Raw genomic sequence first — 72,089 nt, forward strand, 5'->3', positions numbered from 1 at the left:
TTTAGTTAACTTACTTATTGGCATTTATATTATGTGAAATGTATTTATAAGGATAGACTGAGAAGAAAAATACTAAATTTATGAAGCTATATCAGTAATAAATTGCTGTAGAATTACCTTCACATTTTTAGTATAGTATTACCTTAGTATAGAATTACCTTCACATTTTTAGCACACTTATTTCTTGGAGATGTAATTGGAGCCTACAAAAAATCTCCTCCCTGATTTTTTCAAGATATTTTCTTGAAAATGATTCCATTCAATGTCTTAGAATAAAATAAATCTTCAAAATACCTTTTTTTAAAAGATAGAACCCAATAAATTCTCTTTCTAGGGGATGAAGAAGACCTGGAGACTTTTAAAACCAGGTTTGTATAAAAGCAAAGACCATTTTTAGTGCTATCTTATTCATTATTCATACTTAAACAATAATAGTGTGAAAATGATAGTAGCAATTTGTATAAAAGCAAAGACCATTTTCCATGAGCTATTGTCTCCGTGGAGAGTCCTTCTTCTTCCATATTATTCCTAACCTTCAATTCCATAGAAGTACAATTCCATACAGAAGTCACCTCTTTCAGTCAAACTCTCCCTGATTGCATCATATGATAAATGTTTGTATCTCCCTCAAATTCATATGTTGGAATTCTCATGCCCAAGGTGATGGTGTGAATAGGTGAGGCTTTTGGGGGTAATTAGGTCATGAAGATGCAGCCCTTGTGAATGGGATTAGTGCCTTTATAGAAAGTGACCCAGAGAGATCCCTTGCCCCTTAACCTTGTGAGGACACAGGAATAAATCAGTGATCTGCAACCAGAAAGAGGGTCTTCATGAGAACCCTACCATACTGACACCTTGATCTTGGCTTTCCAGCCTCCAAAATAAGTTTCTCTTGTTCTGTTGTATATTACCCAGTTTTTGACATTTTGTTATAGTGGCTCGAATTGACTAAGACAGTAATCTAGCCAAAATGTGGGACTAAAATGTTCATACTTCCCTGCTCATGCCAGTTGTCATGGTAGGCAGACTTGAGTCACTATTCTTTTGGATTATAAGTTGAAAGAGGCTATCTATACATAAAACAAAAACTGTAGGTAATTTGTTTTCTCTTTGTCCCATCCACCAGCCTGAAAGCTCTGTGAGGGCAAAATCTAAGGTCAATATCTCCAGTACGTTCCATCACAAGTGTTCCATAATAATAAACCTTAGTGTGTATTTTCTGAATTCAAATTTTTAAAAAACCCACAAATTTATAAAAATCTCTGATTTCAGAGGAAAGACAAAATTTCTTTAGAGTCACCTTTATCCACCTATGATCGAACAGCAGAATTATCTGGGAAGATTTGTTTGAGACCACATATCCTATCTTCTCCACACTGAATATGCTCTCATTTAAGAAAGTTTCCAGAAAATAGTGCTGTGTGTTTCTGATTTATCATCATAGAAATAAAATAATTTTTTATATTTTGATTACTTTTAATATGCTTACAATCACAAGGCAATGAAGAAATAAATATGTATATGCAGGCCTTGTGAGCATGTTAAGTGAGTGCAATTGTGCAGTAGTTTGAACATTTTTTGGCATTACCATTCCTTGGGACTGGAATGAAAGCTGAACATTTCCAGTCCTATGACCACTGCTAAGCTTTCCAAATTTGCTGGCATATTGAGTGTAGCACTTTCACAGCATCATCTTTTAGGATTTGAAATAGCTCAGTTGGAATTCCATCACCTCCACTAGTTTGTTCATTGTGATGTTTCCTAAGGCCCCCTTGACTTCACACTCCAGAACGTCTGGCTCTAGGTAGTGATCACACCATCATGGTTATCCAGGCCATTAAGATATTCTTTGTATAGTTCTTCTGTGTATTCTTGCCACCTCTTAATATCCTCTGCTCCTACTTCTGTTAGGTCTATAACCTTTCTGTCCTTTACTGTGCCCATCAGTGCATGAAGTGTTCCCTTGGTGTATCTGGTTTTCTTGAGGAGATCTCTAGTCTTTCCCATTCTATTGTTTTCTTCTATTGCTTTATATTGATCACTGAGGAAGGCATTCTTATCTCCCCTTGCTGTTCTTTGGAACTCAGCATTCAGATGAGTGTTTCCTTTTCTCCTTTGCCTTTTGCTTCTCTTCTTTTCTTAGCTATTTGTAAGAGCTCCTCAGACAACTATTTTGCCTTTTAAGTAAGGTCATATTCAAAATCCTCCAAGGTAGGTTTCAACAGTACATAAACTGAGAACTTCCATATGTTCAAGCTGAATTTAGAAAAGGCAGAGGAACCTGAATTCAAATTGTCAACATCCCCTGGATCATAGAAAAAGCAAGAGAATTCCAAAAAAACATCTACTTTTGCTTCACTGACTATGCTAAAGCCTTTGACAGTGTGGATCACAACAAACTGGAAAATCCTTAGAGAGATGGGGATAGCAGACCACCTTACCTGCCTCCTGAGAAATCTGTATGCAAGTCAAGAAGCAACAGTTAGAAAAGGACATGGAAAAATGAACTGGTTCCAAATTGGGAAAGGAGTACGTCAAGGCTGTATATTGTCACCCTGTTTATTTAACTTATACACAGATTACATCATACAAAATGCCAGGCTGGAGGAAGCACAAGCTGGAGCCAAGATTGCTGGGAGAAATATTAATAACCTCAGATATGCAGATGACACCACCCTTATGGCAGAAAGCAAAGAGGAACTGAACAGCCTCTTGATGAAGCTGAAAGAAGAGAATGAAAAAGCTGACTGAAAACTCAACATTCAAAAAGTGAAGATCACAGCATCCAGTCCCATAAGTTCATGGCAAAGAGATGAGGAAACAATGGATTTAGAGACAGACCTTATCCTTGGGCTCCAAAATCACTGCGGACAGTGACTGCAGCCATGAAAGTAAAAGATGCTTGCTCCTTGGAAGAAAAGCTATGACAAACCTAGATTGCATATTAAAAAGAAGAGACATTACTTTGCCAGCAAAAGTCTGTATAGTCAAAGCTATGGTTTTTCCAGTAGTCATGTATAAATGTGAGAGTTGGATGTAAAGAAGGCTGAGCACCAAAGAATTGATGCTTTCAAACTGTGGTGTTGAAGAAGACTCTTGAGAGTCCCTTGGACTGCAAGGAGATCAAACCAGTCAATCCTAAAGGAAACCAGCCCTGAATATTCATTGGAAGGACTGATACTGAAGCTGAAGCTTCAATACTTTGGCCACTCGATGTGAAGAGCTGACTCATTGGAAAAGACCCCAATGCTAGGAAAGACTGAAGGCAGGAGGAAAAGGGGACAACAAAGGAAGAGATGTTTGGATGGCATCACCAACTCAATGGACATGAGTTTGAGCAAGCTCTGGGAGATGGTAAAGGACAGGGAAGCCTGGCGTGCTGCAGTCCATGGGGTCACAAAGAGTTAGACACAACTCAGTGACTGAACAACAACAACAACAAAAACATGCATGACCTGCACTTACTTGTATACATACTATACATGTATATACATATGTACATATTTATAGGTAAATATGTATGTATATATTTACCTATGAGTTTATTTACAGATTGATGAATATATAGGCAGATGACATGGAAATAGTAGTGAGACATTTTATCTGGCTTTAAACCCAAGAGTTGTAAATGTGAAATTCAAAAAAAGAATAATATCAAATTTTTTGAATATACACAAAGATGATTTAATTATTATAGAAAAAAAAAGAACAAGCATTTTTCAAAGTATCACATAACCTGCTGTGCCCATTAAGGTATTAATCTGGTTTTCTTATAAATGGAGATGCTTCTATATGTTGTCCTTCAATATTTCTAAATGCACATAAGGCAGGAGATTTACTAAACTTTTCAAGAAAAAAATTAGATATAAATTATGTGTGGGACATCCCTGGTGGTCAAGAATCTTCCTGTCAATGCAGGGGTCATGGGTTTGATCCCTGGCCCGGGAGGATCCCACATGCTGTGGAGCAACTAAGCCTGTGTGCCACAGCTAGAGAGACTGTGCACTGCAATGAAGATCCTAGTGTCACAACTAAGACTCAGTACAACTGAATAAATAAGTAAATACGTTGAAAAACATGTTTCCATCTCATCAAAACACTTTAAGAATCAAAAAGCAAAGTTGAAGCTCGTTTTTCAGTTTTAATTCTGTATCCCAAAGCTTGCCTTGAATAGAACAAAAACAAATGAGAGAAGGAGGGCCTTCACAATTACTTCTAGATAAGAAAATTACATACCACAACTCTCAAACAGATAAAACTGAGTGAAAGAATAAGTTGTATATATGCAGTATCACAAAAAAGAGAATAGTCAACTGTAGCAGCACATGAAGCATAAAATAAATGTAGGTACCTGGTTAAAATCTGTGCCCTTCCCCCATTCAGCCCTTATAGAGACTGTTCTCTACTGCTGCCTAGCAAACTACCCAAAATTTGGCAGCTTAAAACTAGTAGACTTTTAGATTCCACATATAAGTGGTATTATATGGTATTTGTCTTTGTCTGACTTCCTTCACTTAGTATAATAATCTCTCTGTCCTATGAACTTATTTACAAAATAGAAACAGACTCACAGACATAGAAAACAAACTTATGGTTACCAAAGCAGAAAGTGGGGGGAGGGATAAGCTAGGAATTTGGGCGTAACATACAAACACTACTGCCTATAACATAGATAAACAAGGACATACTGTATAGCACAGGGAACTCTACTCAATATTTTGTAATAATCTATAATGGAAAAGAATTTGGAAAAGAATATATATATATATTTAACTGAATCACTTAACTATATACCTGAAATTAGCATGACATTTTTGGTTAACTGTACTTCAATAAAAAAGAAAAAGAAAAACAGACTCACTGTTTCAGCAGATCAGAAATTCAGGAATAGCTTAGCTAGATACCTAAGACTCATGATTTCTCAAGGCCTGCAGTAACAACTAAGTTGTGTTAGGAGGTGCTGAAGAAGGGCCCCTTTCAAGCTCATTCATGCCACCATTGAGGCCTTACTTCCTTAAACCTGTGGGTTTTTCCACAGGGCTGCCTCAAGGACTTGAAGCTGCCTTTCCCCAGCTCTGAGCTATCCAGGAGAGAAGGAGAGAGCCCAAACACCCACAAGATGAAAGCCACAATCTTTTACACACAATTCTGGAAGTGGTAGCCTCTCACTTCTGCTGTATTCTGTTTACTGGAATCAAATCACTAACTCAAGCCTATACTAATTTCCTGGGTATCACACAAAAAGGATTATATGAAGATCATTAAATGTCATCTCAGAAACTTTCTACATCAACCTGAAAAGGAACACTGAAAGCAATTTTGTTATTATACTAATTCACAACTCTGATGATGCCAGCAATTAAACTAGGCAGAGCCGTAAAAAGGAGTAGGAAATTGCAACCCATTCCAGTATTCTTGCCTGGGAAATCTCATGGACAGAGGAGCCTGGAGGGCTATAGAGGATGGGGTCACAAAGAGTCGGACACAGCTAACCAGGAGCACACGCGGAGGGATGTAAAAAGGGTAATCAAAATCCCCATCAAAGACACAGACGATGACATCCACAAATCAGGATGGAAAAATGCCCACATTTCTGACCATTGCTTCCTGGTGGCTCAGATGGTAAAGAATCTGCCTGAAATTCGGGAGACCCAGGTTGGATCCCTGGGTCAGGAAGATCCCCTACAGAAGAAAATGGCAACCCACTCCAGTATTCTTGCCTGGAGAATTCCATGGACCAAGGAGTCTGGTGGACACAGTCCATGGGGTCACAAAGAGTCGGACATGACTGAGCTACTAACACACATACAAACACACACACACACGTACACACAAACACACATAGAAGCTGAATACTGCCCTCTGACTGTTTTCTCAAAATTCCACTGAGAAAGATCTCTTCCCACTCAATAGCTGCCATGCCCCATGGAATGGTGGAAAAGGTGTAATGGGCTCCAAGCTGTGTTTGAAAGGATTAGAGCCCAGGAGTCAGGACTGCAGTCTGGTTCCAGGTCTGATGGTAAGTTTTCTAGGTATCAGCACCTCTGTGTATAAATATAATGCTTTAAAGAGCTCCTTATGTCTTGCCAGTATTCAATAAATAAAAATTGGGAGAAAAACTGAGTAACACTACTTTCATGAGGCATTCATTGTTATTCTGCATATAAAATATAAATAAAAGTCTCATTTGAACTGCTTACACTTTTAATCCAGCTAAAGTCTCAATGCCTAGACTTAAAACACCAAGTGAAAGTCAACAACTGAGCAACTGAACACAATGACAACAACATTGCTGTAATTAGTCTTTCTTACTCTTTTTAAAATTGTAATTAACTCTTGACTGCAGGGTGTGTATATATGCATAGGTGTTTAATAAATATTTAATTGGGGGATAATTTTGAATTTACTGAAAGCCTGCAAAGATAGTACAGAGAGTTTCCATATACCCATGACGTAATCTTTCCTAAAGTCATCATCTCATGTAGGAAGAGTGCTTTTGACAAAAATGAAGAATAACACAGGCACATGATGATTAACTCAACTTCAGACTTTATTCAGATTCTACCAGTTTCTCCACCAATGTCTTTTCTTTGTTCCAGGATCCCATCCAGAGCACCACAATGCATTAAATCATCTGGTCTCCTGGTCTCCTCCAATCTGTGCGAGATCCTCAGTCTTCCCTTGTTTTTCATGACCATAGCAATGCTGAGGAGTAGTGGTTATTTTGTAGACTATCCTTCAGTTTAGCTGTGTGATTTTTTCTCATGATTAGGCTGACAACATGACTTGAGACTTGGTGACTGAACAACAACAATAACAAAGGTTTGAGAGAAAAACATAAGATAAGCTGACTGCTCATCACATCGTTTTAAGGGGTACATGATATCAGCATGAATTATTACTGATGTTGTCAACCTTTATAATTTGCTTAAAATGGTATCTGCCAGCTTTCCCCACTGTAGTCTTGTTTTTTCCTTTACTATACCCTCTCAATAAAAATGAAAGTCACTACGCCTAGCCTACACTCAAGTGGATCAAAGGGCACATTTTATTATAAACATTATACCCATGGCAAAATTCATTTTGGAAATTTGAATATGAATACACCTTATCTCTAAACTTAAACCTCTATGATTTTTCATACAAATTCATTTCCCGGTAAATGCTTCCTTACTCCATACTTCTCTCTCTTTAGGTCTACCTCGAGAACATTTTGAGCAGGAAAGAGAAGTATGAAACATTTAATCATCATTCTTTTTATTTTTTTAAGGAGTTATAAAAATATAGTTATTTATTTATGGCTGCACTGGGTCTTCATTGCTGGATGTGGGCTTTCTCTAGGTGCAGGGACTATTCCTCACTGCGGTGTGCAGGCTTCTCGTTGCGGCGGCTTCTCTTGTGGCAGAGCATGGGCTCTGGGCCCCCCAAGAGTTCAGTAGTTGCGGCACATAGGCTTAGTTACCCCGCAGCATGTGGAATCCTCCCAAACCAGGAAAGGAACATGTCTCCTGCATCTGCAGGTGGGTTCCTAAACATAAGACCACTCTGGAAGTCTCATCTGCAGGTGGATTCCTAAACACGGGACCACTCTGAAAGTCTCCCATTGTGGTGGTGTTTTTTTTTTTAATCACAAGGCTAGGGAGATTTTAGTTCCCTTAACAGGAATTGAACTCAAGCCCTCAGCAGTGAGAGCCCTGAGTCCTAACCACTGGCCCACCTGAAAATTCCTAATCATCACTGAAGGACAAAGCAGAATAGAAACTATTGTCAAAATTGCATTAAACATTAGTCATTTATCCTCAAGTCAATATGCAATGGTTCTGATGATGTATGAGGAAACAAACAAAACCAGAAAAAAACTGATTTTTTAAGAACTGGAAAAAATCCTGTATCTATAACTTCATGGCAGGACACTTTAAATTATTCTGATATTTTTTTTAATGACAGTTAATTAGGCTAAAGATTTCAGACAAACTTTACAAAGTGATCTGTCCTTGCTAGGATTCTAACTCAAAGATCTTTCGGATTTCAGTCTTCCCAGTTAGCCTGTAGGAACCCCGTCCACAGCTCTGAAGGTGATCTTCACCCATCTCAAAGGGCTAAAACACAGCTGTTTGCACAACAGGGTCCTCTTCCTTGAAAACTTAAAATAACAACATTTCTCTTTATCCCCTTCATTATCTAAGAAGCTTGGGTGTGATTCTCCAAGTGATGATTTGTGTGCCGAATTTTGAGACCGGCAGAAAAAAAAAATCTCTCGATGAAGAAGTCCTACAGCTGTGAAATATTCTCTAACTGACACAGTTTCAGTCTGGAGGCATTTCGAGTATGAGTAAGAGTCTTCGCTTTTATTGGCTATGTGTGGGTTGTTTGGTTTCTTGGCAAACATGTTTTGCCTGTTGAATATTTCCCATGAATACTTTGTTTTTGTTTCATGTTTGGGGGCCTCTGGTTCTAGTAGGTAACCAATAAATTAAGCAAAACAATTTAGATATCCCTTTTTTTCATGCTCTGGTTATACAAACTTCAGAGGAAAGTGTTTGGGGCCTAAATTTTCTACTTAATTGACTAAAGTTTAGATTTTTGTTTTGCTATTATAAGCCTTAAATGAGTTAGTAATTTCCTTTGAGGGTAGGGATTATCTCGTGTTTATTTTTTTCTACAGGACTCCATACAGTGTTCAGCATAACACATGACTTCAAAGTAGAAAGGGGGAAAAAAAAAAAAAAAAACCCAAAAACAAAACAGGAAAAAAACCACAAACCATTTTAGATTTTACTCATTCCTAAAAATTTTATAAAATGTTTGTTTAGAAGTGAATACTATAATACTAAATCAGGATATAGCTTAAATATACAGTGACCAAAAGTTACACCAGTATTTTAGTAACATTTTTATACAAATCCTATATCAGTCATTCTCATTTACTTGTATAGTAGTCTTCTGCATATTTACTTTTCAACTTTTAAGAAAAATCTAAAACTCTTTGTTTTTTTCTATTCTTTCAGTGGTCCATTGTGTTACACCAAGAAATCAGCCTATTGAGATGAAACATAACAACTCACACATATTCATGTATAATCTCACCTTATACATTATCTCACTGCATCTCTTTTTCTATTCTACTATCCAGGCTCAGATCCTCATCACCATGGCAGTAACCACCTACCATAGCCAGTTCCTTCTTCATTTCATTTTTCAAATTATTAATACATTTATCCTTATGAATTACTTCCTGATCTTATTTCTCTCTTACTAAAATAAATCCAATAGTTTTCTATTTCCCATAAAGTAAAGTAAAAAAAAAAAAAAGACTCCTAACAAATATGTCAAGAAAAATACAACATACAGCAAACCAAGAGTTTATGAAAGAGAACATATGAGATGAAAATAGAAACATCAGATAAGTAGATAGCTAATAGAATAGATATGAAGATATTTCTCTATAATTTGAGGGACTTTATTCACTCTTTGGTAATGAGAAGTACTGAAAAATTTTAGCAAGGAAGTGATATACTACCTGCATTTTAGGGACAGCCTTCAGACTAGAGTGTACATAAAAGGAAGACTAAAAAGGAACTGATAGAAAATTTGGACACAAGCCTATCTCAGTTGACTACAAGTAAGAGATAAGTGGGTAGAAAGAAAGATATAATCAGGAGAAGAGTTGAAGGTACCTGATGACTGATTAGAGAATAGGAAGAGGAAGCTGAAAGAACAGAGAAAGACTTGAGGTTTCCAGTTTGGATGGTTTTATCAATAACAGATATAGGAGATATTAGTAGAAGAATAGATCTGCTTGTAAATGGAAGAGCTGGGTGGTTAGTGATGGGAGTGAGGTATGAAGAGCCTGCTGAATTTAGTTTTGTATATGTTGAGGTGGTGTGTCTTGTGGAACATCCATAAAAGGCATTTAATATGAAAAATTTAGGCAGGATTCTGTGTATAATGTTTCTTTTATTTCCTGTAGTGTTCAGTACAGTGCTTTTAGCTTTCAATAGAAATTTACTTGAATGAGCAATTATGGTTGAGGAAATGAATGAGTGAACAACTGCATTCAGGCTCCCAATCAGCAGAGGGGTGTTCATAATTTTCCTCTACACGATCCTTTAGGTGGTCTCATGAGCACCTCGAGGAGAGAAGGTGCCAGTCGAGTTCTCTGAAGGAAGATGCCCTGTACCAGCAATGTGATCAAGCACTGGTGGCCATGTCCCATTTACTTGGTTCATAGAAACAACTAGCAAATAAAGTGTCCACTGATCAATCTACAAATGTTCATCTATGAATAAAAATATGCTAACAGAAGCAAGAAAGGGTTTCTGTGAATGAAAGTATCAGTTGCTCAGTTGTGTCTGACTCTGCGACCCCATGGACTGTGGCCTGCCAGGCTCCTTTGTCCATGGAATTCTTCAGTCAAGAATACCGGAGTGGGTTGCCATTCCCTTCTCCAGGAGATCTTCCCAACCCAGGGATTGAACCCAGGTTTCCCACATTGCAGGCATATTCTTTACCATCTTAGCAGCTCACTTCAGTTCAGTCGCTCAGTTGTGTCCGACTCTTTGCAATCCCATGAACCGCAGCATGCCAGGCCTCCCTATCCATCACCACCAGTGGCCCTTAATGCTCCACATGCTTGGAATCTATTTTTACTTTGCATCTTCTCTTCCCCCACTATCCTCCTCTTTAAAAATTTCTTTTGTTTCCTAGGGCATTTTATCTTCTTTTTGCCATTGCTTTCCTGTTTATTAACTTTACTTATTCTTGTTTTGATTCTTCTCATAAATATCATTAACATGTTTCAGAAATTGAGAAAAACTGCAGAGAGATTGTAGAAAATTTGAAAGTCATAATAGAAAAACTCAAAAACAATTTAATTCCACCTCAATGGAAAAAGGGACTTTTAACTTACTGTTAAAAAGGATTCAAGCAAAATATGTTATAACATAGGGATTCCCAGGTGGCGCAGTGATACAAAGAATCTACCTGCCAATGCAGGAAACACAAGAGACACTGGTTTGACCCCTGAGTCAGGAAGATCCCCTGGAGGAGGAAATGGCAACCTATTCCAGTATTCTTGCCTGGGAAATTCCATGGACAGAGGAGTCTGGCAGGCTACAGTCCATGGGGTCACAAAGACCCAGACATGACTGAGGATACACGCACAAACTCATGTTGTAATATAACTATTATCAAAAAATCCAGAAACTGTAAAAATTAAAACCAGATAAGTAAAATTTTGTTAGCAAGGGTTTATTGTGTACATAAGAACAGTTCACAAACTGGTAATCTTCAAACCAAAAGTAGAGAAGCTCAGGGATATGATACTGCAGAATGGATTATAAAATGAAAATGAGGACATAGTTTAAGCCTTACAATGATTGGTTATTACAATGAGAATTTCCAGATGGCAGATGATTGGTTAAAACTGCAGATTTTATACCATTTTAGAAAGATGAGTTAAGTTTATTTTAGGATTATGAGATGAATACATATCTAAGAAGTACACTAAGTTAAATTTTGTTCATGAAGTAAACTAGATTTAGTTTTGTTTATGTGGCTTAAATGGTTTTATCTTCTTTGAGGATTATCAGGCCTGCTCTGCATTTTATTTTAACAACTCCTCCCTTTCCGTCACTCTCTCCACAAGCTGAGAGTATGACCAACTAGTATAGTGTTACTTTCAGGTACCACTATGGACATAGTCATTCAGACAGATGGTCATGCAGCTACTGTTACCAACAGTTGCATCATCATAACAGATATTGATACATGTGGTTGGATCAGTGAGTCCTTTGACGTCTAATCTTCATGATACCATTTAAGATGTGAGTGGCAGCTGCAATGTGTTTAAAAGCCTTGAGAGGATACAATGCACTAGGGAAGTTGTTAATACAATGACTATGAGCAGGATAATAGCCAAGGATTTAAAATAACCCAGAGCAGTCATTCCCAGGAGCAAAGATTTAAATAAATCAAATGAGTTATAATCAGATTCATGTTTCACATTTCCAACTTACATATGCAGAGTAATACGCAATTGGGTTTCCATTTTTTCTGAGTTGTTTACAAAGCACAACATGTTGTATGAGCAATCTCACATTCTCATGATTACTTAGGAAAGGATAACATGAGGATGTTTTATTTTAATTCAGGAGAGAGTGTTGCAGGTGAGCTTCCACCTAAATTAGACCACTGTATGATTTGAGCAATCAAGTAATCTAGTAAAAAGAAGTTCTATGGAAACCAAAGAAAAACAATGGTTAATAGTTGGAGCAAAATATAAACTCAGTATCTAAAAAGAAGAGGTGCCAATTAAGAAAATTTCTAGATTTGAATTCAAAACATCTTTAGACAGTGAAATGTGGGTGGCAGTTTCAATCTGATGAACCGTCTGAGTTTGCAGTTTGACTGTCTTTGATGGTATCCATGGGTGTTCTGCTGAACTCTTTTGAGTGTCCCAAACAATAACAAGCATGAAGGTTGCCCACACATGATCTGTTATGATGATTTCTCTGAAGTTTACATGGAAATAACAATATCTCAAAGACAATGAACAAGATTAGAATCTGATAACAGGTATACTATAGATTTCCATTAAAACCATTTTTGTCTGTATTTATATATTTTTGTCTACATTTTGTAAAAGTACTTTTATCAAAGATAGTTACAGTGAGCCTAATTTGTTTATAAGTCTAGTCTCATTAAATATGACCTGATTATTTACACGAAAGTAGCAAGAATAGTGATTACATGTATATTTTCAAATATAATGTTTTAGCCAAAGCTTTGGTAATATCCAATGTGTTTATTAGCTCCATAAGGTTAACATTCAGTATTTAAAATTCTCAAGTAATAAGAAACTCAGATGAGAACTTTAAAAGTCTCTTTAGGCAGAGAAGCCAAGTTAAAGATTTGCTCAATTGTGTTCTATTATAGGGAGAACAGATTATTTATGAACTTTCATAAATATCTGTATTGTCATGAAAAATAAGAATATTTAATAAATGTTTCTGAATTCTAGAGGAAATCGATAAGGACTAAAAGGTAAATATTTCAATTTTTGCTTATAAAGGTATATTTTACCAAACTGTTGCAAGCTATAGATAGCTTAAAATTAAGGAGAAAAGTAGTTTATTTAAATCTGGGGGGGGAGGGTAGACAGCATTAAAGCACCAGCACTATTTCAAGCAAAGTCATAAACATTATAACCATCTTCAACTGTTCATTCATTTTTACGTAAACAATTCTTATTTTCCTTGACCTTGGACTAGCAGTTATTTGAATCAGTCAGTTTTTCCATTAAAAATTCTTACTGAATTCAGCATTTTGATCTAAAGTTACCAGAAATCTGTATTGTAGAGTCATCATCAATTACTTTTCCATGAACCTGCTTGAAAGTGAAATAATTTTGCCTGTAGTTGATTGTAAATGCTTTCAGAGGAGAATCAAGGGAAAAACAGTATTGTCAGTGAGTGATAAAAGACTTAAAAAAAAGTATGTAAAAAGAAATTGTATGTAAACCATACAAGAGATAACATCAAACACTAACATTTTCATTATAGGAATCCCAGAAGGAGAAGAGAAAGAGAAGGGGCAGAAAACATTTGAAGAAATCAAGATTGAAAACTTCCCTAACCTGACAACAAAAGTAGATATTACATAATGATTAAAAGAGCAGTCCAAGAAGATGTAACAGTTATAACTACATATGCACCCAACATAAAAGCACCTAAATTTATAAGGCAAATATTAACAGACATAAAGGGAGAAATTGACAGTAAAACAATAACAATAGGGGACGTTAACTCCACATTTAAATCATCTAGACAGAAAATCTATAGGGACACACTGGCTTTAAATGATACATTCAACCAAATGGACTTACTAAATCAAATAGAATATTCCATCCAAAAGCAGAAGAATACACATTCTTTTTAAATACATGGGAAACATTCTCCAGGTCAAACTACATGCTGGCCACAAAAAAGTCTCATAAATTTAATAAAATTGAAATAATATCATGCTTCTTTTCCAACCAAAACATTATGAGATAAGAAATCAGCTATATAGAAAGATGAAAAAAAATAGAAACAGGTGGAGGCTAAATACTCTGCTACTAAACAACAGATGGATCACTGAACAAATCAAACGGGAAATAAAAATATACCTGGAGACAAATGAAAGCAAAAAGAAATCATAATGATCAGAAAAGAAACAAATGAAATAGAGACAAAAAAAACAATAGAAAATATCAATGAAACTGAGATCCAGTTATTTGGGAAGATAAACAAAATTAATAAACTTTTAGCCATACTCATTAAAGAGAGAGAGAGCCCAAATCAATAAAATCATAAATTAAAAAGAAGTTAAAACCAACACTACAGAAATAAAAGAATCATAAGAGACTACTATGAACCAGTATCTGTCAATAAGATGGACAATCTAGAAGAGATGGGCAAATTTTTAGACACATACTAAATCCCCACATTGAATCAGGAAGAAATAGAAAATACAAACAGATCAGCTACCAGCAATGAAACTGAATCAAGAAAAAAAAAGCAAAAAACTCCTAACAAAAGTTTGGGACTAGATGGCATCAGAGGTGAATTCTACCTAACACTTAAAGAGCATTAGGTAGGACCTATCCTTCTCACATTATTCCAAAAAAAATTCATACAGAGGAACATGTCTCACTTATTCTACAAGACCAGCATCACTCTGATACCAAAAGCAGACAAAAATATCACAATAAAAAATACAGGCCAATATCATTGATGAACATAGATGCAAAAATCCTCAACAAAATACTAGCAAATCAAATCCAACAATATTAAAAGGATCACACACCATGATCAAGTGAGATTTATTCCAGGAAAGCAAAGATTCTTCAATATCTGCAAATCAGTCTGATAGTCCACAGTAACAAATTGAAGTATAAAAACCATATGATCATCTCAGTAGATGGAGAAAAAGCTTTTGATTAATCTCATCCATTTATGATAAAAACTCTCCAGAAAGTGAGCATAGAGAGAAACTACCTCAACATAATAAACGCCATTTACAACAAACTCACAACAAACATTATTCTCAATGGTGAAAAGCTGAAAATATTTCCTCTAAGATCAGAAACAAGACAAGGATGTCCACTCTAACCACTTTTTTTCAATAGTTTTGGCGGTTCTAACCACAAGCAATTACAAAAGAAAAAATAAATAAATCACATCCAAATCAGAAAGGAAAAATAAATTTTCTCTATTTACAGATGATACAATCTTATATATGTATTTTTAAAAGCCCCCAAAACCATAGTTATCTCCTTTTCTGAACAGAAGGATGACTTACTAAGAAGCTCCCGCAAACACAGGTATGCATAATAAACTCAGAAAGTTCAAACTGCAAAAAAGGAGCTTGAATCCAGTGGAAACTTATCCTAGGATCCTGAGATAAGAGAGAAAGCAGTGAGTGCAATGGGCTCTGTGGGTACCAGCCCATGGTTGCACATAAGCCTCAGAGTTACTGCAGGGGGTCTTCTTTGGTTCCCATTTTTGGCACCAAGAACTAGCAAAAATCCAGTAACAGTAAAATCAAAACCAGATCAATAAAATAGTGTTTGTTGTGCATATAAGAACAGTTCATGAACTAAGAGTCTTCAGACTAAAACTGTAATTAAGCTCAGAGGCATAATGCTACAGGACAGCTTATAAAGCAAAAATGAGGAAACTGTTTAACTCTTACAGTAATTGGTTATTACACTGGGGGTTTCCAGATGACAGAGGACTGCTTAAAAATGATTTATCTTATACCATTTTGGGAAAATGAGTTAAGTTTCTATTGTGATTATCAGAGGAATACATTTACAAGAAATGGCCTAAGTTTCACTTATTTTCATGAAATAAGTTAGATTTAGTTTTGCTAACATGAATTAGGGGCTTCCCAGGTGGCACAATCTTAAAGACTCTGCCTGCCAATGCAGGAGACGCAGGATACTCAGGTTCAATCCCTGGGTTGGGAAGATCCCCTGCAGGAGGAAATGGCAACCCACTCCAATATTCTTGCCTGGACAATTCCATGGACAGAGGAGCCTGGTGGGCTACAGTCCATGGGATCACAAAGAGTCGGATGTGTCTGAGCATGCACGCATGCACACATACAACGTGGTTTGGGCAATTTGCAAGCCTAGTCTCCAATTTATTTTAACACTATTTTGTAATCCAAGGGTTTGTTAAGTTTCAAAATATTTCAACAATGATGCCTTAAAGTATCCTCATAACAACTAGAAATTCTGGTATTTAAAAGTTCTTTTTCAAAATATAATGCTTCAGATTCAAACTCAAGCCTGAAAGAAGAAACAGAATGTGTTAAAGATTTCTAGGAGGCTCAATAGTTTAACATTGACAATAGATGAACCATTGTTTTTTATTTTATTTTTGCCTGGGAAATGAGTATTCTCTTCCCAGATAGGTCTCCCATAACTGAAATGCAAAAAATATTTGAATAGCCTAGGGGGGAAAAAAAATCTCTTGGTACATAACTCTCACTCAGTAAATATTTAAATATTTGTTAAATTAATAGATTTATCCTCAGAGTATAAATGTGTATGACTGCTTTGGTTAAATTATTACAAATTCTATTAGGCAGATTCAGAATTAGTATAATTCTTCTTTCTTGAGGTTGTATAGCAAAGTGGAGAAGAACACAGACTTTAGAGGATAAAAGTTTTATTTAATTAATCCTCCAATTCTTATTAGCTACATGATAACAACTTGTTTAATCTAACTAAATTTCCATTTCTGCTCCTGAAAAATGAAGAGTATAGCACCTATCTCTTTGGGTTAGGCCATATATGACTGTGAAACATTTAATACAGTAACCCCAAGTAGCACCTGTTAACTATTGCTATGTTCTGCAACAGTTTTTAATGGTATTCATATAAACAAAAAGTAAATTTATCACAATGTCAAACTACTGCTAAACAGTAATGGAAGAAATTTAAGCTTTCTTTTACCAAATAATGAATGAGGCTGAATTATGTCGCCTCTTCTATTGCTGACAAATCAAATTTGGTTTGCTTTACACATATTGAATTTCAGGGCTCTTCTTAGGGTACCTGGGGTCAGCATCATGTACCCAGATTGCTCAGGGGAGTTTGAGTCAGGTAAGAAGATCCCTGCTCAGAGGCAGGGCAGGTCTAGTGATCTCTAGGATGTAGACTGAAGAAAGTGCCAAGTGGAATTAATTTTACAGATGCTATTGATGAGCATGGACAGCTAGAAAGTCCTTGAACAGGGGTGGGCAGCATGAGCCACTATTCTCAGCGAGTGACATTTTTTGCAAAGATGCACAACAGGTGTGATATTCATGGAAATGACAGAGAAGGATGACTCACTGCATTTCAATTTACATTACTTGTAGTGGGTAGGAATGTTCCAACTCAGAAGAGAGACAAAAGTTTCCATTATTTCTTTGGCCAGATCTTTTTGTTTGTTTTTGACCCTGCTTATCTCCAAATTAGATAAAGTAACAGAAATAGAGGTAAGGTTCATAGAGAGACCAAGATAAGAGAAAAGCCTGTGAAAATTCTGTCAGAATAGGATGGGAGAACTGCCCTGACCGAAAAGAACATGATCCAACTGTCACAAACTGAACAGGAGAAGAAACAGGACATATAATAGCTATTTTCTTTCTAGTTCAGAGAAGTATAGCTACACATTTTTCTTTCCTTTTTCAACTGAAACACTAGTAATGTAGGAGTTTTTCAAAATATTTGAGATTTGTCTAGCACCTAGAAAATCTACTAAGACTTCCAATCTCTTCCTACGCAAATAAGACTTGAGACATTACTTTTCCCCTTTCAGTTTGTTACCTTAATTTTGTTAAAGGAGCTTAAAGTCTTTATTAGCTAAAAACAAAGGAAAGATCTGAATGGTTTCAGGTAATGGTGAGTGATAATATGGCAGAGTAATATACAGAAAGACTGTACTATTTTGGAAACAAGAAAATGAAACTTACAAAACAGCATAGCACATGCTCACATCAGTAACCAAACAGCAGAGGGTCACTCTTTCCTTGACCAAAAGTATAAATATTTTGTGCTTTTAATCAGCTCACATAATTGAGCCTTACCAGTCCTTGGAAATCTGTGACAAAAATGATCTCTTGCCCAATTTTCCTAGATGAACATTTTAGGAGAAAGACTGAAATATATTACCTTTCCTCCCTCTCTCAAAGAGCTCAAAGCGTGTTCAAATGAATGAATGAATAAACAAGTAAGTAAATAAATCAATGCCTGGCTTAGTTATGACTACTTAGCTCTCCCTGATACATGTTCCCTCCTAGCAGCCTCGTATTCAGCTGCAGCTAAAACAATTTGAAATGGTTTGCTCTCATTGTCATCATTTGACCCTTGTTTCTGAACTCAGTCCAGCATTTTTCTTATCACTGCATGAGGCACCATAAATTATAGTTCCAGGAACACTTCATTGACCTGCTTGCAGAGACTGTTTAAAGGGAATGAGTGTGGGGTTTTGGCACCAGTGACTTGCTCTGTTATGGCTCAGTAAACAGGAACTATAAAAGACTGACTCTCTCTCTATGGTTTTGAGAGGAGTTCAAAGCCTGTGTTAGATACCTTCCTGCTGCTGAAGAATGGAGAGATTCCCAAAATGCTGGGGAAAAACACGTAGACTTACAACTGAAAGCTGATCTCAGATTTATACAAAATGGCATTTTTTTACTGTCTAAATAACAACTACAATGCAGTTTCCCTTGAACTAGACACAGCACAAAATATATTTCCAAAGTTTTCTTGGAATAGTCATCCTAATGTAAAGCTACAAGTTCTTGTATTCTTCCAGTTTCTATGCTATATTCATCAAATATCCATTTCTAAGATGGCAACCCATACCTACATACCTCCTAGGATACCAGGGCAAATGAATATATGAATAGAAATAAAACATGATTTATAATAATAAATTATGTTAGCAGCATATATGTTTAACTGATTTTAAATTGTGAAAATTCTTAAACATTCTTCTTCTCTGGTGGCTCAGACGGTAAAGAATCCATCTGCGATGCAGGAGATCCGGATTCAACCTCTAGGTCGGAAAGAACGCCTGGAAAATGAAATGGCTACCCACTCCAGTATTCTTACCTGGAGAATTTCACAGACAGAGGAGACTGGTGGGCTATAGTCCTTGGGGCTGCAAAGAGTTGAACTTGACTAAGCAACTAACACTTTCTTTCACTTTCATGTAGTTTAAGGATTCTAAATATGATAAATTCTACACACAGTTCTGATAAATATTTGTGTCAGTTTTTAAGTCCCAGGTGAAATAGAATATTGAGTGGAGAGAAACCCACTCTGGTCAATCCAGGAATAAGTCAAACAAAGGGAAAGACTCCAATTAGAAAATCCATTCTTATTTGATTCTTCAAATTTTATTGACTGCTTTAGTAGTTCACAGATGAAAAGTCTGTGTTAAAATATACCACCCAAGACTGATATAAAAGTTCAATAAATGTGTAAAGCAGTCAGCCAATCACAGAAGGAAGACTGATACTAGTACTGGGTCAGAACAGATGGTTCACAAGACCACGGCACGTCTCTACATCCCAGGCAACCAGAAGGTGGATAAAACAAAAACATTTGTGCTTAGGGGTCTTCCTTGGTGGTCCAGTGGTTAAGAATCCTCTTTCCAATGCAGGGGATATGGGTTTAATCCCTGACTGGGTAAGTGACATCCACCTAAGCCCATGCACCACAACTAGTGAGAAGACTGCATGCCCCAACAAGGAGCCTACATGTGGTAATGGAAGATCCCAGATGCCAAAACTGAGACCAAAAGCAGCCAAAAATAAATACATAAATATGGTTAGGAGCATTTTTATGAATGAGGCTTGGAAGTGGAAGATTTACTTTTATCCCATTCTGCTACCTATAATCAATCACATGTCTCATTGACTTCAAGGAGGGGCTTCTCTGGTGGCTGAGTGGTAAAGAATCCATCTGCCAATGCAGGAGACACAGGTTGGGTTCCTGGGTCAGAAAGATCCCCTGAAGAAGGAAATGGCAATCCACTCCTGTATTCTTGCCTGGAAAATGCCCATGGACAGAGGAGTCTGGTGGGCTATATTCCATGGGCTCCAAAGAATCAGACATGACTTAGTGACCAAACAAACTTCAAGGAAACCTGGTTATACACACAAGTTGTGTGCCCAGGAAAATGAAGAGAATATGAATTTTAGTGAATGTGCAATAACTCTTTCCATACAGTTAATCCGCAAACTTTTCTAAATTTTAATCTTGAATAAATTCAGATAGTCTTTTTTAAACATGTGAATAAGTCAATAGATCAAGTCAGAAGATCAAGGTTCCAGGAAAAAGACAGTATAAATGGTTTCCTATAGGTACATTCCATGCAAACACGGGCACAATAAAGGAAAGAAATGGTATGGACTTAACGGAAGCAGAAGATATTAAGAAGAGGTGGCAAGAATGCACAGAAGAACTACACAAAAAAGATCTTCATGACCCAGATAATCATGACCCAGATAATCATGATAGTGTGATCACTCACCTAGAGCCAGATGTCCTGAAATGCAAAGTCAAGTAGGCCTTAGGAAGCATCACTATGAACAAAGCTACTGGAGGTGATGGAATTCCAGTTGAGCTATTTCAAATCCTAAAAGATGATTCTATGTAAGTGCTGCACTCAATATTCCAGCAAATTTGGAAATCTTTCAGTGGACACAGGACTGAAAAAGGTCAGTTTTCATTCCAATCCCAAAGAAGAGCAATGCCAAATAATGCTCAAACTACCACACAATTGCACTCATCTCACACACTAGAGAAGTAATGCTCAAAATTCTCCAAGTCAGGCTTCAACAATATGTGAACCATGAACTTTCAGATATTAAAGCTGGATTTAAGAAAAGCATAGGAACCATAGATCAAATTACCAACATCCACTGGACCATCTAAAAAAGCAGGAATGTTCTAGAAAAACATCTACTTCTGCTTTATTGACTATGCCAAAGCCTTTGACTGTGTGGATCACAACAAACTGGAAAATTCTGATAGAGATGGGAATACCAAACCACCTTACCTGACTTCTGAGAAATCTGTATGCAGGTCAAGAAGCAACAGTTAGAACTGGACATGGAACAACAGACTGGTTCCAAATTGGGAAAGGAGTATTTCAAGGCTGTATATTTTCATCCTGCTTATTTAACTTATATGCAGAGTACATCATGCAAAATGCCAGGCTGGATGAAGCACAAGCTGGAATCAAGATTGCCAGGAGAAATATCAATAACCTCAGATATGCAGATGACACCACCCTTATGGCAGAAAGTGAAGAGGAACTAAAGAGCCTCTTGATGAAAGTGAAAGAGGAGAGTGAAAAAGTTGGCTTAAAACTCAGCATTCAGAAAACTAAGATCATGGCATCCAGTCCCATCACTTCATGGCAAATAGTTGGGGAAACAATGGAATCAGTGAGAGACTTTATTTTCTTGGGCCCCAAAATCACTGCAGATGGTGACTGCAGCCATGAAATTAAAAGATGCTTGCTCTTTGGAAGAAAATTTATGACCTACCTAGACAGCATATTGAAAAGCAGAGTATTACTTTGCCAGTAAAGGTCCATCTAGTCAAAGCTATGGTTTTTTAAGTAGTCATGTATGGATGTAAGAGTTGTACTATAAAGAAAGCCAAGAACTGAATAATTGATACTTTTGAACTGTGGTGTTGGAGAAGACTCTTGAGAGGCCCATGGACTGCAAGGAGATCCAACCAGTCTATCCTAAAGGAAATCAGTCCTGAATATTCATTGGAAAGACTGATGCTGAAGCTGAAACTCCAAAGAACTGACTCTTTTGAAAAGACCCCGATGCTGGGAAAGATTGAAGGTGGGAGGAGACGGGGATGACAGAGGATGAGATGGTTGGATGGCATCACCGACTCAATGGACATGAGTTTGAGCAAGCTCTGAGAGTTGGTGATGGACAGGGAAGACCTGGCATGCTGCAGTCCATGGGGTCACAAAGAGTCGGACATGACTGAGTGACTGAACTGAACTGAACGGTACATCATGATAACTTCCAGGTCACCTCTGGGGAGAAAAAGAAACAAAACTAATAACCAGGCATATTTTAGCTTGTTTACATGTGAAATTGTGTCAATGTGAAAATCACAATGATTTCCCAAAGATCCATAAACATCTTACTCTTGGAGTCTTTAACCACTAGCAGAATGTTTAGGTGTTTGAGCTTATTGAACAAGCTTATTTTGTAATTATTTGAAAACTAAAATCCCATCTGTAGTCAAGAGTTCCCTTTTTTTTAAGTCTGTTCTGCATAAATTACACTCTAATTTCAGTTATTATTTTCCTATTCCAAAACATTGTCATTCAAATAAAAATACACTCAGTCATAAAAGTTAAAAATTAAAATATATGACATTTTTTTCTCTTCAAGTATGTCTTAGTTAATAACATAAGATTAAAACATTAGAGATACATTGTTTGAGGAAGAATTAAATCTATGCTCTAAAAATTATCTTTTTTCTTTGATTTTTTTTCAAGAAGAAAATAAATGTTCTTCACCCAGCATGTGTATTAATTTACATAATTCTTTGAATATATGATTAGATAATTGGGACATTTTGCCAAATTCTGAATGAAAATGACAATGAGCCATTTTCCCATTTCCTATGAATATTTGGGGGGAATTGATGGCAATTAAACCTTATAAATCTTTTGTTTTAATTTTTGATTGAACATTTTGAGATAACTAAAGATTCACTTCTAGCTGTAAGAAGTAATACAAGAAGATACTTTGAATCCTTTACTCAATTTTCACCAAAGCTTGCAGAACTATAGTATAATGTCACCACTAGGATATTTTGACATTGATATGATCCACTGGTCTTACTCAGACTTCCTCAGTTTTATTTGTATTAATTGTGTGTGTGTGTGTGTCTGTGTGTGTTCAGTTCTGTGCAATTTACCATGTGTGTGTTTGTGTACCTACCACCACAGTCAAGATGCAGAAAGTTTCTTCAGAACAAAGATTCCTGATTGTATTCTTTCATTATCAAGTCCACCTCCCAATCCTTCACTACCCTTACCCTTCCCTAACTCCTGGCAAACACTAATCTGTTCTCTAGTTCTATAATTTTTTCATTTCTAGAATATTACATAAATAGAATCATACAATATATGTGAAAATGACTTTTTTTTTACTCTACGTAATTCTCCTGAGACTCATTCAAGTTGTTCTGTATACTACTAATAAAATTTTAAAATGTTAATAAAACAAATATAATCTTATTCTTAACCTAGTTTTAGAATCACTAATTGACTTTTTTCTTCTTTTAATGGTCTAGTTTAGTGCTTCTTAGTCACCTAGAAGCTTGTTAAATTAAAATAGCTTGCTGTACCTGCCTCTAGATCTTCTGACAAAGTAGCCTGAGAATGTACCCTGGTGGCTCAGATGATAAAGAATCTGCCTTCAGTGCAAGAGACCCGGGTTCAATCCCTGGGTTGGGAAGATCCCCTGGAAAAGGGGATGTCTACCTCTCCAATATTCTTGCCTGGAGAGTGCCATGGGCAGAGGAGTCTGATGCTCTACAGTCAATGGGGTCGCAAAGAATTGTATACGACTGAGTGACTAAGCACATAAAAGGCTGATGCTGCTGGCTCTGCTTTGAATAGCGCTGTTTAAATTTATATTAATAATTAAGAGGGCTCATCCCAATTCATATTTGAAATATTATTCTAAAAGAATTCATTCTCACTTGTCTCTACCCAAAAAGTGTGGGTCTGAGAAAGAAGGTAATCTGTTCTCAGACTTCTCAAGGAATAATCCATGGTTCCCAGGAGGAAAACAGATTTTCTAAATCAAATACTAAATAAACAAATAGAAAACAGGCAGTTTACAAAGGAGGAAATATAAATAGTCATAAACATATGAAAAATGTTTCTCAGTAGTAATTAAGGAAATGCAAATTAAAGAAGTGAGTTCATAACATCCTATAAGTAAATCATTTAAAATTTTAGTGAGATGTTTTGAGAGAACGGCATCGAAACATGTATATTATCAAGGGTGAAACAGATCACCAGCCGAGGTTTGATGCATGAGACAAGTGCTCAGGGCTGGTGCACTGGGAAGACCCAGAGGGATGGGATGGGAAGGGAGACAGGAGGGGGGATTGGGATGGGGAACACATGTAAATCCATGGCTGATTCATGTCAATGTATGGCAAAAACCACTACAATATTGTAAAGTAATAGGCCTCCAACTAATAAAAATAAATGGAAAAAAAAATTAGTAACATGACATGTAGGGAAGAGAACAGAGAAACATGCAGCCATAATATATAGGGGGTACAACTACTTTAATGGGTAATTTTTCATAATTTAGTAACATTAAATATGCCTTATGATTCAGCTATGGCAGTACCAGATCTCTCCTCTGTAAAGAGAACCAAACATATGCCTAATACAGCATATTGTAAGAGAATTTGTTGCAGTTTTTTGATAAAGTAAACCTACATAAATGTCCATAGATAGAGGGAAAACTAATTAATATCTCTCGGCATTTTAAGAAAACGACATCACTCTCCATGCAAAAAGATGGAAAAGGCTTATAATTTAGCACATATCTAGGGTCTGGCCTCCATCCTACCTGAAGACCAGGGAAGCCAGTGGACATTTCCTCTGCCTTCATCCTCTAGACCACTATAAATCACCAGTATCTCCCTGGAAGGAGCTTGTACATAGTCTGCACTCCAGGCGAGGTGGCTGCCACGTGACAGACAGGCTCCTGGATTGCCTGGTTCTGAAACCCAACAGTATTGCATTCACAAGTCCCATAGGCTTGGAGCAAACAAAGAAGTAGTTCTTAACTGGCTATCTTCCCAGAACTCAGAGCAGAGGGAACGAACAGAAACAAAAGAACACTCATCTCTGTCTGTCTCTGAAAGCAGTCGATCTGCATACTCTGAAAGCTGCTGCCTGAGCATCAAATTCCTAATTTAGCACACACCTACGGACTGAATGACGTTCTCCCTGGAGACCAGGAAGCTTGTGGAACCTCTTCTGCTCTCTCCCTAGCCCACTTCAAGATGACAGCATTTTTTTCTGGAAGAAGCTTGTACACACAGTTGGCTCCCCAACTTTTCCAGCTCTACCCAGGATGGGCACTTGGATTACCTGACCAACAGCTAACAGCGCTTTCATTCCCAAGTCCCATAGCCCTTCAGGAAAGAAGCGTTTTTAATGGGTGCAGGAGCACCTCTACACACAAGTTTTACACTCGGACCAAGCACAAGGGGAGCAGGCAAAATGCCAGCATCCTGGCTTTTCCCTGGGTGTGGCCTAAACACAAATTTTCTAAGATGCTGAGAGCCCTATTTTCAATCAACTGGCATCTAAGTTCTGGCTGTGATTCTCCCCCTTTAGGACAGTGATGGGTCTTGGTACATCCTCAAATACTGACAGGCATCAGGAACAAAGAAGGCAGCTTAGTATTTACAAAAGTTTAAGGGACAACCAAGACTTCGGGCTAGACTAATAGACAAGGTTCATCTCCCACATGAGATCATTCAGTCAAGACTGGGAGAGGTGGATGCTTTATCTATGTCCAGAAATCAATACAGACAGCAAGAAAAATGAAGAAAGAGAATATATTCCAAAGAACAAAATAAAACTCCAGAAATAGATCCTAATGAAATGGAGATGAATGATTCATCTAATAAGAGTTCAAAATAACAGTCATAAAGATATTTACTGAGGACATGAACAAAGTAAGAACATCAAAGTAGGGATATAAAATATTTAAAAGTATCAAACAAATCATAAAGCTGAAGAATACAATAAGTTAACTAAAAAATTCACCAGCAGAAGGTCAACAGCAGGCTAGGTGAAGCAGCAGAAAGAATCAGTGAACTTGAAAATGGGACAATGAAATTCATTTAGTCTGAGAAACAAAAAAAGAAAAACAACAAAGATAATTCAAGAGACTTTTGGTACATCTTCAAATGGAAAAATATGTGCTTTATAGGAGTCCCAGAAGGACAAGACAGGTACAAAGAACGTGAAAGCTTATTCAAAGAAAAGAAATGTTTGAAAATTTCCTTAACCCAGAGAAAGAAAAAGACATCTAAACCCAGGAAGCTCAGAGTTCCAAATAAGATTACTCTAAGGAGACCCACAAGAAGACATGGTATAATGCTTTTTGACATATTGTAATTAAATTGTCAATTGCTAGGAAAAAAACCTTAAAAAGCAAGTACAAAACAACCTGTTACATACAAAGGACTCTCCATAAGACTATCAACAGATTTTCAGCAGAAACTTTGCAGACCAGAAGGAAGTGGCATGATACAACCAAAGTGCTGAAAGAAAAAATTGCCGACCAAGATACTAACCCTGGCAAAGCTGCCCTTCAGAAGTGAAGGAGAAATGAAGAGACAAGCAAAAGCTGAAGGAGTTCATAATCACTACACTGGCCCTACAGGCAAGGTTAAAGGGAGTTCTTGTTGAAACAAAAAGACACTAACTAGGAGCAGGAAAACATCTGAAAGTATAAAACTCACTGGTAAAGGTAAATATATAGTTAAATTCAAAATACTCTAATGTAACAGTGGTGGGTCAATCACTTATAACTCTAGAATAAAGGTCAAAATACAAAAGTATTAAACTATAACAACATTGAATAGATACATAATTTAAAAAAAGGTAAGTTGTAATATCAGATACATAAAATGTGAGATGGAGTGGATAAATGTAGAGCATATATATACATATATATATATATGCATATATATATATATATATATATACATATATATACATATATATATATACATACATACATATATATATATATATACATGAAGTTGAAAAATTAGTGTGATATACCACATTAAGAAAATGAAAGACAAAAATCATATGATCTTTTTTTATTTGATGCATTTGATTACATTGAACATCTGTTCTGGATAAAAACTCTCAACAAAATGTGTATGGAAAAAAAATCACACCTCAGCTTCAGTTCAGTTCAGTCGCTCAGTCATGTCTGACTCTTTGCAACCCCATGGACTGCAACACGCCAGGCCTCCCTGTCCATCACCAACTCCCACAGTTTACTCAAACTCACGTCCATTGAGTCAGTATGCCATCCAACCATCTCATCCTCTGTCTTCCCCTTCTCCTCCTGCCTTCAATCTTTCCCAGAATCAGGGTTTTTCAAATGAGTCAGTTCTTCCCATCAGGTGGTCAAAGGATTGGAGTTTCCGCTTTAGCATCAGTCCTTCCAATGAATATTTCCTTTAAGATTGACTGGCTGGATCTCCTTGCAGTCCAAGGGACTCTCAAGAGTTTCCTCCAATACCACAGTTCAAAAGCATCAATTCTTTGGCACTCAGCTTTCTTTATAGTCCAACTCTCATATCCATACATGACCACTGGAAAAACCACAACTTTGACAAGATAGGCCTTTGTTGGCAAAGTAATGTCTCTGCTTTTTAATATGCTATCTAGGTGGATCATAACTTTTCTTCCAAGGAGTAAGCATCTTTTAATTTCATGGCTACAGTCACCATCTGCAGTGATTTTTGGACCTCAGCTTAATAAAGGCCATATATGACAAACCCATAGTTAACATCATACCAAACAGTTAAAGTTGAAAGCTTTTTCTCTAAGATCAAGAACAAAACAAGGATGTCCATATTTGCCATCTTTATTCAAAATAGTATGAGAAGTCTTAGCAAAACAATTAAGCATGAAAAAGAAATAAAAGACATTCAGATCAGAATGGAAGAAGTAAAACTATCACATTTACAGATGAAATGTATTAAACATAGAAAACCCTAAAGATTCTACAAAAAAACTATAGAACTAATAAATTCAGCAAAGTTGCAGGATACAAAATCAGTTGCATTTTTGAACATTAATAACAAACTATCAAAATAAGAAATTAAGAAAACAATCTAATTTATAATAACATGAAAAAGTAAAATACCTCAGAAAACATTTAATCAAGGAAGTGAAATAGCCATACACTGCAAACTCTAAGGCATTGATGAAAGAAACTGAAGAAGACACAAATAAGTGGAAAGATATACTATGCTCATGGGTTAGAAGAACTAATATTGCTAATTCCATACCACCCAAAGTGATCAACACGTTCAATGCAATTCCTGTCAACATTCTAATGGTACTTTTCAAGAAACTGAAAAAAAAAAGAATCCTAAAATTTGTATGAAACTGCAAGTAACCTCAAAAAGCCAAAGTAATATTGAAAGAGAAAAACAATTCTGGAAACATCACAATTCTTGATTTCAAATTATATCACAAAGCTATAATAATCATAACAGTATGATATTGGCTTAAAAACAGACACAGATCAATGGAATAGAAGTCCAGATATAAACCCACACATATATGGTCCACTAATTTTTGATAAAGGAGCCAAGAATGTAAAATGGGTAAAGTGCAGTCTTTTCAATAAGAGTTGTAGGGAAAATTTGATAGCCACATGTAAAAGAATGAAACTGTACCTTATCTTACACCATATGCTAAATCAATTTAGAATGGTTTAAAGACCTAAGTAAACATATAGTGGATAATCTCCTTGATATCTATCTCAGCGGTGATTTTTCTGGATTTTATATCAAAGCAAAGGCAGCAAAATCAAAAATAAAAATATAAACAAATGGTACTACATCAAAATAAAAAGTTGCACAGATAAGAAACCATCAATATAATGAAAAAGCAATCTACAGAATGGGAGAAAATATTTGCCAATCATATATCTGATGAGTTAACATAAAATATATATAAAGGATTCATACAACTCAACAGCAAAAAAAGAAGAAAAAACCACTCATTAAATATGGGCGGAGGAATTGAATAGACATCTTTTCAAAGAAGATAGGCCATAAAAAAGTATCACTAATTATCAGGAAAATGCATAGCAAAAACACAATAAGATATCATCTTACAAAAATGGTTATCACCAACCAGACAAGAGATAAAAAAAAGTATTAGTGAGGATGTGGCGAAAAGTGTGGATAAGGAGGTTGGTAGGAATATAAATTGGTACAGCCATTAAGGAAAACCATACAGAGGATTCTAAAAAATTAAAAATAGTTTACCACAGAATCCAGAAATCTTCCTTTTGTGTATATATTCATGAGACACAAACAGATTCCTGCAGTCCTGTGTTCATTGCAGCCAATAGCCAAGATATGGAAACAATATAAGTATCTATCAATGGATTAACTAATAAAGAAGATATGGTGGGACTTCCCTTGTGGCTCAGCTGGTAAAGAATTCACCTGCAGTGCGGGAGACCTGGGTTTGACCCCTGGGTTGGGAAGAACCCCTGGAGAAAGGAAAGGCTACCCACTCCAGTATTCTGGCCTGGAGAATTCTATGGACACAGTCCATGGGGTTGCAAAGAGTCGGACACGACTGAGCGACTTTACACAATGATATATTACTCAGCCATGTATCTGAGACAAAGGATATTTTCTTGCTTGCCACAAGGATGGATCTTGAGGGCGTTATGCTAGTGAAATATGTAAGATAAAGAAAGACAAATGCTATATGATGTCACTTATATGTGGAATCTAAAAAAGTCAAGCCCAAAGACTAGAATAGTGGTTATCAGTGGATAGGGGATAGGAGAAATGAGGAGATATTGGTCAAAGAGTACAAACTCTCAGTTATTAGATGAAGAACTTCTGCAGGTCTAATGTACAGCATGGTGACTATAGTTAACAATACTGTATTACTTACTTGAAAGTTTCCAAGAAAGGAGATTTTAAATGTTACCACCGCACACACAAAAAAGAAATAATAATTATGTGATGTGATCCAGATGTTAGCTAATGCTCTGCTGGTAATCATTTTGCAATAAATAAGTATATCAAATAAACATGTTATACATCTTAAACTAAGCAATGTCATGCTGAACTACTATAGCCACTGAGAAGCCCTTCATTTACTGAATGCTTACCATATCTCTGGAACTGGTATATGCACGCTATACAGCCCTGTTTATTTTTTGCCTGTTTCATAGGTTTCTAGGATGTACTTACTAATGTGACATAAGAATAAAAGATACCCTGGTAAAGCTAAGGGTGTTAGCAGAAAATCAAAAAGCTTCTCCTAGGGGCCAGTCATGAATTGACTCCACTCTAGTGACAAGGAAAGTATGTCTCCCCTGTCAAAGAACAAATTCCCAGAAGACAGGCTGGGTTATCTTAGCTTGGGGATAATGCCTACTCTATGGGTTAATGAGCTTTGCCCAGAATGGCGGAATCACCAGGTCAGACATCTGTACATTGTGTATAGTCAGTATCTACATGTTTTGACTGATCTCTGAGATGAGTGAAGTTGGAGGAAATGGGCAGGAACAGAGTTAAAAGCCAGGATGTTCACTCCAGCTCTTGTCCCCCTTATTCTGTAAATCTTCTGGTACTGGCAAACAGTAAGTGGGAGAAATTGATTTGACTAACACCAAATGTTTTTATGAGTATCTCAGCTGTGCCTGGTACTTTAACAATTTGCCTTTGAGTGTCACACCTTACAGAGATCTTTTACATAAACCTGTCTTGTTTTATTCCCCAAACCACCATGGGAATACAAGTAATGAAAGAGCACACTCCCCCATTTTTACAGATGAAGAAACTCAAGCTGACAAGTAGCTTGCCCAAAAGTCACATGTCTGGACAGAGGGGACTGGAAATGGGACTCTGACCCATGACTTTTTAATCCCCAGCCAGTACTGTTCCCGTTAATGCTTCCTTGATGTGAGCATTTAGTACTGACTTGAAGGAAGAAGTACTAAGAACAGCTTATTTCATTGAGAAGGAGGAACTTAATGTTCAAGGAGGTGAGTAATAGCATCCAGATGAAAGATGTGACTAGCCATAAAATGAAAATGATAGCAGAGACAATTTATTCACAAAGGAACAGCAAATTTATTGATGGGATTTATCTAGTAAGTGACAGTGAGGAATAAAATAGACTGCTATTCTGATTTAGGAGAAAATCACTCTATGCAGAATAAATAGAGCAATTTTCTCTGATGATACAGAAATACTCCACACTTATGTCAAGATGATGAGCAATGTTGTCAGGCCAGCATTAGCTTGGGGAAGAAAATCAGTGGTGAAAAAGATCAGGCTTAATTTTAACATTCTTGGAGAAGATACCCCTATAGGATGATTAAAGAATTGCTTCACTGCACATGTTCCTCCTTGCATCATCTCTGTCAGGTTAGGGTTGAATTGGAATTACAAAGGGTTGGTTGCTCAGTCATGTATAATTCTTTGTGGCCCCATGGACTGTAGCACACTAGGCTACTCTGTCCATAGAATTTTCCAGGCAAGAATACTGAAGTGGGTTGCCATTTCCTTCTCCAGAGGATCTTCCTGATCCAGGGATCAAACCCGTGTCCCACGCATTGTAGGCAGATTCTTTACCATCTGAGCCACTGGGGAAGCAAATGAAATTGTCAGGTCAATGTCCCAGGCTCCTCCTCAGCCAAGTTAATTCCTTATTAGGAAATAGTCCCATGAGGACAGGGCACAGAAATAGCAAGAATAAGAAATGGGCTATGGGGCTTCTCTGGTGGTCCAGTGACTAAGAATCCAGCTGCCAAAGCAGGGGGCACAGGTTCAATCCCTCGTCTGGGAAGATCCCACATGCTGCAAGGTAACTAAGCTTGTGTGCCACAACTACTGAGCCCCCACGCTGAAACTACTGAAGCCTGATAACCCTAGACTGTATGCTCTGTAACAAGAGACGCTACCACATTGAGAAGCCCACGCATCACAACCAGAGAGTAGCCCCCGCTTGCCATAACTAAAGAAAGCCTTCCTGCAGCAACAAAGACCAAATGCAGCTGAAAATGAAAGAAAGAAAGAAAGACATTGGCTAAGTATCTTTTGATACAAAGAAAATGATTGCTTCACCTTGCTCTCTAGAGTTTTTTAGGCAATTTCATTACATTACCTCTAACCATAGCTAATATAAAATGAAGAGAGACTTGTAGCAAAACAGAATACTGTCGCTTTTACTGTCTTCTGTTGCCACAAGATGAGGGAAGGTATTTTGCCTGCATAGTCATCAAATAAAAATATTGAGTCTTTGAAAGTCAACATGCTTTTCACTGAGTTCATCCTGAGGATGGGTTCCAAAGGCATTGTATCAGCTAGTTGAATTGTCAGTGGTCTTGTCACTGTCATTCTCTGTGATAAATGTTGGGTTCATTTGATTACATTCCCTCACTCTCTCTTTCCTTACTGAAAGAAAAACCTTTCTATTTGTGTGGTGCTCAGGATTCTTTCATATCTCCAAGATATGGAAAGAGAAGAAAGCAAGCTGCAGAACAATGTTTCACATTCAGCGGTATGTACTTAGGGTCCAAGAGCACTGGACAGAGGAACACCAAACAGTTGAGAATTGTTGCATCTGGGGATAGGAGGGGAAAGCAAGAGCGTTAGATGGGAAAAGGGGCACATTCATGTTTTTTTCTGAATATCTCTGTGTGGTTTGAATCTTTTACAACAATAACATATTCATGTATGACTTGTGTGATTTTTTAAAGGACAATAAAATAAAAGACGCATTCAGTCAAAGAGAAATGGGGCTTTTGCTTGCAATGCTACTTAAAGGTTAATTTTTGTGAAATCAACCAGCGGTCTTAGGTTCTAAGGCAATTTTTTGTTTGGGTCTGTTCCCCAGGAGATCGTCTCTCTAGGATATTTTCGTTATCTTTAAATTATTTGCCTGAAAAGTTGAAGATATCAAAATATTTTCAATGTACTTAAAGTTTTAGCTTTGGGCAGCATTAACAAGAGCCTGTCCAGAAATGAGAATATACTACCAACAATTTAGACTCATGATTTTTCTTCTAGTACTTTTCCCAGAGTGAAGATATAAAAAAATGCTTTTAAGGGTCTAAGTTGAGAACGTAGGTGTCACCCTTCTCCACAGTCGTTTACCAAACTCTACAAGTAGCTTAAACCCTGGCTTCGGGTCCCTAAACCACTTCTTCATTGTTTTGTTTCCTTGATGGTTCAGTAATTATCATGAGAAAGTTGTACAAGAGCACCCTTGTTGAGAGGCACAGAGGAGGAAGAGAGAAGACCCTCAGGCTGTCCTTCTTGGTCACCTTGACAAGCACAGTGTTTTCAATTTACATCAGCTCCAAAACTGCAGATCCGAGGTGTTTGTTCTTGGCCTTCCATTCTCCTTACACTGGATCCTGCCTTTTCCCCAAGTCTCAATTAATCAGATGGAAATAATATTCTCAAGCTTGTAACATAGCCCAGATCTTTCAGGGGTGCACCAGTACTTACCTCCCTCCAGCTGCATAGCTCACACCTTCAATCAGACATCCCAGAGCAATGACGAGCCTAAAATGTATGAAAATGGATGCATCTCTCTCTACCCCAAATCTACTCAACCTCCTATGAACACAGTAGTTCCCAACCAGTGGTGGTTCTATACCCCCAAGGATATTTGGCAATAATATCTCAAGACAACAGCAGGAGAGGAATACTGGGCATTTGATGGCTAGATCCAGAGATGCTGCTAAACATCCTAAAATTTACAGGACCCTCTCTCCCACAATGCAGCAAAGAATGTTTCACCCAAAATGTCAGTAGGGTCACGTTTGAGAAAATATTCACCTCTAAAATGATTGAGAAATGGTTAATTTAATGGTTAGGTCATGGAAAATGGGTTAACGACTCATAAATAAGGATAGTACAATCCATCCTTAAAGTCACCCCTGTTTTCTCCTTCTCTCACTTCTGAATCTAGGTGTTCACAAGTCCCATGGATTCTAGATACAATGGATCTTCAGGCTGTGTGGGGCTGCTGGGGCTGGCAGGCGGCCCGGACCTGGGTTTTGGTTTCCCCTGAAATGGTGGGATTCCCCGCTCCCATTAGGTAACCTGGAGCCAGCCAATCAACACACGCCTCGCAAGAAAAAGGGAACCTATCAGGGGAAAGCTGAAAAGCCCGCGAACGCCCAAGTTTGAAAAAAGCCCGAAGGTTTGGGCCAATAAGATTACTTTGCAAACATGTAACCAATCCGCTTAAGCCAGCTACAAACTGCTTGTGCACACCTTAAAAATTGGGTAACAGCTTGAGCTCAGTGCTCTCTGACCCCGTACCACTGCGTTGGACGCGTGGCGGGAACCCTGACTCGAGTCAGCAATAAACTTCCCCTTTTTTGTGAGTTGCATTGTCTTGGAAGCCTTCTCTCTTCCCACTCAGGGATTCAGACATCGGGCATAACATTTGGGGGTTCGTCTGGGATCCCTTGACCAGGGAAAGAGAACACTTCCAGGACAGAGGGGAAGGATAGATATAGCACCGGTGCTTAGGCAGAACAGGAAAGTCCGGTGTAAATCCGAGGCCCTGCTGGGAAGCAGGAAGGTATCTGGCGCAGGAGAAAGCTTTCTGTAAAGGGGGAACAGATTGGACGTTCCAGCCGGCGCAAGACTGAGGCCAGCGAGCGCGCTGGAAGGCTGCCGGCTCTGCGGGAAGGGGAGTTCCTCTCCTGATCCCGAGTCTGGTGAACAGTGGACACCATTCGGTAAGATAAACCTGCTACCGGGAGGCAAGAGAATTCAGGGGGCCCGAAAACCCAGCGCTATGTTATCAGCCAAACTGTCTGTGTGTTTGCCTTCGGCTCTCCGTGTTTATGTATGCCGGCATTGTCTCTGGTCCTCCTCCTTTTGAAATCTTTGAAGACATCTGAAGTTTTGTGTCTCTATAGAAGGTTTTCTGAGAGACTGTATTCTTGTATTTAAGGGAGTGTCTCATGAGGACTGCCAGGTTTATATGTGTGTTTTAACTCTGTTCTGTGTTGTGATTTGTGATGGCCATTTTGCTTTGTCTGGCCACCATTTAGACCTGCCACCATTTTGTTAGAACTTGATTTTCTTTTCCTGTGCCGTGAGACCACGGCTCTCAGGAACACTTATCTAGACCATCTCTAACTCCTGAGACTGAGAGAAAAAGGAAAAAAGCCTTTAAAAATGTTATTTATTTCAACTTTTTTATAAACTAGTAAATTTTATATTGTAATATCTAATTCATGACCAAACTTAGAAAATGAAGCTAAATCTTGCACTGTGTCTGTCTAAATATGTTTTGGTATGTCTTTGTCTCTGGAAAATATTTTTTAGGTTAATTTGTAAATGAGCTCTATTTAATTGGCTTAAAAAAAAGGGTAAGTGCTTACAAATCAAATAATTCTAAATTAAACAATAAATTCCAGGTTTAGGTGAACTGGGAAATATTCAGTATTAAATACCTGATATTAATGTTTGTTTGTTGACCTATCTAATATAGACATGTCTTAGAGTAATTAACATCAAGTGAAATGTTTTCACTGTGACTAGGTTTAATATAAGTTAAATATTATGCCTGTTACAGATTTGTCGACAAGTAAATTACCTCGAGTTAAAAAAAAAACTTCTAAAAATGTAAATGAGGTATAAGTTTGTATATAAACTCTATTAAGAATAATTATTCTTTAAGAATATCTGTTTAAAATAGTCTCTCCAGATTAGTGTAACTTGAATTTCTAAGGGTTGTGCTAAACTAAGTATTGGAAATCTATTAAATAATTAGGTCATTTCCAAATGAAATAAGATTTTGAAACATTTACTACTAAACACTGATTTCCTTTTACAGAAAAACTAAAGAGATTTGGGACTATAAATGAATAATGTTTGATGCCATCCTAAAATGTTTTAAGAAAGCAAGGATTTTAGAAATTATCACTGGTATTTATGCTCACCAATCTATAAAATGCTAATATAAAAGTTAGCTCTTGGTTGCTAAAGGAAAGCAAGAAGTGTGCTTTCAGTAAAAAAAAAAAAGTGTAAAAAAAATGCTAAAAAGAGTTATGCATGATCAGGATTTTCTAAAATTGGATTACAATTAGTTAGATAAATAGATTTTGTTAGGAATGACACGTCATAAGAAAACTGGTTAGAGCCAATTAGGTCCAAGATGGCGGAGCTGACTTTTACTAGACCTTGAGCCTTGATATTTACGCCCATTGTGACATATCAACAAGCTAAATGATACACCCATCAACATTGACTGAATCTGACCAAATGTTCTAAACGCTTTTAAGTGATCTTTTTGATAAAACTTCCCAAATCGAATTCTTCTGAAGTTCCTTTGACATCTAGCTAACTTTGGGATGTTTCAGAGGGCCCCTGAAACATCCCAAAGAGAGATATTAAACTATTTGGTTGGTTAAATTACATAAAAAAGATTATCAAATGAGTAATAAATCTGCTCATGTTATAATGTATGAAAAATTACTAATACAGATATCCTAGAAATTATATGGAGTTCTTAACACTTTGATATGTCTTGGTATTCTAATGAAAAACCTGATGACTTCACAAAAGTTAACAAAGGACTGAATGAACCAGCGAATATGCTTATAACTTTTATGGTTTCTATCTGAGAAATTACAGGTTTAAATCGTGTGTTTTCCGGGAGTAGAGAAAACCTTCCTCTTAAACTAATTATAAAATAAGTTGGTAAAATTACACGTTATAAACAAAACAATTATATTTTCTATCTGACTCCTCCAGAAATTTGAAACTCTTAAGTTTCCAGTAAGTTTATCAAATGAGCTAAGAAGTTTATCTCACTAACAGGTACAAAAATCTCAAGGAATTTTTGAGACCTTAAAAAGAAAAGAGTTCACCTAGATTTGTTAGGCAAAATCTGTGATAAGCCTTTGGTGTGAGTTTCCCAGCCCTGTTTTATATTAAAAGTTCAGTCTGAGATCCAATAAGTGTTTCAGCAAAATAAAAAGTCTATGATCAATTATGATTATATAAATCATCAGACCAAAATTAGTGAAAACAGACCTATTTTGCAAGCAAACTAGCCTTAATTTGGTTGTATTTGATAAAAATGAGGGTAACTTTAGGGAGAAAAAGATATTTCAAAAAAATGTTAAATCCCAGTTTGTTAATGGAGGTCTGCATGTAGTAAGACTCATTTCTCAGATAGTTCTTTGCTGTTATGTGATATTAATGTGAAAGTTTGTTTCTGAAGCTTATCTCAGTAGTCTATCTTTGGATGAAGATCAGATGCCTCATGACCTGCAAACAGGACTAGAAAAAGACATAATTTAAGAGACTGTCTCCAACCTGGATGGAAAGACTTTGTATCAGGAGAAACTACACTACACCAGGATGAGAAGACAGCGACATCAGAGGCAGACAGCTTGTCCAAGATGCTAGACGTGATTCGTATGATCATTTATAATGTTTTCTTGACTTCTTAGACCTTTGCATATAAATCAAATGCTTTTCTACCATAGGCCTGATTCTATGTTAGTTTTAAAAATCAATCCAATTGTTGGGTTTGTGGCCAATTACCTGTATCTAGTTCTGGGTTACCTTGGTAAATTTCTCTACTACAAGATTCTAACTGGTTGGCCCTGAGGAAATTTACTTAAAAAAAAAAATATATATATATATATAGTCATATTCAGATCACTGTGATACTACCAGATGGGATCCCCTCACTGGGCCAATTAATAATGCCTTCTCTGACTCTGGCTATAAATTTGAGCCTTTTTCTATTCCTCAAGCTCAATCAGAGCAACAAGAAAGGTTTTAGCAAAAGAAAAAGAAATCTTCCACAATTATGAGATAGATTTATATAGATAACACCAGGCTATGGTAATTTTGGTTTAAAGTCTCCTCTGTGTTGAAAACAATTATATCACGCTAAGGATAATCAGTCTAGTAACACTAGAAAACTGGGCTATGTGCCTTATAGATGGTGGTGCCAATGTATAATTTCCCTGAAAGATAAAGATTCATACAGAGTAGACTAAGTCAGACGACCTGGGATATACTGGGCTACATCTAATGGAAGCTCTTAAGTCTTACTTGTGACTTTACTAGTACTGCTGGCTATGTTCTTTGTATTTCACCTGTTTTACAAAATTGCTATTTCTTACAGTGCCAAATGTGTGACTGAGGCCTCTGATAAAATAACATATAGTTCCCTATGAGATCGATGATGATGGCAGTGTAACTCTAGATATGAGAAAAAGCAACAAGAGGGAATGTTTTCCTGGACCAAGAGGCTAGTAAGACAGGTGGTCCAGAGAATTTTGGATACTGTTTTATGGCCTAGTCCAGTAACAGCACATTGAGTGGCCTGTCAATAAAATTTTTGCCAAACCTGAGAATGGACATTCTCAGCACCGTGGGATAAAATGGTCATGAAATGCCCCCGTCAAAGTCGTGGTCAAGTTTGTGAGCAGAAAGGGGCTCTGCCAACTGAAGATTGACACTTGCCATCTACATCTACGGAGATTATATCATGGCCACTGCAACTGCTGACTTTCAATGGCCCTGAAAGGAGTTCAGGGTGAAGATCAAGAATGAGGCATTCCGTGCTCTGGGAAAAACTGGCAAAACAGGCCTTCAGATATTAGATCTTTTCAAGAGATTTTATGAGTCCCAATTCTTGCATCTTCTCATACCTAGAGAAACACTGACATCATTGGCATCAAATGGTGCCATCTGCTTTGGCTATTAAAAAAATTTTACAATTAAAAGTCAAAATAGAGTACTCAGCTATGGTTCAGACATTCTGAAAAATAAACAGATGTTACTATGGGTGTAATTTCAGATTAGACATTGTATTGCTAAACACTTGAGTTTTCTGGGTTGTGTCAGGCTTAGATGCCATCACTCTCAAAACAATGTCTGCTAAAAGCTAGTCACTTATACCTTGCTTTTAATAAAACTAGGTAACTGGCCACCTGGCTAAAAGTCTCCCTGAAGTGCCAGTTCCAGACTGGGTTTCAAGCCTATTCTTCTAAAAAGAAAGAGATTTATTTTGTCTATTAAAATTCCAGTTATCCCTCCTCCAGCTACTACTAACTGGGTATGTTACAACAAAATGGCAGACCAAGGGATTGAGGTTTTAATCATACAAGGCTCAGATCTAGGACTTGGAACTCAGGGAAGGTCAAAGAGGCTGAATAAAGCCTATATTTTACACAGCAGGTCTGTACTCCAGAGTCACCACCCCACAGAGTCCTGCTCAGTTTTAATTTAGAGAACAGGGCAACTATGACTGTGATAACTTTCTGTCAAAATGGGGCATAGGACTGCCTCAGCTTGGAGAAGAGACACTGAATTGGAAGTATTCCTGAGTTCCAAGGGGTGGATTCAAACAATTGCTAATCAGAGAAGGGAAGAAATACGAAAACAGAGGGGAAACAATCAAATGGTGGTACAGCCTTGAGACGGGTCCTGGTTCCTACTCAAAGAAATATGCATAACAATGTCTTTTGAGTTCTTCTACAGAACTGGAGCCCCCACCCAGGTGGAAGATGGTAACTTCAGACTAAACACAAGATTCCTAGAACACAGCTCTGTTGCTTGACCACCAGTCAATCACCCCAAATGTTGCCTCCTGTTTCTGGGGACCAGTGATGACCATCCTGTTAGGTCTCCTGTTTGGCCCCTGTCTATTTTATCTCTGAGAGGCGCCAACAGTTTCAAACTAAGTTGCTGTTATTACAAGAGTAAATGCTGGTTTCAGATATAAAACACCCCAACTTAGGTCAGGTATAGAGAGACTTCTGCTCTGCTAGGCAGGCCTATGCCCAGGCACAGCAGGAAGAAGTTACAGAAGAAAGAGACCTCCGCCCCAAATCCCAAAAAGCATCTTGAGTATGAAGTCTCTCAAGGGGGAGTGGTTAGGAAAAACACACTGCCTGTCCATCCACCTAATGTTACTCAGATCTCAATATTCGACTGTCCTTACAGATGATATAAAGGACGCATGATTGGGCCTTCCATAGAAACAAAGACGGGGGAATGTGGGGCTGCTGGGGCTGGCAGGGGCCCGGACCTGGGTTTCGTTTTCCCCTGAAATGGTGGTATTCCCTGCCCCCATCAGGTAACCTGGAGCCAGCCAATCAACACGCGCCTAGCAAGAAAAAGGGAACCTATCAGGGGAAAGCTGAAAAGCCTGCGAACGCCCAAGTTTGAAAAAAGCCCGCGAAGGTTTGGGCCAATAAGATTACTTTGCAAACATGTAACCAATCCGCTTAAGCCAGCTACCAACTGCTTGTGCACACCTTATAAATTGGGTAACAGCTTGAGCTCAGTGCTCTCTGACCCCGTACCACTGCATTGGACGCGTGGTGGGAGCCCTGACTTGAGTCAGCAATAAACTTCCCTTTTTTTGCGAGTTGCATTGTCTTGGAAGCCTTCTCTCTTCCCGCTCGGGGATTCGGACATCGAGCATAACAGCTGCTCCTGCCACAATCCTGACTTTAGTTGATACTGTCTCCAGGGATATATCACTCTTTTGATTCATCTCCCTTTTTCCCATCTCCTTCCATAGTAGTCTATTCCTGCTATTTGAAGGAATTTGTCAAAACATAAACATATTCATTTTAGTTCAGTCGCTCAGTCATGTCCGAATCGTTGCATACCCATGGACTGCAGCACGCCAGGCTTCCTTGTCCATCACCAAGTCCTGAAGCTTACTCAGACTCATGTCCATTGAATCGGTGATGACATCCAACCATCTGATCCTCTCTCGTCCCCTTCTGCTCCTGCCTTCAATCTTTCCCAGCATCAGGATCTTTTCAAATGAGTCAGTTCTTCCCATCAGGTGGTCAAAGGATTGGAGTTTCCACTTCAGCATCAGTCCTTCCAATGAATATTCAGGACTGATTTCTTTTAGGATGGACTGGTCGGATCTCCTTGCAGGCCAAGGGACTCTCAAGAGTCTTCTCCAGTACCACAGTTCAAAAGCATCAATTCTTCAGTGCTCAGCTTTCTTTATAGTCCAACTCTCACATCCATACATGACTATGGAAAAATCATAGCTTTGACTACATGGACTTTTGTTGGCAAAGTAATGTCTCTGCTTTTTAATATGCTGTTTAGGTTGATCATAGCTTTTCTTCCAAGGAGCAAGCATCTTTTAATTTCATGGCTGCAGTCACCATCTGCAGTGATTTTGGAGCCCAAAAAAATAAAGTCTCTCACTGTTTCCACTGTTTCCCCATCTATTTGCCATGAAGTACAGGGACCAGATGCCATAATCTTAGTTTTCTGAATGTTGAGTTTTAAGCCAACTTGTTCACTCTCCTCTTTCACTTTCATCAAGAGGCTTTTTAGTTCTTCTTCATCTTTCTGCCAAAGGGTGGTGTCATCTGCCTATCTGAGGTTATTGATATTTCTTCCAGCAATCTTGATTCCAGCTTGTGCTTCATCCAGCCCAGCATTTCACATGATGTACTCTGCATTTAAGTTAAATAAGCAGGGTGACAATATACAGCCTTGACATATTCCTTTTACGTCACTCTCACTTAAAAACCATCATATTGTTTTCATTGCCTGTGGATAAAATCTGAGCTGAAGGCCCTGTTCTAATTTGATCCCTTTGAATCTCTTTAGGGCCTTGTTTTTCAAATCTCCCATCTTGGGTCAGCAGCTCCTCCCGCCCTCCACACATATCAATGAGTTGAAGATTTAGAGGATTTATTGCTATTTTCAGCTTCCGTGCCTTTGCATGTCAGCATGGAATGCCATCTCCTTACTCTGTTTTTTTCTGGTTCACTCATAGTGCTATTCAAGATGCAGCTCATGTGTAAATTTTTCTGAGAATACCTAAGTATTTCTAGCAACCTAAGTCTACAGAGAATCCCATACTTGTCAAAGTTCATGGTTGAAAGTAACAGAATAAGATTCTAGATAATTTAGGTCTAAAAAGAAATTGATTAAAAAGGGTAGTAACAGCTGTACTGGGTTGAGTAGTGTCTTTCAAAAATTTATGTCTTACCCAAAGACTGTAAATATGACTTCATTCGGAAATAAGGTCTTTGCAGATATAAACAAGTTAGGATGAGATCATACTTAGTTGGACTTCCCTGGTGGCTCAGATGGTAAAGAATACACATGCAGTGCAGGAGACCGGGTTCATCCCTGGGTCAGGAAGATCCCCTGGAGAAGGGAATGGCTGCCCACTCCAGTATTCTTGCCTGGATAATACCATGGCAGAGGAGCCTGGTGGGCTACAGTCCATGGGGTTGAAGAGTCAGACATGACTGAGCATGACAAAGCCTGCATATACACGTGTCTGCACACACACAGACACACACACAGAGTCAAGGGAACCCTAAATTCTACATGACTGGTATCCCTATAATAAAAAGGAAATTTGGACATAGACATACAAACCTATAGGGGAGAAAGTCGTGTGTATGTGATGTCAAAGGGAGAGACTTAAGTGATGTGTCTCCCAAGGATCATACCAAGGAAGTCCAGGGCCTCCCAGCAACCGCTGGGAACCAAGGAGAAAGGCTGGTTCCTTCAGAAGCTTCAGAAGGAACCAATCTTGTAACACCATGATTTCAGACTTCCTGCCTCCAGAACTTGGAGATAATAGCTTTCTATTGTTTAAGCCTCCCAGTTTGTGGGTATTTGCAATAGCAGCTTTGGGAGACTACCTACAAAAGCCCAGATATTCAATAGGAAGAATAAAAGTGTGTGGTATGTGTGGTGTTGCTAATTAGTCAAGCTAGAGTTAAAACCCTTCTCCAGAATGATTTCATGAGAAAGCTGTCTCTTGACACCTGCTGTTACCACCAGCCCCACCAGCCCACCAGGAACACTTCTAGTACTTCTGAACTCTACCACTTCTAGACATTTCCTGTTGCATCCTGAATTTCCAGCTCATTTCCAGGCACCATAAGCTCTTTCCAGCTTCCACACTGGACTCTGTCCACTCTCTTTTATTGAGTGAAAGGTGCTCCTGGCAGGGGCAAACTGTACAATTTGTGGAACCCAGCACAGAATGAAAATGTGAGGTCCTTCATCCAAAAATTACTAAGAATTTTAAGACAGTGAGAGAAGAGCATTAAGCCAATTGCCAGACCCTTCTAGGCACAGGTCACACACCTATGACACTAGCCCTGGCCTTTACTCATTCTTGAGTGACATACCCACAGTCTTCACTGAGAATATTCAGAGGAATACTGTCTACTCTCCTCAATCTTTATAATGAGGAACAGGGTCCCCCTCCACTTACTTGTGCTTCCCTCTAAAATAGGAAAGTGATCTGATATTTGGCAAAAAAAGATAATTGTTTCAAGGTAGAGCTTATATATATTTTATAGCACTGCATTACAACTGACTACTTTCACATCCTTTGCTAAACTGTTAGAAGACAAATGCTGAATTGAGCAACTACAATCTTCTGTGGCCAACACTTTAAAACTGGGATGACTCACATATCAGATATGCAAAAATTTCACTTTTTGATGCTTTTTCCTCTTTGCATAGATAACTTTAATCTATGAAATATGTTCAGGAAGTTGTGATGCTTTGTGTTTATTTCATATGCACTAAATTGCCAGAGAGCACATGTTTTAACAAATCCATTATAATGAAGATGTGTTACATGTATTAAAATGCAAACTATTGCCTAGGTTCTGTCTTGTAAAACATCACCCATTTGTAGGCAAATCAGTTTCCACGTGTCCTCTCTCCTTACCAACTAGTAAAGGACTCTGTTTTCTGACCACCCCCACATGACTTCATGTGCTCATCCACTTTCTGTTCCAACTTTTCTAGGCAGTCAAACCTCCGGAAAGATTGGATCTCAAGACTGAATGAACTCTCCACATTCTCTTTTGAAAGATAAACATGCACTCTATAAACTTCATCGGCCTAAACAACAGAAACATCTGTTTAGGCTCATGTACAGCTTTTTGGCTGAGTTCAGCCACAGGGAGGTTTACGAAGTGTGTTCATCAGCTGTGTCCTGCAGCACCCAAACATCATTACTGGTCAGAATGATACACTCGAGAGATTACCAAGCCTGGGAATAACTAAACTGGATAGCTATCCATAAACAATCCTGGTAATGCTATTACACTGTCCTCACATCCCACAGTTTTGTCTTCCATGAGAAATGATTTTAGGATATAAATAAGCATGAAATGCAAAAGATTGCTTAACTAGATAGGGTTGTTAGATCACTTCAATGGACATAAATATTGAGTTATAGAGCAAAGCCCAGATGAGCTTCCCAAAGGCTATTTACTCTACCCACCAATGCCTGTAGTCAGTCATTCTCACCAGAGTAAAAGCCCCAAATATTCTTCTCCGTAGGTTACAAGTAACATCAGAACTGTTAGCCTTAGGATTCTAGTCCTGTGGGTTTGGTGACTCAACAGTGAGTGGAGAAGTATTTAATAAGTACCTACTATTTGACAGACTCCATGTGGAAAATCGTACAAGCTCTTAACAGTCATCATCAACCTTCAAAAGTATGTGTCATCTTCATTTGATGAAAGGAAGAAACAAAGCTCAAACAGTTTCAGGGACTTAAATTCAAAAAGATAACAAATGAAATGATCAATTTATAAATGTAGAACTCTTGAATCTACACTTCCTTATTGTTATTTTTCTTTCCTCCTATGCACTATAAACCCTTTTTAAAATTTTACATGTGTAGGGTAGTTTGAATTTGATTTTTCTAAGTCACCTGTAATTTAGAAGGAGCTAAGTTACCATCTAATTTCTAACATTACAGTTAGTAAAAAGCAGGTTTTGAGGGAGAAGGTACAGAAGAGATTTTCTGGAAAGAGCTAGGAGTATATAACACAGAGTAGCTAAAAGGGAAGTATGAGACAGTTGAAGAAAATCCATCCATTTCACATTTTTAACAGACGCAATCCTGTTCCTGTGTATCTTTCTTGGGGGAAAAAAAAAGTGAAAGACTCTGTACCTGACTTTATGCAAACATTTATGAAAGTTTTTTATGACTCTACTTGACATTACTGGTTTTTATAAGATACATATATATTCCACACAAGAGTCCCACTGCATTTCTTAGTATTAACTTTTAAAATATGATACGTGTAAATGTAAGATTATTTACATATGTCTCTGTGTATGTTTGTTTATGTGTGTTCTGCAATTATGTTTCATAAATCTGTAGAGAATCTCTGATTGACTTTTAAGATTCTGGCAGCAAAAATGAGCATTCAAAGTCCTGAATTCACTACTTTTCTACAAGAGCCTTGGTTCTGTCATTCAGATTCAAATTTAAATACAACTGACTGAATAGAAAGGTTGAAACTGAATCAAGTCCTTTGACCTCAGGCAGAACAGAAAAGAAATGCAGACTGAGGCTCAGTGGTAAAAAATCTGCCTGTATTGTAGGAAACTCTGCGAGTGAGTTCCATCCCTGGGTTGGGAAGATCCCCTGGAGGAGGAAATGGCAACCCACTCCAGTATTCTTGCCTGGAAAATCCCATGGACAGAGGAGCCTGGTGGACTACAGTCCATGGGTCACAAAAGAGCTGGACATGACTGAACAACTAAACAAGAGCAGCAGACTGTTTAAACAAATCGATTCCATACTTTACTTTCCAGAAATGTTATTCACAATTGAATGCCAAGTGGTGAGCCCTGCTGCCGTGGCCTAAATGCTCAGGCGTGTCTTCTTTGCAACCCCATGGACTGTAGCCCACCAGGCTTGAACCCTGTGAAGCTAAAAATCAGAGGTTCATCCTCTAATTCAGCAAGAAAAAACCCAATTCTGAAATTAAGGGTCCTTTTGTGTTGCTTTGAGTCAAGACTTTCACCACACTCATTTATATAACAGTTCAAAGGACCTTTAAAGATGTTGTTACAATTTAAAAAGTTAACGCATACTTATTGACAAAGATTTAAAATACAGAAAAGTACACACTTCCTATAATCCCAATATTCACAACCATCTTTTTTTTACAACCATATTTTTTAAGGCATGTGAATAAATATCCAGTCTTTCAGATAGAGTGATAGAAAAAGTAAAATTGGTAATATTTTAGTGAATGAGTATAGTGTCTTTTTAAAATTTAAAGAATTATTATTTAAAAATAGTCTCATCCATGAAAACATATTAGTACAGAGAAATAGATGAAAAAAAATCACCATACTCACCACCCTTCTAAAGGTATTATTTTACATTGGTTTATTTTTGTGCCATTTTGCTGTTCATGCTGCTGATGACATTGCAGGCACAGATTCTGGAGCAAATATTCACAGATAGAAGAGATGGGATAACATTGAGTCTTGATGACAGATAATATCTATCGTGGCTGGTTTATTAATCTTTTACAATTTAAAATACAGACCACAAAGACTCAGGTCTTTCCATAAGAGCTTTAACGATCCAGAAAAAAGATGACTGAAATTCCTTGGCACTAAAAATGATTTCTCTTTGTGCAGGTCTGCTTTTGTGGATAGAAGCAAAAGCACTGCATCCAACTGCTCAACTTTGTAGATAGTTTAGACACTTAACAAGGGCAAGTACAGAAGGATAGTCTTGAGGTTTTAAGCGCCTTGCATCCATACTGTGGGATAAACAGAGATAAAGACTTTTCCTATGATTATCAAAGGGCAGAAGCCCAAACAAAACAGCTGAAGAAAACATACAGGTCCAAATTCCACCCTGAGCTACAGAATTCACCTGACAACATATGACCCCACTGGATCCTTGGGACTGGGATTTCAATTAGTTAACAGATAACCCATAAATAATCCACAAATCCATTTATACCAACGGTGCTCCATTCTTAAGATTTTCATTTCGACTTATCATACATTTAACCAAATTTAATCTTCAGGTATTTTTTAAGAACAGTGTGACATTGTGCAAGTCCTTGCATATTTAAGAATCTGTTGTACAAAAGAAAGACAATGATATTAAATATAATTGGGGGGTTATCACCTTGTCCTTTTGAAGTCCTATTAGGGAATCTCTTTTGTTGACCAACATTTTGTTTTGCAAAAGACCCTGATTTTGACTGCTATTACCCTGCTGTGGCAGATGATGCTCAAAAACCTATCACAGCCTTGTTTCAGGGCCTCTTCCTGTACTGCAAAAGATACAAATCACAATTTGCATTTTCCTAATTTCTCTGCAGCTGGGAATCTGGATTTGAGTTAGATTTTACCACTTAGATGCAGGCACATGGTATCTAGACAGAGGAAGTAAGGAGAAGGCCATCTTCCTTCCATTTTGGCTATTTCTATGGCCAAGCACAGCTAACAATAGATGCACTGGGTTTCCGTGTAGCAACATTCAAGGATCCAGTCACCAGCTACTTGAGTGTTTAACAATAGTGTGGCAGCTTTCTGAGCTCTTCATTGCAATTACGGCAGTATGTTATTTTTTAACTGAAATGTAATTGTATGTTAGTTTCAGGTTTACTACATAGGGATCTGACATTTATATACATTTTTAAATGATGTGGTAAGTCTAGTAACCATTTGTCTCCATACAAAGTTACTTATTACAATATTTCTGTCCATATTCCTTATGCTATATATTACATCACTGTGACTTATTTCTATAATTTATTTGTACTTCTCAATCTCCTTCACCTATTTATTCCTCCATGCACCTCCCTTCTGGCAACCACCCATTTGTTATCTGTATCTATGAGCATGTTTTCCTTTTTCTGTTATTATTGTTTTGCTTTTTTTAGATTTCAGATCTAAGTGATGTCATAAGATACTTGTTTTTCTTGAAGTCTGTGTGCATGCATGCTCAGTTGCTTCCGCTGTGTCTGACTGCATGTGACCTGATAAACTATAGCCCGCCAGGCTCGTCTCTCCGTGGGATTCTCCAAGGCAAGAATACTGGAGTGGGTTACCATGCCTTCTTCCAGGGGGTCTTCCAGGATCGAACCTGCGGCGTCTCCTGCATCTTCGGCATGGCAGGAGAATCCATTACCAGTGAGCTACCTGGGAAGCCCTTCTTGAAGTCTAGAAGATTTCAAATGTGACCAACTGATTCTTCACCTTCCTAATTATGATGCGGGTACTAGCTCCATTTCTGGCCAGTTCGGTGATGTCGTTCAGGGAGTTTTTAACTTAAAAGGCTAACCAACAGACTCCCTAAAGACCTTCTAACAATAATTCTTCTATTACATTCTCTTTTACTTAATATAGCCAGGATGTTTTCAGTTTCTTGCAACTGGATCCTAACTGATACACTTTCTTAGATGCTTCTAGAAATTTGTTCTATTGTTGTTTTTCTTGTAACTTTCTGTGATCTGAGAAGAGATTTTATTACCTTATGCTTATAGCTGTGGGTCCTATTAACACTATTCCAATGGCACCATGCTCGAAATATTTGATCACAATTGTTACAATCTCTCACAGGATTCTTATCCCCCAAGTGTATCCAGAATTCTGCAGAGTGCTTCTGTGTATCTATGAATCATCCTTAGTGTTTACCACTGGATTAGCTCAGTGAGAAATTCTCCACTCCAGGACTCATTTGTACCACAGGGATGTCACTTACAGCTGGAATTCTGTTCATAGCACTCAAGCCTCCCAGCTGCCATTGCCCAGGTGCTAGAGAAAATTAACAACTAAAACAATGTATCTTTTTACCTCGGTGCCTTTTAAGCTAAAACTCAGTCACTTTAAAGTGCTGGAAATCTACAGAAATGTGATGCCATGAATTTGGAATCCCATGAAACTATAACAGTAGAACTGGAATTCAACTGTGTTTTGATACTAGAAATCCATGTCCTGATTCCTACAAACTACACATGCTGCAGTGAAGAGGGACATGCGTGAAGTGTTCCAGAATCCCACGATGGGGCTCTTACAACTCTGCTGGGCATACACAGAACTCCTGGTGGACTGGACGATTTCTAGCAGTGGCTTCCACAGGAGACTGGGAAACATGCTTCAGTGTTCTAAAGAGTACAGTTAGTCACATAACACTTTCATTGGCCTCTTCTCTACCTGCTTTTGTCCAATAGCCATCTGATTCTATTTATAGAAAGGATTACAGTATCTCCTTATCTTGACAAATCCCTGGAAGTGCCTTAACTGTGCAAAGAAATGTTCAAAGAAAGACATAAATGGGAAGGCACATAGCCTAATATTAACCCACTGGGAGCTTTTAAGTTTCGCCTTCAGTCTAATTAGAACACATTGTTCCAACTTTAGTTTAAAAAATGTTGCCAGTTTTCTTCTAGAACTAGATTCTTTATAGTAATTTTACTTGGAACACAGATCAAAACTATTTTTCTTAATATCTGTTTTGATTCTGTTTTATTTTTATTTCTACTTCGGAAATGAAACTTACTCAAAAGTTAAATAGTTATTAAGCCTCCTGTATTCATTACCCTCCCTCATTAGTTTTTATACCATTTCTCTTTTCTTTTAGTTATGAGAACACTTTTAAAATCTGTCCTCCATCTCACTCATTTATTTTTCTGCACAGTTTTGCTCTTTAATTCTTTAGTAAACTATAGTAAATTCTTTACTTTAACCCAGTATGAACTTTAATTCTACCATTATTATTTTTTTTACCTAACATGGATTATCTACTTTTTTATATATTGTCTAATATCTACTTTTCACTTCATCCAGTCCTCATTTTAGTTCAGTTTCTCATATTCTCTTTAAAGCTTTATGCTTCTCAGGAGGGGAAGTTGGGGTGGGATGAATTGGGAGATTGGTATTGACACAGGGGAATAAAATAGGTAATTAACGAGAACCTAATGGATAGCAATGGAAACAGTGCTGACTTTATTTTTCTGGGCTCCAAAATGACTGCAGATGGTGATTGCAGCCATGAAATTAAAAGACGCTTACTCCTTGGAAGGAAAGTTATGACCAACCTAGACAGCATATTAAAAAGCATAGACAATACTTTGCCAACAAAAGTCTGTCTGGTCAAGGCTATGGTTTTTCCAGTGGTCATGTATGGATGTGAGAGTTGGACTGTGAAGAAAGCTGAGCGCCAAAAAATTGATGCTTTTGAACTGTGGTGTTGGAGAAGACTCTTGAGAGTCCCTTGGACTGCAAGGAGATCCAACCAGTCCATCCTGAAGGAGATCAGTCCTGGATGTTCATTGGAAGGACTGCTGCTGAAGGTGAAACTCCAATACTTTGACCACCTGATGTGAAGAGCTGACTCATTTGAAAAGACCTTGATGTTGGGAAAAATTGAAGGCAGGAGAAGGGGACGACAGAGGACGAGATGGTTGGATGTCATCACCGACTCAATGGACATGAGTTTGGGTAAAGTCCGGGAGTTGGTGATGGACAGGGAGGCCTGGTGTGCTTTGGTTCATGGGGTCGCAAAGAGTTGGACATGACTGAGTGACTGAACTGAACTGAACTGAACTGAACTGTATAGCACAGGGAGCTCATTCAATGCTCTGTGGTAACCTAAATGGGAAGGGAATCCAAAAAAAGAGGGGATTTATTCATTCATATAGCTGATTCATTTATCTATACAGTAGAAATTAACACAATATTGTAAAGCAGCTATACTCTAATAAAAATTAAAAAAATAAAACATTATGTACCACAGACCCAGAGGGATCGGGTAGAGAGGGAGGTGGGAGGGGGGATCGAGATGGGGAATACATGTAAATCCATGGCTAATTTATGTCAATGTATGACAAAAACCACTACAATATTGTAAAGTAATTAGCCTCCAACTAATAAAAATAAATGAAAAAAATAATAAAAAAAAATAAAGTGTTATGCTTCTCTGATGGAAACTAAGCCTTTTTCTAATAATACTTCATACCTTAAGTATAAGTGACTGCATTAGTAGCTTTCTTTTGTTTAGCAGTTGCCTATTTCTTCTTCCATTTTATTTTCTATCATTCTGGATCCTCATATTTAAGTTGTCTATCTTATAAGTGCCATATAACTATCATTTGTAGTCTTCTACTTGGAGTACTCAGTTCATTTCATTTTAATATTATTGCTGAAGCTATTTGAGATTTGTAATATTACTATTTTTTAATGTCCTGCCTAATCTATGTTAACTTTTCTCTCCCTGTCTTCTTTGTCAATTAATCGAGTAACTTCTATTATGCCACATTTTGTTCCCTATTATCCTATTATTTACAATATTGTATATTACATATGTATATGTATTAAGTCTATATGTTTATGTGTTATGTATATGCATTGTGTTGGCCAAAAAGTTCATTCAGTTTTTCCATCAGATCTTACAGAAGAAACTCTAATGAATTTTCTAGCCAATCCAAAATAATGTACATTAATATGCTCTACTGTATAAATAACCAGGTAATAGGAAACAGTTTCTTCTCCTTTTTCTTTCAACAATCATGCTTCTCTTTGGTAGAAACTAAGATTTCTGTCATGCTACTGAGATTGCTCTTCTGGATCATGAAAGGGGTTACATTGGCATCTTTGTAACTTATTCTTCAGAAAAACTAAGCTAAATGATCTAAGATCATTAGATTTTTCAAGAAGTCTTAAAGGTACTACTTTATACTAGATTCTTCTTTTGCTGGTTACACTAAAGATTATAGCATTCTACATTGAATTATTAAAGAAAGCCAGTTATAATTAAAAAGTGCTTGTGCAACAGAAAGATATAATTCTAAATACGTATGCTTCTTATAACATAGCCTCAAAATATGTTTTTTAAAAGAAACAGAAAATATATGTCAAACTACAATAAATTTTATGAGTTCATTATTAAACTGTTTTCATTCTAATAACTTTCTTCAGTCCTCATAGTCATAAAATTTTGAATTGCTAGTCTTTTAAACTATAAACAGAAATCTAAATGGTATGTCTTCTTTAAAAATTTCTATACTATTTTAAGTTATATGTGTAAAAATACTATAGAAAGAAAAAGAATTGCATTAACTCTGAAAACATATTTAACACAAATTGAATCATACCTCTAGACTCAGCAACTACTATTTATTCCTATTGTATCAACACAGACAAGAGGCAACGGGCAAATGAGTAAATGACTTGACATATGCAGTGACCCAGTGTCTGAATCAAAATTAAAATCCCTGAATTTTGGACTCACTAGCATCCAAAATTTGTGAATTATGGATAAACGCAGGAAACCAGCTTGATTTATCCCATATGAGATCTACTTTGCCTTGAGAAATTTCTTGAGTCTGCGTTGTGAAGATAATCTTCAGAGTGGCATGGTGGCAACTTCTACCAGCTCCAGTAGGTAGATGCCCCTTGGTGATTTTATGGTTTTTATTGTTCTGTTGATTTTGTTGTGCAAATAAAAGAAAAACAACTTCTCCAACTAACTACAGCAAGAATAGACTTTATGTCTTTGCAGCCAAAGGAGTTGTCTTATCTTTGCCATTCTCCGCTTGTTGATTTCATTCTCCAAGACTGATATCTTCTGTGAGTCTGGAAACATGTTCTGTGTTTCAGATGCCTTTATGACCAAGAGAAGCTGAATCTAGTTTTCTCTTTTCCTGAGAAAGGACTTTGAAAGGTGCAGATTTAGTTACATTCTAACCTGTGTGTCAACTAGCAGAATGCATTCACTGCTACTGCTGCTGCTAAGTCACTTCAGTCGTGTCTGACTCTATGCGACCCCATAGATGGCAGTCCACTAGGCTTCCCTGTCCCTGGGATTCTCCAGGCAAGAACACTGGAGTGGGTTGCCATTTCCTTCTCCAATGCATGAAAGTGAAAAGTGAAACTGAAGTTACTCAGTCATGTCTGACTCTTAGTGACCCCATGGACTTCACTAGAACTAGATAATTGAAATGAGTAGAGTGTTTTGATTTTTTTTCCCCCAGAAGTTGCTGTTCCCAGAAAAAAAGAAGAGTGTGCTGTTGTAAATTATCTCCCACACCGCCCCCCACCAAAAAAGATATGTTGAAGTCCTAACATTCAGAATGTCAGAATGTGACCTTATTTGGAACTAGGTTGATATAGATACAATTGGTTAACATGAGATCATACAGGACTAGTCTGGCCCCCAATCCAGTATGACTGGTGTATTTATACAAAAATGCCGGCGTGAGGACAGAAAGACATCACAAGGAGAATATCATGTGAGCATAAAGACAGACATGAGAGCTGTGTAGCTCCAAGCTGAAGAACACCAAAGATCACCAGGACCCACCAGAAGCTAGGAAGAGGCAAGGAAGCGTTCTATTGTTCGGGTTTGAATGGAGCATGAACCTACCAACACCTTGATTTCAGACTTCTAGCCACTGGAACTGAGACAGTAAGTTTCTGCTGTTTTAAGCTACTCAGTGTCTTAGTGGTTTAGGAAGCAAGTGCAGATGCTGAATATCTCGTTTCACTGCTATCTCAGGAATAGGGCTGGATGCGGGGATCCTAGAAAGACAGGTGAATGCAGCTCACAATTTCCAAACAGTTCATCCCTCGGGAGTAATATATTGAGGTCTACACAATGGCCAGAAACCACTTGGATGATTGGGGGGTATTCAAAGGAAACAAGAGGAATGATCAGGGAATGTTAATGGAATACATTTAATTAAAACATAATGCCAAGTTATACGAGAGGATTCGTAATCTTTTTCTGTTTCAGAAATTGACTTCGATTTCAGTTTTTACTTCTAGTACATGCTTTTATTATAAATAGAAAATTATTTAAACATTTATATAGTATTTTATGTGCAAGACTAACTTCTACATTTAAAATGTTTCCTTTTAAAGCTCAGCAAACAACCTATAAAATGTTGAGAAGTCTATTCACTTTTTACAGACCATTTCTTCCTTAACAACTTTCTCTAATTTCAGAAAGGATCATTACTATTTCTCTGCTATATCAAGAGAGAAGTAAAACCTTCTTTAAAAGGCAGATACTGTTTGACTGATTGCATATTTGACTAACTTTGTCATTAAAGCATCCTTTAGTGAGTAAAATAACCACCATTATTTGTTCCTTTGGGTTATGGCATTAGAAATACAACTTTTTAAAAGGCTGTGTTTTCTGGAGGAGTAATATGTCAGCCAAGTTAGCTATTAAAATTTCCAATTTTAACTGAAAGAATTATCTGATTTATTTATATGCTTATTTAAACTACACTCTTCTTTATTACAGAAGAGATTTTAAGTGGACATTTGAGCAATGTCCAGTCCATTTCTACCACTGACTAGTTATATGAATTTTAATTATACCTTAGATTCCCCATCTTCAAATTGGGGAAAATTAGCCCTTATCAGAGAATTGTTTTTGAAAATTAAAAGGAAAATTTTATAGCAATGTTTGTTATAAACAGTAAGTGCTACCTGAATGCTCATTGCTATTACTTGTTTTCCTAGCTGAGATCAGAAATATAAAGAGATGAGACCTACATGTGCTTTTGGAAAGAAGTTGGGGTGGGGTGCTGGGTATTGATCAGCATGGTGAAGGTCACATGGAGAGCCCTGGTCACCAAGGAAACAAATGAAAGGATGAGGAGAGACACAGTGATGACCAAGGAGGAAGGTTAAAAATGAACCTAAAATGATACAGCCACTTTGAAAGACTGTTTGGTACATCTTACAAAGCTAAATGCAGTCTTACTACATATACTCCGGCAATCATGCTGGAGTAAGCAAATGAATATCAATATTAGCTGATGGTTACTAACCAAACTTACTGCAGGAATCATTTTACAATCTTGTATAAGTCAAGTCATTATGCAGCACCCTTAAAACTTAACACATATGCTATATGCCAATTACAATCTCAGTAAAACTGAAAAAAAAGGACAACATGTTCACACAAAAACTTGCATATGGACGTTTATAAAAAGCTTTATTTATAATCGCCAAAACTTGGAAGCAATTAAGATACCCTTCAGTAGATGAATCAATAAATAACCTGTGGTACATCCAGACAATGAGATAGTATTCAGTGATAAAAAGAAATTAGCTATTAAGTCACAAAAAGACTTGGGGGAACCTGAAATGCACATTGCTATGTAGAAGAAGTTTATATGAAAAGGCTACATACTATATGACATTCTAGAAAAAACAAAACTATGGGACCAGGGGAAAGAGGGCAGATTGCATAGGTACAACACAGGAGATTTTTAGAGTAGTAAAACTATTTTGCATAACATGGTAATGATGGATACATAACATTATCAAAACCTGTAAAACTATAAAACACAAAGAGTGAATCCCTATATAAACTATGCAGCCCACCAGGCTCCTCTGTCCATGGAATTCTCCAGGCAAGAATACTGGAGTGGGTAGCCATTCCTTTCTCCAGGGGATCCTCCCGACCAAGGGATCAAATCAAATCTGGGTCTCTTGCATTGCAGGCAGATTCTTTATCATCTGAGCCACCAGGGAAGCCCAATATATTACTGTTGATTCATCAATTGTAACAAATGTGCTCCCACTAATGTAAGATGTTAATAACAGGGAAAGCTATGGGGAGAATAGAGGGATTCTCTGTACTTCCTGCTCAATTTTTTTTTTTTTTCTCTAAATAGAGTCTGTTAATCTAAAACAAAACAAACTCAGTAACCTCACAACTGGAGCATGTCATATCCTAGTTACCGTTTGACGTTGCCTTTGAGACTTTCCATAGAGTCACAGGATAATATCTATAGCAGCACTTTTGCTTATTAAATGTATTTTCTAATCTTGTTCCAAACAGGACTTAAGTAAACTGGATAAAAAGACCTGGGTACCAGTGCTGTGAGGTTTCCCAGGTGGCGCTAGTGGTAAAGAATCCACCTGCCAATACAGGATTTATAAGAGACTCAGATTCCATCCCTGGGTTGGGAAGATCCCCTGGAGGAGAAAATGGCAACCCACTCCAATGTTCTTGCCTGGAGAATCATGTCCATGGGATCATGGACAGAGGAGACTGACGGGCTACAGGCCATAGAGTTGCAAAGGGCCAACACGACTGAAGTGACTTATCATGCACCAGTGCTGTCATGGGTAAATACCTGTGCGAGGTCTGAACCAGGGTGGACCAGTCAGGCTGCTGGGCCACTGCTCCATATGGTTTCTGGGCACTAAGGTCATCACAAAGTGCCCCTGTGTTTGCTCCCTTTTGCAGACAGGCTGCCTGAAGCCCTGTAGGCACTTAATACACAAATTATCTAACCTCAGAAATGTGTCAAGCATTTCATCCCCATAATTCAAGTCTAAGAAATGTCTTCTTGAGAAATCACTTTCATTACTGCAGTCACCCAGGGCATTCATGAGCAGCTTTAGATATTTCTGTTCAGAGAAAAGTCCTCATTCTTGTCTACTTCAGAATATTTACTCGTTCATATGCTTCATCTTCAAGTCTATTTGCTTTAGTTCATTCATTTCTCTTTAATAACATTATCTGGTCTTTGATTCTTATAAAATTGCCAATCTAAGGAATATGGTCCAATAAATACAAAGCTCTAAACTGAACTTCTCTTCCCTTCAGACTCAAGGATAGTGTATAGGGGGAGATGAATGCTCTTGTAACAGTCTCCAGCTTCCTCTTTTCCCTAATAAAGCAGTGAATCAAGCCCCAAAGAAACTCTGCAAAGCCTAGGACACCAAGATCACCATTGGAAGGTAAGAAGAGGCAAGGAAAGATTCTCCCTACAGGCTTGAAGGGCACATGAACCTGCCAATAGGGAGCATGAACCTACCCTTGCTAGGTGGGTTCTGAAGCTATCTCAAAAAAAAAAAAAAAAAGGAAAAAGCATATTCTCTGACTTATCACATACATTTCAGCCACTGGCAAAATCTATGTTTTCTTTTGGAAAAGATGTGATGTTATACATGAATAATAGTAGTATATGATATTTATGCATTTATTTCATTGTGCTTTATAAAATATAACTAACACATTAAGTACATGGTTTATGGATATTATAGCATGGAAATGAGAGGGGAGAGACTATTGTTAAAGGTGGTATAGGTGATACATAGCTAAGCAAAATTATTGTTGTTGTTCAGTTGCTAAGCTGTGTCCAACTCTGCAACCCCATGAACTGCAGCACACCAGGCTTCCCTGTCCTCTGCCATCTCCCAGAGTCTGCTCAAACTCATGTCCACTGAGCCAGTGATGCCGTCCAACCATCTCATCCTCTGTTGCCCCCTTCTCCTTTTGCCCTCAATATAGACAGGCAAATTCAGATAATAAGGCTTGGGAAACACAACTTTTCCACAAACAAAAAGGACACATGAAATTTTCCTAATAAATTACAGTCATAACTGACTCTTTGGCTTTTAAAAAATAAATCTAACCAAGGGAAATGAAAGTCAAGGAGAATCTAAAAGTGTTGGGATTAAGTCCAGTTAATTCGTAAAGTTTGTTGGTTATGTCAGTCTTTTTAATCAAACTTTCCTTCAAAGTTGGGTCATGGCTTTAAGTTTAAAATTCTCTGTAAGACATCCATTCTTATGCCTTAGATTTCCAAAAAAGATCACAAGCCCATTTTTATATGTCATAATATTTCCCATTGAACATTGCCAAGACAAACTTCAGTGTTGACTCCCAAATCTACTTTTTTGTATTTTTTGCCCCAGTTAATGGTTATCTTTAGCCAACCAAGTAGAAAATCTTTCATACTCGTGAATATTACTTCATGGCTTATTACTTCTACCTCTTAAATAACTTCCAGACAAATTCACTTCTACTCATTGATATTACGGTTTTCAAGCCCATTATTATCTCTTCCCTCTTTGGTCCAATTTCCACATCTCTTTCTCCAGGGAAATTTCCCTTCCACTGGGTGCCTTCAAATGTTTCCCTAAAGCACTCATTTCTTATCACACCCAATTATAATTTTCAGTTAATTTGTCTCATTGTCTTTATTAAACAAAAGAACTGCTGAATCTATCAACCTTAATCGTTGCTGTACCCCCCATCAATTGGTAACATAGACATTTAATAACTATTTTTGAATGAATAAACATGAAATGAAATAAAACAAAATAAAATGACTAATGGATTATTTCAACAGTTTCTAAGTGGTTTATATCAAAATTTGGCATCCCTTAGTCCATTATCTGTAGCTAGAATTCTTGCTGTAAAATACAACCTAATGACCATGGTGTTATTTTAGACTTTTGGGTTGAAGGTTATGTAAAATGAACTTAAGGCTCACTGAAAAAAATTTAAAAGAGGAATTAACTTCAAGGATTATAGCCACTAGTGTCAGTTTTCTTGCCCATACCTCCTTGGATAAGTATCTATCACCCCACCAGGGGGGTCCTGGTGGGCCCTTTCTCTCAACAGCCAGACCTACAAGCTTCTCTCAGCAATAGGCACAGAAAACTAGAATTCTCTCAACACTAGGGTCTTCTCAGGGAGGGTTCTTCTTTTTCCTCTTTTTTTGGCCACATCATGTGGCATTTGGGATCTTAATTCCCTGAACAGGGAGGAAGCCCAGATTAGAAGCTCAGAATCTTAATCACTGGACCACCAAGGAAGGCCCCAATTCAGTTCTTAACAAATGACTGACAGACACAGGGGTAGAAACATCTGGGGCTCCCTGCACCCTTGACTGTGAAAACTCCAGAGGAAAGACTGACACTGCCTGTAGGATTGCCCTGAGGTGTTGAGCCTGAGTTCCCCCTCCACTGGGTTTGTCTACACACTGCACCCCTTTTTGTTGCCTGATCCCATTTAGTCTACTTTCTTATTTTTCTGGGAATGCTTCTAAAATACTTGTCTCATGACTGTATATATCTTAAGGTCTGCATCAGGAATCCAAACTGAGATAAGAATGCATGCTGTCTAGAGGACCCAAAACTAGGAAAGCGTTCAAGTTTTGGGGTTTTTAAAATTTATTTACTTATTTTAATTGGAGGCTAATTACTTTACAGTATTGTAGTGGTTTTGCCATACATTGACATGAATCAGCCACGGGTGTACATGTGTCGCCCATCCTGAACCCCCCCCCTACCTCCTTCCCCATCCCATCCACAGGGTTGTCCCAGTGTACTGGGTGAGTGCCCTGTTCCATGCATCGAACTTGGATTGGTCATCTATTTCACACAGTTCAGGTTTTGATAGGAGCTAAGACTAGAACTATGCTGTGAAAAATCGAAGGCAGGCGGAAAAGGGGGAGACAGGGCATAAGATGGTTGGATAACATCACCGACTCAATGGACATGAGTTTGAGCAAACTCCTGGAGATGGTGAAGGACAGGGAAGCCTGGTGTGCTACAGTCCATGGGGTCACAAATAGACACAACTGAGCTACTGAATAACAACAACTATTTCAGGAGAGGAGTTTCACTTTGTCTCCAGCCTCGACTTTTCTCTTGATAATTGCTCCATAATTACCTCTCTGCTTCCAAATTCTCTTAACAGAATATGTAATTCCATGGATCCCAAGTTAAGATTCCCATCTGTACTTTGGGTGGTCCTCAGATTCAACTCAAAAGACCCAGAATCTGATGGAGCTAACCTGATTAGTGCCTCTATCTGAAGTTTAGGCAACAATGCACAGTCAGGGAGATAAGGTCCTACAGTACAAAACACCAGGAGGATTAAGCAGAGATTCTCCAGAGTAAGAAAGAATAATTGTTAGCTGACTAGGGTATATATAAAAATGTAAAGTAACACAATGATACTGTACTTAAAATTCTTAAGCAGCCCCTAATACCTTTTTAGTAAATTCCAAAAACTTTTCCAAGACATGTAGGGTCTTTATCATGCAGCTTCACTCCTCTTGTCTCTACCTGTTTCAGAACCCATGTTAACTGTTTATTACATATTTGCTCTCATCTCTGATGCTCAGAATTTGCTGCTCTCTCTTATGGAAGCATCTTATACCTTCTATATACACATCCTTAGTCTCACCAACTGCCATTAGTACTTCCAAATTAACCCAAGCATCACACTCTCTGCAAAAACTCTGCTGATACACTGAGTCTGTATGATGAACTCCCCTAATCTGAGAATTCTCTAAATTACACCACACTATAACTTTTTGTCTGCTCAGCTTCCTCACAGATAGAATGGAAAGTCCTAAACGCAAACAAGCACTATTTCTTATCACGTGTTATTGAAACCTTTTACCACAGACTGGGACTTGAACCCATGTGCTGGGACGCGAACCCAGCCAAAATCCTACTTGGGAATTGAAACCACATGGCTGGGACTTCAGCCCAGCCAAAATCCTTGGTACCTGGTTTCAGGACCTAATAAAGTTCAGGTTCTTGATGTATCATCACAGAAAGAATTCAGGAAGAGACAAAATGATACGTTCAGTTCAGTTCAGTTCAGTCGCACAATCCTGTCTGACTCTTTGCGACCACATGGACTGCAGCATGCCAGGCTTCCCTGTCCATCACCAGCTCCAAGAGCTTACTCAAACTCACGTCCATCGAGTCGGTGATGCCATCCAACCATCTCATCCTCTGTCATCCCCTTCTCCTCCTGCCTTCAAATTTCCCAGCATCTGGGTATTTTTCAATGAATCAGTTCTTCCCATCAGGTGGCCAAAGGATTGGAGTTTCAGTTTCAGCTTCAGCCCTTCCAGTGAATATTCAGGACTGATTTCCTTTAGGATGGACTGGTTGGATTTCCTTACAATCCAAGGGACTCTCAAGAGTCTTCTCCAATACCACAAGTCAAAAGTATCAGTTCTTCGGCGCTCAGCTTTCTTTATAGTCCAACTCTCACATCCATACATGTCTACTAGAAAAACCATAGCTTTGACCAGATGGACCTTTGTGGGCAAAGTAATATCTCTGCTTTTTAATATTCTGTCTAGGTTGGTCATAGCATTCCTTCCAAGGGGCAAGTGTCTTTTAATTTCATGGCTCCAGTCACCATCTGCAGTGATTTTGGAGCCCAGGAAAATAAAGTCTTTCACTGTTTCCATTGTTTCCCCATCTATTTGCCATGAAGTAAAGGGACCAGATGCCATGATCTTAGTTTTCTGAATGTTGAGCCTTAAGCCAACTTTTTCACTCTCATCTTTCACTTTCATCAAGATGCTCTTTAGTTCTTCTTCGCTTTCTGCCATAAGTGGTGTCATCTGCATAACTGAGGTTACTGATATTTCTCCCAGCAATCTTGATTCCAGCTTGTGCTTCATCCTGCCTGGCATTTCACATGATATATTCTGCATATAAGTTAAATAAGCAGGGTGACAATATACAGCCTTGACAATATACTCCTTTCCTGATTTGGAACCAGTCTGTCTGTCATTCCATGTCCAGTTCTAACTGTTGCATCTTGACCTGCATACAGATTTCTCAGGAGGCAAGTCAGGTGGTCTGGTATTCCCATCTCTTGAAGAATTTTCCACAGTTTGCTGTGATCCACACAGTCAAAGGCTTTGGTGTAGTCAATAAAGCAGAGGTAGATGTTTTTCTGGAACTCTAGCTTTTTCTATGATCCAGTGGATGTTGGGAATTTGATCTCTGGTTCCTCTGCCTTTTCTAAATCCAGCTTGAACATCTGGAAGTTCACGGTTCATGTACTGCTGAAGCCTGGCTTGGAGAATTTTGAGAATTAGTTTGCCAGTGTGTGAGATGAGTGCAATCGTGCAGTAGTTTGAGCATTCTTTGGCATTGCCTTTCTTTGGGATTGGAATGCAAACTGACCTTTTCCAGTCCTGTGGCCACTGCTGAGTTTTCCAAATTTGCTGCCATATTGAGTACAGCACTTTCACAGCATCATCATTTAGAATTTGAAATAGCTCAGCTGGAATTGCATCGCCTCCACTAGCTTTGTTCATAGTAATCCTTCCTAAGGCCCACTTGACTTCACATTCCAGGATATCTGGCTCTAGGGGAGTGATGACACCATCATGGTTATCTGGGTCATTAATTAAGATCTTTTTTGTATAGTTCTTCTGTGTATTCTTGCACCTCTTCTTAATATCCTCTGCTTCTATTAGGTCCATACCATTTCTTTCCTTCATTGTGCCCATCTTTGCATAAAAGTTCCCTTGGTATGTCTAATTGTCTTAAACAGATCTCTAGTCTTTCCCATTCTATTATTTTCCTCTATTGCTTTTCATTCATCACTGAGGAAGGCTTTCTTATCTCTCCTTGCTATTCTCTGGAACTTTGCATTCAAATGGGAATATCTTTCCTTTTTTCCTTTGCCTTTCACTTCTCTTCTTTTCTCAGCTATTTGTAAGGCCTCCTCAGACAACCATTTTGCCATTTTGCATTTTTTTTTCCTTGGGGATGATAGGTAAGAAGTGGGTTTATTCAGATTGAAAGAGAAGCACACTCAACACATAGAGGGTGGGCCATCGCAGAGGCCGAGTGTGGCCATGGGGTTAGTGGTGTGAGAATGTGGTGTGGTTAGTTTTTATAGGCTGGGCAATTCCATATGCTAATGAGTGAGAGGATTATTCCAAATACTTTGGGGAAGGGGTGGAGATTTCCAGGATTTGGGCCACCGCCCACTCCTTGGTCTTTTGACAGTGCCTTGGAACTGTCATGGCACCTCTGGGTGTGTCATTTCACTTGCTGATTGAGGATGAAGGTCTAGTCTTATCTGCCATCTTGGTCTCATCTGATTCAAATTGGCTTACGTTGTGTCTTTGCACTATGTCATCCTTTCAAAAGTTATGCCCTGCCTCTTTCCCTCCTGTTACATTACTGCCTCAATACTCAACAAGTGCTTAATATCACATAGATACTCAGTAGATTTTTTCTTTTAATTAACAGAGGAAGAGAAGAAAGAAAGAAGCTTGCAAGAACCACAGCATAGACCAGAAGTTGACATGATCAGATTTGCATTTTTAACAGATTACTCTGACAGCATTGGGGAGAATAAATTGGGAAAAGGGATGTATTTTTAAAAATTTTGTTTAACATTGGAAGGCTTAGTTGCTGGAACAGATAATTAGGAACTCCTCCCTATCTTAATCCAGTTTTCTGATAAGACCCACCTGGCATGTGTCTGAGGGGTGACATAAGAGAATTCCACCCCTTCAGTATCTTGTAAAAATATACTCCAAGATACCATCTACCAGATAATGTAGTGTCCCCTGTAGAGCTTTCCTGTAATAAATTTCTTTCAAAATCTAAGAAAGGAAAGCCCCAGCCATATACTATAGGTGTACACTTCTGCTCACTAACTGATACTGTATAATACTGGGTTGGCCAAAACATTCATTTGGGTTTTCCAGTAAGCTCCTACCCGATACATTGCTTGCCGGTTTGCGTGCTCAGTCATGTCTGACTTTGTGACCCCATGGACCGTAGCCCGCCAGCTCCTCTGTCCATGGAATTTTCCAGGCAAGAATACTGGAGCAGGTTGCCATTTCCTACTACAGGGGATCTTCCCAACCCAGGGATTGAACCTGCATCTCTTGGGTCTCCTGAATTGTTAGGTGGATTCTTTTCCACTGGGCCACCTGCAAAGTCCCACCCAATACATAATTTGGAATCTTTCTAGAGATGTTTCTGGAGTATTAACTTTTCCCAATTAGCATGTCACTTCCCTAGCATCAGAGATCAGGCCTTTTAATTCTCTTGTATCCATAGTAATGCCTAACAGAATGCTAAAGCACACTCATTCCATTGCATACAATTGTAAACTGAAAAACATATAATCAAATAATGTGCAAGCAAACCTAAAATTATGAAATAAATCAACTTGGTTATTTGAACAGAGATGAAAAACAAGTCATGCTAGAAAAGAAGGATTACTTCAAATTCTTCATGCTACTTAATCCTGGTCTCTGGAGACTAAACTCATCTTTTGGCAGCACAAATACACTGAAAAAATTGTAACGAACAGATCCACATATCTCATTAATTAATTACAGTTGCATAAGCTCTTACCGGTCCAGCCACCTCTTGTTTGATTTTCTGGCAGGCCTTTGCAGTACAGAAAAATGATGCTTTACTTAAAAATGGGTTTCTTTGAGGTCATTACTATTGTTCTCATTTTACAAATAAGAATTAGGCCTAGAGTTATCAAGTATCCTCCTATAGTGGGGTAGAGAGTTGATACCAGGTTTGTTGTTGGGTGTTGTTTAGTCATTCAGTCGTGTCCAACTGTTTGCAACCCCATGGACCATAGCCTATCAGGCTCTTCTGTCTGTGGGGTTCTCCAGACAAGAATACTAGAGTTGGTAGCCATTTCCTTCTCCAAGGGATTTTCCTTACCCAGGGATCGAACCCAGGTCTCCTGCATTGTAAGCAGGTTCTTTACTGTCTGAGCCACCACGGAAAAGCCCAGGGGCAGATGTTTTCATCCATCCGAGCCTGTGCCTCCTTTCCAGAAATCAAGTTTGGCAGAGACATGCCTTATGTGAACTCAGGCCTGCAGCACACGAAGTCCACAAACCAGATTAAGGGGGGACCCTAAGCAAGAAAAGTTCCAAAGCCTCGAGTTCAAGAAACAGAAGACAACTATCAGATGAAAGTTGAAGGGCCTCTGGATCTCAGTTTCCTTATTTATAAAATGCAAATGATAAGAGATTTAGTGATTAAAGCGAAGGCTATGTGTAAAACACTTAAAATAAAGCCCTGATCAATAATTCTGAGCTATTATGTCAACCACAGGACAGGCAAGATCGAAGAAATGGGATCCAGAAGTTAAAGCTGGAAAGGTTCCCAGAAGCAAGATTTGTATATAGAGAAAGAGCCTGAAGTAAGAAAAGGCAGTTCGGGTGATAGAGGGGAAAAAAATAATGAAAAGAGTATATTATTTCACAAAGTCAGCACAAAGATGAGAACAGTCTTCCCTCCCTGCCCTTCTAACTTCTCCCCACACATCTCAAAGTTCAGTGTCAAACCCTTCTTGAAGAGTTACCTATCCCTAGACAGTGAATATTAACAGAAAGAAAAATTCTGGTAAACTTTCTAATAAAAGCTGACATTGAGTGATCACTTTCAATCAGAAATTTTAAGAGCCAGTCCAAGATTCACCATGTCTTCTTTTTCCTCTGTGATGACCATAGAAACGTGGGAGACAACAGAGCCCCCGAGAGCCTGGGTCCTTGGGTGACGATGATAAGCGAAGCCCCCGAAGACTACATTGTTCCTGCAGCATACACCAGAAACCACTTCTGCTGCTGTTAGCCACTGAGATTTGGAATTGTTTATTACTGCAGAATATCATAGCCCAGTGGTTCTCAAAGTGTAGCTTTGCATCAGAAGCATTATTTTGGAAACTTATTATAAATGCAAATGATTGGGTCTCATCCTAGACCTCTGAATCAGAAACCTTGGGATTGGGGCCAGACATACGTTAGCCTCTAGGTGATTCTCAATCATGGTAAAGTTTAAGAGTACTGCTCTAGTCTGTCTTGCCTGCTACAAGCTACCTAGTAGGGAAGGAAACGGCAACCCATTCCAGTATTCTTGTCTGGAAAATCCCATGAACAGAGAAGCCTGGTGGGCTACAGTCCATGAGGCCAAAAAGAGCCAGACATGACTGAGCAACTAACACTTTCAGGAACGGAAAGTTCAATCATCCCAGGCCTCCACATGAGAAGAAAGAGGTATCGTAACCAAAATCATATAATGAGTAAGTGGCAGAACCTAAATATGGGAATAGCAATCAGGATTCAAATATCAGACTCATAATCATTTTGCTCTCTCCACTGGTTATGGCATAGTAATTGACTTCATTAGAAATTTTAACTTGAATAACCAAAGAACCTATTGTAGAGCACATGGAACTCTGCTCAATGTTATGTGGCAGTCTGGCTGGGGGTGGGGGGGGGGGAGTTAGGGGGAGAATGGTTACACTATATGTATGGCTGAGTACCTTTGCTCTTTACCTGACACTATCACAGCACTGTTAATAGGCTATGTGTGCTGTGCTTAGTTGCTCAGTCATGTCCAGCTCTTTGCAACCCCATGGACTACAGCCCACCAGGCTCCTCTGTCCTTGGGGATTCTCCAGGCAAGAATACTGGAGTGGATTGCCATGCCTTCCTCCAGGGAATCAGTTATACCCCAATATGAAATAAAGAGTTAAAAAAAAAAAAAAGAAAACATTTCTAACCTGAAAAGGTTAAAAGACTTTACCATAAAACATTTAAAATTTTTGCATTACTACAAATATTTAGATTCACTTTGTCTAAAAAATAATGGCATCTAGAAAATTGTGACAAAGGATATTTGACTTACTTTAAGAAATAAATTATTACGGTCTGTAAAGTCAGTGAGTTGAAGTTTGTGGGCAAATAAATTCCCAAAGGGGTTACAAAGAATTTACTAAACCTAGATACTATTCTGGCAGTTTGTGTGCCTTGAGTTTTTGAAGTGATGTTAAAGCTGTCCAGGGTTCTTGTTGGGAGAATCCCATGGACAGAGGAGCTTGGCAGGCTACAGTTCATGGGATCACAAAGAGTCCGACATGATTGAGCAACTAACATTTTCACTTTCAACGCTAACTAAAGCTGTCCATCCTTGGGATTATTGCCCTAGGGTCTCCCAGGAGAAGCCTAAACCTACAGCTCTGAGGTGAACTAGAAGTAGTCCACAGCAAAGAGGCCAATAGAGCTTCCCAGGTAGCTCAGTGGTAAAGAATCCTCCTGCCAATCCAAGAGATGAAGAAGACACAGATTCAATCCCTGGGTTGGCAAGATCTCCTGGAGAAGGAAATGGCAACCCACTACAGTATTCTTGCATGGAGAATCCCATGGACAGAGGAGCCTGGTGGGCGACAAGCCATGGGGTCACAAAGAGTCAGACATTACTGAGCAACACAGCGCACGTGCACACGCACACACACACACACACAGACCAATACAGATAAAGAGGTGTGAGTGAGGGTAGTGAGATATAGGAGATGAGGCCAGAAATTCAACAGGAGTCAGACTGAATTGCTACAGGATCTTATAGGTTATGGTAAATTTTTCAATTTTTACTCTGGTCAAGTGTTAATATGTGTTCCATGAAAAAAAAAAAAAAAGATTCTGTGATCAGAAAATCATGGATTAAGTAAAGTTAAATCAGTTTCTTTACTCTAAAATTTTTCATAGTAATGGCTATAGCTGTTACCTTGCTAATAAGTTCAAGCAGTTGCAAAGCTGTGGATGTATGCTATGGAGTGGATAATGAAAACAGCTGACCATAGTTGAGAATATAGAAGACAGATGAGGTATGATAAGATCAGAAATAACAAACTGAGTTAACACTTAAAATTTAAACTACACAAAAGAGAGATGGGTGGATTCCAAGATGGTAGAGTAGAAGGATGTGCACTCATCTTCTCCTGCAAGAACTCCAAATTTGCAACTCACTGTTGAACAACAATTGACAAAAGAAAGTTGGATCCCATCAGAAAAGATACCTCATGTCCAAGGGCAAAGGAGAAACCCCAAAAAAGACAGCAGGAGGGGAAAAATCACATTTCGACTCAAACCCCGTAACTGCCAGAGACGCATGGGGGTTCAAACAAAACCTTGTGCATACCAGGACATCCTTACCAAAATCCCTTGGATTATAGAAAAAGCAAGAGAATTTCAGAAAAACATCTACTTCTGCTTCATTGACTATCCTAAAGCCTTTGACTCTGTGGATCACAATAAACTGTGGAAAATTCTTTAAAAAATGGGAATACCAGACCACCTTACCTGCCTCCTAAGAAATCTGTATGCAGGTCAAGAAGCTACAGTTAGAACCGGACATGGAACAATAGACTGGTTCCATATTGGGAAAGGAGTATGTCAAGGCTGTATATTGTCACCCTGCTTATTTAACTTATATGCAGAGTACATCATGCGAAATGCCAGGCTGGATGAAGCACAAGCTAGAATCAAGATTGCCGGGAGAAATATCAATAACCTCAGATATGCAGATGACACCACCTTTATGGCAGAAAGTGAAGAGGAATTAAATAGCCTCTTGATGAAAGTGAAAGAGAAGAGTTAAAAAGCTGGCTTAAAACTCAACATTCAAAAAACTAAGATCACGGCATCTGGACCCATTACTTCCTGGCAAATAGATGGGGAAAAATGGAAACAGTGAGAGGCTTTATTTTCTTGGGTTCCAAAATGACTGTATATGGTGACAGCAGCCATGAAATTAAAGACACTTACTCCTTGAAAAAAAGCTATGATCAACCTAGACAGCGTATTAAAAAGAGACAGTTTGCCAACACAGGTCCATCTAGTCAAAGTGATGGTTTTTCCAGTAGTCATGTATGGATGTGAGAGTTGGACTATAAAGAAAGCTGAGGCCTGAAGAATTGATGCTTTTGAACTGTGGTATTGAAGAAGACTTTGAGAGTCCCTTGGACTGCAAGGAGATCAACTAGTCAGTCCTGAAGGAAATCAGTCTTGCACTGGAAGGACTGATTGTGAAGCTGAAACTCCAATTCTTTGGCCACCTGATGGGAAGAACTGACTCATTGGAAAAGACCCTGATGCTGGGAAAGATTGAAGGTAGGAGGAGAAGGGGATGATAGAGGATGAGATGGTTGGATGGCATCACCGACTCAATGGACACAAGTTTGAGTAAGCTCTGGGAGTTGGTGATGGACAGGGAGGCCTGGTGTGCTGCAGTCCATGGGGTCTCAAAGAATCAGACACGACTAAGTGACTGAACTGAACTGAACTGAAAAGAGAGATGAGTTTAGATCTCAGACAAAACTTCACAAATAAATATATAAACTTGAGAATTAAATCTAAATTTTTATGAAGTCTATGATTATGTTGTCATGTTTAAAAAAAAGCAAAGGACCATCTATGACATCTACAGTAGGAAGATCAGGGTCTGAACTTCCTATTTGACTTACTTCCTACTTGATTTGCATTACATAAATCCCTTGAACAATTATTCATTTCTCTAGATTACTCAGTCATTTATATGTACAAATTGACGCCAACATTTATTTCTCAACCAATTTTCTATTATGTAGTAACTTCGTATTTGGACTTACTGAATTTTACCAACAAACACAAGAAAGCAGGTAGAAATACAGAAAAGGAGGGAGGGTGGGATAGGCAAAAGGAAAGGAAAGAAGAAAAGAAGAGAAAGAATCTGTTCACTTACTTTTCTTCTTTGAAGATTACAGTGCTTCTGTTTTATATCATCGTTTTTTTTCCAGACCAACTAATGTGACAAAAGCAATATATCCAAGAGATGACTCACCTTTCCAAAATATTGAGAGAGAATTTAACTCACATCTCAAAAATCACCTTCATTTTTCCTGGCTTTTTTTTTTAATCTGGAAACAAAAAACTGAATACTTTGATAATTGAGTAACTTGGATCTTTGCTTAGTTTAATGGCAAATTTGAGCTAACGTACCAAATTAGTAAGATGAATCATAGTTAACGTTCCCTATCCAGACTTATTAAATTCCTACTATACAGTCACTTGAAGTCTCTTTCATGGAAATGTGTCCACCTTCCAAAGACTATATGCTATACTCTGAACGGTACTTTAATTCTAATGAGGAGCGATTTATCCAATGAACTTGATCGTCAGATTAAACCATATCTAATTCTAAGGCATTGATTGTAAATGTGAATACTTGAACTTGATTCAGAACTATCAAGCATGCTTAGAACTTCAGTCAGTTAATCCTGCTGGAATCTTAGTCTCTAAAGACCAAAGTCACGGAAGTATGTTTTGGCTTTAACAAGCAGACATTTTTCCATTGCTATAGTCCTTTTGTTTTAGAATAATTTCCTTGAGAATCAAGCAGGTTTCCTTTTAAGTTAGCAAGCTGATTTTTCGGAAGCATTACTTTTATTTTCCTAGTTATAGAATATAATTTGTGTTTTCCTAGTTTTGGAAAAATGTTTACACTGCAAAATCTCAGTGAATTAGCTATTCATTGGGATCTTTATTGTTATTAAGAAATAATAACAATAGTTAATATTTATTAAGTGCTTACTTATGTGCCCAAAACTCTCTAACAATACATGAGTTAAATACTTAAGTCTCCATTTTTATTCCTATCTACAAGTGAGAAAACTAAAACACAAGATGAATTAAGCTGTTAGTGGTCCCAAACAGTAGAAACTAGATTTGAACCAAAGCAGTTAGAATCCAGCACATGAGCTTTTAATCTCTCCGTTATACTACCTCTCAAATAGAAGGAAATAAAAAAAAAAAGGAAGAGAGATTGTCCATATAAAATAAGCCAAACAGAACATGCTTATAGCAACAAACAAAGAAAAAACGGGAAATAAAGCCAGAGTATATAAGAGACGGGGCCCACAGTTTGGGAGTTGTTTTTTTTTTAAGTTTAATTGACAAAATTGTAAGATATGTAAGGTGTACAATGCAATGATTTGAAAATGTATAGACTGCTAATTTAACATATTCATCACCTCACATATTTATCTTTTATGTATGTGAGAGAGACAGAATATTTAAATTCTATTCTCTTAGCAGTTATATAATACAGTGTTATCATTCTTGTCTAATAAGTCACCTAAAATTAGACTCATTACCTCAGTCAAAATTTAAATTGATTCAGAATAATCTATGATATCAGTTCAGTTCAGTTCAGTCTCGTGGTCATGTCCAAATCTCTGTGACCCCATGGACTGCAGCACGCCAGGCCTCCCTGTCCATCACCAACACCCAGAGCCTACTCAAACTCATGTCCACCATGTAGGTGATGGACTTTTAGGGTGAAGTGTTTCTGTTTCTATTTTTATTTGGTATCATTCAAAAAGCCCAAATAACCCTATATGCAAAACAGAAAAAGAGACTCAGATGTATAGAACAGACTTGTGGACTCTGGGAGAAGGCGAGGGTGGGATGTTTCAAAAGAACAGCATTGAAACATGTATATTATCTAGGGTGAAACAGATAACCAGCCCAGGTTGGGTGCATGAGACAAGTGCTCGGGCCTGGTGCACTGGGAAGACCCAGAGGGATCGGGTGGAGAGGGAGGTGGGAGGGGGGACTGGGATGGGGAATACATGTAAATCCATGGCTAATCCATTTCAATGTATGACAAAAACCACTGCAATGATGTAAAGTAATTAGCCTCCAACTAATAAAAATAAAATAAATAAATAAATTAATTAATTTAAAAAAAAAAAAAGCCCAAAGAAATTCAAATGGGCATGATAGCATTGTGTCTGTTACGTGGAATTGCTTTACAACAGAAGTGACAAAAAAGCCTGGTTCACCAAGACACATTTTGTGTACCCTGCTGTTATCCCAGCCCCATTTTCAATAATTCCTCCTTTTATTTTAACGTATCCTTGTTAGAAGATAAATTTTATGGTTACCTAGATATAATCATGTTCTTACTTCCCCCAAAAGGGATAAAATAAATGCTACAAAAGGCAATTTTAATTTTTCCAAGTTTTACCCCATTACGAACTGATGATTCCCATGAAATGGTCTGTATTCAGTGTAGTCATAAAATAACTCATATCTAAGGGACTATTGTTCAGTAAGTAAGTATAACTCTTTTAAGAATTATATTTTAGCTTTCCAAAGAGCCTATACCAAAAACACTGAGGAATTAAATGAAAATCTCCAAAATCTTCTGGCTCAAGTTTAAAAGAATTCATACTTTCAAGGATAGTAACAGTACGGGCAAGAAGACAGCTTGACATATTGAAACTCTTAATGTTAATGAAATAAGGTTGAATCAACAGTTGATTTAGGTTCTTTGTAAAACAAAGTTACTTAAAAAAATAATCAGCTTTCAACATGTACTCATGTGATACTTTCATCCCAATCTTTTTTTTTTTTCTTTTCAGAGTTTGAGAAACACACAACAGATTATTTAACTTGGTATTTTGCTTGTGATCTATTTTCTAATTTGTTAGATGACCTGTGTTACTCTCGAATTTTTTCTATTTACATTATTTTAAATCCAAGTTGGGGCCACAAGAATACCTCAGATAATGCTCTAAAGATAGTGCATCAGTTTTTTTTTACAGCTGCTGCTGCTAATTAACTTCAGTCGTGTCCAATTCTGTGCAACCCCATTGACGGCAGCCCACCAGGCTCTCCCGTCCCTGGGATTCTCCAGGCAAGAACACTGGAGTGGGTTGCCGTTTCCTTCTCCAGTGCATGAGAGTGAAAAGAGAAAGTGAAGCCACTCAGTCTTGTCCAACTCTTAGCGATCCCATAGACTGCAGCCTACCAGGCTCCTCCCTCCATGGGATTTTCCAGACAAGAGTACTGAAGTGGGGTGCCATTGCCTTCTGTGTTTTTTACAGCTGTATAACAAATTATCACAAACTGAAAACATGATTTGACAGATGGGAGTCAGAAGTCCAATCACGGCTTAACTGGGTTTTCTGTTCAGAGTCTTCCAAAGCAGGAAGAACACAGTCAAGGCTGTGTTCTTTTCT

At 38.0% G+C, this 72,089-nt stretch overlaps 1 long non-coding RNA gene across 1 annotated transcript; it reads right to left on the reverse strand.

Moving 5' to 3' along the window:
* Positions 1–6,569: 6,569 nt before the first annotated feature.
* LOC110123741 (uncharacterized) lies at positions 6,570–33,946 on the reverse strand. Its single transcript, XR_002309582.2, has 3 exons — positions 33,716–33,946; positions 33,383–33,439; positions 6,570–6,800 (listed from the first exon to the last, which is right to left on the reverse strand). It is a non-coding gene; the product is annotated as an uncharacterized lncRNA (long non-coding RNA).
* Positions 33,947–72,089: the final 38,143 nt, after the last annotated feature.

Source organism: Odocoileus virginianus, chromosome 19, assembly GCF_023699985.2.
Source record: "Odocoileus virginianus isolate 20LAN1187 ecotype Illinois chromosome 19, Ovbor_1.2, whole genome shotgun sequence".
NCBI lineage: Eukaryota > Metazoa > Chordata > Mammalia > Artiodactyla > Cervidae > Odocoileus > Odocoileus virginianus.